This window comes from Tachysurus vachellii, chromosome 20 (genome assembly GCF_030014155.1).
Source record: "Tachysurus vachellii isolate PV-2020 chromosome 20, HZAU_Pvac_v1, whole genome shotgun sequence".
Classification (NCBI taxonomy): Eukaryota; Metazoa; Chordata; class Actinopteri; order Siluriformes; family Bagridae; genus Tachysurus; species Tachysurus vachellii.
In genome coordinates this window covers 10,174,503-10,246,591 of record NC_083479.1, presented here as the reverse complement: position 1 = coordinate 10,246,591, position 72,089 = coordinate 10,174,503, and positions in this window count along the sequence as shown.

Here is a 72,089-nt window from a genome sequence, read left to right as displayed (position 1 = left end):
GCAGTGGCCTGACCCCAACTCATCGAAAAGCAGCTAGAGCAGCACACACCCACGGTCAATGGTCAACTAGCTGAGAAAAATGTATTCTAACATTACATGAATATCCATGGTCTAATGCCTGAATTAATACTTACTTATTTAAATCTGAACTCATAATGAGTTATGAGTCATGATGAGCTCATACATGCATATTAGTTAATGTAAGTAGGAGAAAACTAAATCAATCATGCTCTATAAGAAAGAGTATGAATTAAATGTGCATAATTTAAAATGGTTTATATGATTTACAGTGAGGAAAATAAGTATTTGAACACCCTGCTATTTTGCAAGTTCTCCCACTTAGAAATCATGGAGGGGTCTGAAATTGTCATCGTAGGTGCATGTCCACTGTGAGAGACATAATCTAAAAAAAAAATCCAGAAATCACAATGTATGATTGTATGTATTTTTTTTAACTATTTATTTGTATGATACAGCTGCAAATAAGTATTTGAACACCTGAGAAAATCAATGTTAATATTTGGTACAGTAGCATTTGTTTGCAATTACAGAGGTCAAACGTTTCCTGTAGTTTTTCACCAGGTTTGCACACACTGCAGGAGGGATTTTGGCCCACTCCTCCACACAGATCTTCTCTAGATCAGTCAGATTTCTGGCCTGTCGCTGAGAAACACAGAGTTTGAGCTCCCTCCAAAGATTCTCTATTGTGTTTAGGTCTGGAGACTGGCTATGCCATGCCAGAACTTTTATATGCTTCTTACAGAGCCACTCCTTGGTTATCCTGGCTGTGTGCTTCGGGTCATTGTCATGTTGGAAGACCCAGCCTCGACCCATCTTCAATGCTCTAACTGAGGGAAGGAGGTTGTTCCCCAAAATCTCGCAATACATGGCCCCGGTCATCCTCTCCTTAATACAGTGCAGTCGCCCTGTCCCATGTGCAGAAAAACACCCTCAAAGCATGATGCTACCACCCCCATGCTTCACAGTAGGGATGGTGTTCTTGGGATGGTACTCATCATTCTTCTTCCTCCAAACACGTTTAGTGGAATTATGACCATTATGACCATGACTTTCTCCCATGACTCCTCTGGATCATCCAAATGGTCATTGGCAAACTTAAGACGGGCCTGGACATGTGCTGGTTTAAGCAGGGGAACCATCCATGCCATGCATGATTTCATGCATGACGTCTTAGTTTATTACCAACAGTAAACTTGGAAACGGTGGTCCCAGCTCTTTTCAGGTCATTGACCAGCTCCTCCCGTGTATTGTAGTTCTGGGCTGATTTCTCACCTTTCTTAGGATCATTGAGACCCCACGAGGTGAGATCTTGCATGGAGCCCCAGTCCGAGGAAGATTGACAGTCATGTTTAGCTTCTTCCATTTTCTAATGATTGCTCCAACAGTGGACCTTTTTTCACCAAGCTGCTTGGCAATTTCCCCGTAGCCCTTTCCAGCCTTGTGGAGGTGTACAATTTTGTCTCTAATGTCTTTGGACAGCTCTTTGGTCTTGGCCATGTTAGTAGTTGGATTCTTACTGATTGTATGGGGTGGACAGGTGTCTTTATGCAGCTAACGACCTCAAACAGGTGCATCTAATTTAGGATAATAAATGGAGTGGAGGTGGACATTTTAAAGGCAAACTAACAGGTCTTTGAGGGTCAGAATTCTAGCTGATAGACAGGTGTTCAAATACTTATTTGCAGCTGTATCATACAAATAAATAGTTAAAAAATCATATATTGTGATTTCTGTTTTTTTTTTTTAGATTATGTCTCTCACAATGGACATGCACCTACGATGACAATTTCAGACCCCTCCATGATTTCCAAGTGGGAGAACATGCAAAATAGCAGGGTGTTCAAATACTTATTTTCCTCACTGTATAATAACATCACTGGATGGCACTGGATCACTTTCAGAATTTATATTGACCCTCTTTATTCAATTGTAAAAAGTTGCACTAATATTAAACATTTTAAATATCTTATTTCAATAAAAGTGTACTGTACAGTCTTGTAGTCAAATTTGTTGTCTGTGGTTATATGTCTGTTCTTCTTACACCAATCAGGAGCAGCGCTCCTAATTTCGTTGTATGCAGGAAAATACAATGACAATAAAGGCATTATTCTTCTTCTTCTTCTTCTTCTTCTTCTTCTTCAATTCAATTCAGTTTTATTTGTGAATCGCTTGTAACAGTGGATATAGTCACAAAGCAGCTTTACAGAAAAAATTCCATGGATATAAAATCTAAATTTTAATTTATGCCTAATGTGCAATCCAGCAGCAGTGGCAACAAAAAACCTCCTAAAACGATATTAGGAAGAAACCTTTAAAGGAACCAGAGTCAAATGGAAACCTATCCTCATCTGAGTGACACTAGATAGTGAGATTTTAAAATAAATTATTTTCTATAATTGTTTACTATATGGGGGGCACGGTGGTTAGTGGTTAGCACGTTTGCCTCACACTTCCAGGGTCGGGGGTTCAATTCCCGCCTCCGCCATGTGTGTGTGGAGTTTGCATGTTTTCCCCGTGCCTCGGGGGTTTCCTCCAGGTACTCTGGTTTCCTCCCCCGGTCCAAAGACATGCAGAGTAGGTTGATTGGCATCTCTGGAAAATTGTCTGTAGTGTGTGATTGCGTGAGTGAATGAGAGTGTGTGTGTGTGTGCCCTGCGATGGGTTAGCACTACGTCCAGGGTGTTTCCTGCCTTGATGCCCGATGACGCCTGAGATAGGCACAGGCTCCCCGTGACCCGAGGTGGTTCGGATAAGCGGTATAAAATGAGTGAGAGTGAGTGAGATTGTTTACTATATTGTCAAACAGTTAAATTGCATAACAAGGGGCTTTACTGAAGTTAAAACATGAAGTCTATCTTGTGAGTACTAGTACATGCTCATTTGCCCAGAAGGTGTGAAATTATTACAGTAACATTTATTGCAATAACTTTTACTGAACTCTTCCTCCTGTTTTAGGCCACTGCCCTTTAAAATGTCTGTGCATGTTCACATTCTTTCTTATAGGGCAGGTTTAATTTAGTGTACCCCTGCGTGTTAATTAATATGTTAACTAACAAACATGAACTAACGTGCACTTAAGGCAGTCATTATTCATGCAAGAATTAATTGGAATGCCCTAATAGTCAAGCTTAACCCTTTATTAATTAGTCATTAGTACATGCCTTAACTCACCAAGAGTTCATATTTAAGCAAATATTACTTGAGGCATTAGTGCATGATTAGTCATGTACTGTTATTATAAAGTAGTTAGTTCAACTAACCATCACTTTTGCTCCACCAGAAATATACAATCTGTCTGCTCCTCCCCACATCGTTCACCCTGACAAGTATTCAGGTGATCTAGCCATTTCATGCTACAGTGTTCCTTGTATTTCTCAAACCAGGAAGGAATTGGCTCAAATTGCTCAATTCATTGACCTGCTGACTGACAAAGCACTAACCTTGGCTACAGCAGCTTGGGAGCTCAGAGAGGAGTGTACAACCTCCTATAGCACTTAAGTGAACTGTTTTAATTTATTTTCATTTACTCTCCAAAGGTCAAATAGCGTGGAGAGTGACTCCTGTACCTTCGACAAGAAAAGAGAAGTGCAGCTGAGTTTGTGCCTACCACTGGCAGTGGCTGGAACAAACTGGCCCTGAAGGCAGCTTATAGTTAGGGTTTAAACCAGGAACCATTTCCGGAGAGCAGCCATGTCATGATGACCATGTATCTCTAGATTTACTCATGAACTTGTGGAATTGCCTAGACCACCTGTAAAAGAACTGGGGGGGTAACGTAAACCTGAGATTAATACTCTTTTTGAACCCAAAGTTTTTAAGCTCATGCAACTCAGTCAAGTTGAAATACTGTAACATCTGTAAAACACCAAAGTCAGAAGGAGAGATTCTGGTGTTCTACTGTCCCAAGCATAAACTGGCACAGGGCTTCTCTGGACCACCAACCAAAGTTTCACACGGATGTGCATCCATGATGCACAGATTTTCAGCCTCACTCACTGTCTCCAAGCCCCTGCTCTCCTTGCAGTTAAAATCCCTGAAACCTACCAGGATTGTGTAGGTCTGTTATAAGGAAGTGTTCAGCAAGACAAAAACAAGTAACCCTCCCCACATTACTGTATCTCAATGTGTGCATCATAGATCTTGTAGCAGGTGCAATTTGTAAAAAGGGAATGAAGGAACATGTCTGTACCTGGTGGTCTATATAAAGGATATGATGCCTTTGTTCTGGATCCCTGGAACTCTAAAGAGAAATAACTCTGGAAACACAAAAACGTTCTGGTTACTGTACATTTTTTGTTTGTTCAAATTGTTAATTTAATGATCGTTTATTTATATGTGTGTTACATCTGTGTAATATCATTCACAATGTAATACTTTCTCATCATGCTTTCTCATCAACTTCTAGCCAGCTACAACCACATTTATTGCAATGTATTATAATGAATCTTAAATATACACTGCTTTTTGAACAACTTATACTCTATACTAACATTTATTTTGGGTTGAAGATCTATACTTGGGATGGATATTAGTGCATTGAGAAGAACAGTTAATTCTAGAAGTACAGTGAATTCTAGTTCCACCTACAAGACTTTTATCTATAGATGTAACAGGGTTCCTAATAATAAAGCACTCATTTACTGTCCAATTAGCATCTGAAAGTGAGCAGTTAATATGCGCTACAAAGACTTAGTTTCCTTATTTATGATTATGTGTCATTTTGTTTGCTTTGTGAAAATAGTGTGCATTCAATGTGTAGTGCACTCTGGATCTAAAAAAAAAAATTAGTTTAAAAATTGAGTTCTGAAGCGATAAAAATGGAGTCAGTGCTTCCAGTAAGTCTGAAGCATGAAGAACAAAATACATTAGAGAGTATGAGGGAAAGCCAGGTAAAAGAGAAATACAGAGCTCTGTAGCCATGCTAGCAGCTCACACCTCCACCTCCTCTGTTCTGTAAGTAATGTCAAAAAAAAATGCACACTAGTGATGTCATTCCCAAATGAATCATCTTTGAGCCAGCTCATTTAGATGAGCGCTGGGAGCTGACACGCATATCTAAAAAGCCATAATATATCCTTCTGTTGAAATTCCATCAGTATTCTGTATTCAGGTTTCTCTAATGCCTTTAATCGCATACATGCAACCATGACTGCAAAGCATCTTGTGAATCTTATCGGCACCTGAATTGTTTGGAGCAGCATACTGATTTAGTGGCAGCTCCAGTGAGAAAAGATAAGACGTGTGTTTGTATGTAACTGAAGTTACATAGGGTGAGATTGTGCCTTTGCTTGTTATAATGATGTGGTTTAGTGTATTTTTGGATGTGAATATCAGAATACAAAAACAACTAGAATCACTGAAATCTATCTTTAATGAAAGTTAATAATATATTTTATTTTGCATATATTTATACATTCAAGTGTTAACAAATAGAATGCAGTATATGATGCTATTTTATTATTTAGCCATTTTTTATTCAACAATGTAATTAAAATACATGTATAGACTGTGTATTAGTGGTGAAAGAAGGAAATGCTGCAGGTAGAGCTGATGCCTCACAACTACTGAACTGTCATAACTAGACAGCAGGTTCACATGTGTGTATTACAGATTATACATAATGTTCCTGTCTCATGTCCTGTGTTCCTGGAATATGCTGCAGATCCATTGCAACCGGAACCAGGATAATATGGTCACTGAAATTTAAAGTGGAAATCAGAATCAGCCACACCATTTAGATTCTACTATAAACACATATAAATCACATAATAATCTCCTTCTCAAGAGATGTGTTCTTAGCAATTCCCAGCACCCCTTATGATCACCAATTAGTAATCTCTACCTAGCTTCCTTTCTCACTTGAACTGAATTTAGCCTGTGATTAAAAGAGAGCAATTATATAGTCATCACAGACAGTCTGGGGTATTTCTAACAAATAGAATTTCCTTTCATCATCCTACCCTTAGACACACAAGAAGGGGGAGGGGGGTGTTAATAATAAAAAAGGTAGTATTTTTCTCCTAAACTGAATGATGGTACATTTTTCAAAGTCTGCATCCCTGAAGCTTCTTTGACTCTTCTCCTCTCTCTGACTGAGTGATGATGGAGGATTGCTCTGGGGATTGAGACTGTCACCGATGGCAGTTAAGCGGCTGTCTCATGCTTCTAAATAAGAAAACACAAGGGAGTTGCAGAAAATGAACACTGCCACCTGCATGCATGAATAAGACTTTTCCACCTGATCCTGACGGAGCACACAGCAATCCTGTCCAAAAAGTAAATATGTGTACACACACACACACACACACACACACACACACACACACTCACACACAGACAGACAAACACAAACACACACACACACACACAAACTAATCTTCTTAAACAAAACACCAGCCGAAACTGTCACTGTGCATGTTTGTCAGATGATCCACAAGGCGGTCCATAATGGCTGAGTTATCGAAGCAGAAATTCGAGGAGATCAACAGAGATCAAGTGAGGGATGTGCAATATGAGATAAGAAGACACCAGTAGCAGAAAGAGAGATAGAGAGAAGCATTAGATCATCCCACTGGGACATGGGAAGTGAAGAGCTCTTGAGTGCATGTAACTGATCAAACTCTCTGATTTCCACAGAACAGTTTATGGACCATTAGCAGGGTGAGCACTGCAGTATTGAACCCTGCACCCATACAAAGTGACCAGGCTGTCAGCATATTATATGACTGGTAAATGACACTTGCTGTTTTTTAAATTCTCTCCAGTGTGCGCTGAGTGTGTGGGCTCAAGAAAGACAGCAAAAAGTCTTGCTGGATGGATTTTCTGTTCCATCTTCTCTGTCTGGCTCGAGGGAGCATTATTGATTTTCCAAAGAAAGGGAACCCGCATTATGTTTGCTGTCATATCTTAAGCTGGCTCATTTGTAGCTGTCAATTATGTGTGCCCCATGGCTGTTACCTGAGGAGTGATGGGGACTACAGTAATAAGAGACAGAAAGACAGACTGATAGCAGTTCATCTTCCAAACACACAGAATGTTCAAATCCAGTTCGATCAATAACAATGAAATCGTAAAATAAAATAACAACGTATTGTATTCTACATCATCCAATCTGCAGGGAAGTCCAATTAAAGTGTCCAATGTAATAAAATTTATTCTATTCCCTGTCCGTTGTTGCTTCAGTGCGGCTGCACTCATTACAGCAGTGATTTAATTAACTGGCCAATTAATTGAGGAAAAATGGCACCATTCAGTGCAATCCCCTTGCTGTAAGTTAGCTGTGGACAGATGCGAGATTGCTCACAGGCAATATTCATTACTTCTGTGGGAAACAACATCAATAACCTTCTCCTGTACATCTGCTGCCTGAGATTTCCCAGCCTTGATAATGAGTTTGCTTGGCTTGATCACATATGCAGCTACTATATTAAGAAACCTCCAGCCAGTTCAGAAAAGTTTTCCACTTCATACAGCTGGCCAAAAAACTATGAGCAACATTTAGAGTGATAAATCTTTATGCGTTTACTATATTTCTAACAGAAGTCTTTATAAAGACACATGATAAAAAAAGACCATATTTCAAAGAGAATTATTAGAGCATAATTGTGCCCATTGCCTTTATATGGCTGCTGTCATATTTCAAAATCAAATTTCAAAAGATACTGTATAGGCCACACTGATAGATGACTGAAAGTGACACCGAACCATTTCATGGCTTAACTCTTAACCCTTAACATTTATAGAAATGAAAAACCATAAAATATGCACTTTTTAAACATTTTTTTTTAATTTCAATAATATCCTAAAAATATTACTCAAAGCTTGCATGCTTAGTTTTGCCCTAGAGCAACTAGAGCAAGGAAAATGTTGCCTACAAGCAGCAGGGGTTTATAGACTCCAGTTTATGTTCAAATAACTAGAAGTGCATCAAAGCATTTGTCTTAAATTTCCTCATACAAGTATATTTTCATCTCTCCATCTAGGGCTGGACAAATCATTGATTCAATAGCTATATATTAGAAGTGAATGCCCATGGTGCTTGCACAGCGCCACATAATCCCTGGCCAATTACTGTAACTAACGTGAAAAACAAGCTAATCATATGAATTAATAGAGACTATGGACAATAAGCAAGTACTTAAGTCTCTGTGAGGAAAGACTTTACAAAGCCAATAGTTTTATGCTACAATATCAAACCACTTTGCCTCAGTGAGAAATATAAGAACTGACTGGAGCATGTTGAGTTTCTTCTTCTATACAGCATGAATTGTACATGAACTATATATATGTACTACAACTATATATATATATATATATATATATATATATATATATATATATATATATATATATATATATATATATATACAGCCTATTGAAACTATTATTCCACCAGACAACAGTGGCTGAAAAACTAATGGCACTGATATTTAATCTTTCTCCTTGGCTAGCAATTTGTCCACCCCAGCCTACCACTTATAATGTATAATTACCTCTACAAACTTTAGAAATATAAAAGCCACATATCCTAACAGAGACTAGAGTGACATAAGCTTCCTGCTCAGAAGGCAGAGCTGTTTCTCTGCATCACATTATGCACTATATACAATATTTAATATGCTATGTACTTGAGTGTATAGCACATCTGTAAGCTTGTAACGCCTCAAATATACACTATTGCTAATTTCTGTATGAAGTCACTGAAGCACAACACATCCATCAGGAACATCAAAAAAAAACATTTTAAATACAAAACTTCAGATTTAAATATTTTGCATGGCCTTGCAATGAAATATAACCCACAGTGCCCTCTGTTGGCTCCTCTTTTTTCACTCTGTAGAACAGTCACTTAATGCAAAAAGTGTCCAACATGTTATTTATTGATTTTTTTGCTTTCAGTACACCACCTGAGAATCAATATTGCACAGTAATTCACAAACGTGAACACATTACCCACACTGAAAGTATAAAGTCTGCAATGTGATAAACATGTACAAAGTTATCAGACTCAAGGAGGTAGCTAGTACTCTTTTATCTACTGTATGCAACATGCAATTCTCTTCCTTTTTACCCCATAGTTCTGGTGCAAAACTGAACTAAAGCACATTTCAGACAGAAAATCGATCTAACGCAATACCCACAATTAGAACATGAGTTCATTTCACTCAAAAACTCAAAATTAACCGCCTTCAAAAGTGAACGGAAGTATTTTGTTCTCATAAATTGAACTGAGATTAAAATGCAACAACAGACATAGCTTATCAACTATACCTGATTAGCCACCGGCCACTGACTAATGAGGCAAACGCGCAAAATATACAAACTGGCTAATTATCTATAATTCACTCGCTTTCCACTAAATTGCAGAACAACACACATGCAATCACACGCACAAAACTCTCTCAACCCTGAATGAATTTTGTAGTAGTCTCTTTACAATCTCACATGCTGTCTCTTTTCATTGGCTGTGACTGTAGTTGGACTTCTTTCAGCTGGGGCATGATGGTGTCTGATGTATCTGATCTGATGTATGACATTGCATCCAGATTTCCCTCCAATTCTGACTGACATCACTGACACAGCTCTGAGTGCGATTTACTTTCACAGGATTACAATGGAGAGTTACAATAGTTTAGGGACATGCAGTATTATAGAGGTTTTTTCTTCCTTGATTCAGTCATCATGAATTTTTTTTTTGTTCAGTTTTTCACTCTAGCATTACAAGTCCATCAGCAAGCCTTTCTCAGAACACTAAGGACACTCTAACCACGAATTCATTATATACTGCTGCTTAGTGTCACCTAGCCAGACAGCTCTAGTCCTGTTTTTGTCCTCTGTTAGTCACCGCTATCAGCAACACTCAGGAACTGGCAGTGTATAATGAGAAATGTAAAGTGAAGAACCTGTCACTGTAGCTGCAGGCTGTGTGAATAGCATTTACACATTATGGGAGTTTTCCATTAGGTGCACTCTACATAAGCAGATATGTTGAAAATACCAGGAGAGTAATCACAGGCCAACAATCCATTATTGTAAACACAAGAATAGGCTGGCAAGGTCAATATACACAAATAGCTCTGCTCAAACGAACAATACATACTATAGATTGAGAACAAAAACAAACTCAGGACTATTCGAATTCTGGCCAAGAGCATATGTCATTTTCCCATCACATAAATCTGTTAAGGTAGGTGGAGCTTTTCTGTAGATTATTAAGTGATTACTTGATATGCATGAGTAGTAAAATAGCACTCAAAATTCAAATGAACAATCTTAAAATGAAACTGTATTACAGACGTGCTGGTGCTCTCCTAGAGAGAAACTAAACACAGAGAGTTTGTTTTAATGCCAACTTGCAAATTAAAGAATATAAAAGAAAAGAGGAGAACAAAATAAGCAACCACTTAATGACTGCCCACACTCCTAAAAACAGCACACAAACACAAACACAAATCTCAAATGTCTTTCTACAATATTCATGAGGACACTATGTAGGGCGTTTAATTTCATTGTATCATATCCTACAGTATGTAGGGCGCAAACAAACTAATTAGGAAGTCATTGTGTTACAAGGCAATAAAAAGATTTTACTCCATTTACTCTCAGTTAAAATAAATAAAAACGCATCAGAATGTATTCAGTTGCTGGTCTCCAGATAAATAGTAAATAGTGCAAAGATACTTTAGCAAAAAATACACTTTTGTGTCTGTAGAAATGCAGTTCTGCATGAGAGGTTATTCAGCAGGATTGCGAGACTGCACTGATGGTCTGTGCTATTTTTGTCTCCAAGTGTCTGTCCTGGATCTGCTTGTGTAGTACCTTGTAGTAACCAAATTGAGCATGGGTATTTAAATTTAGCACTGTTTGTTGGCAGTGGAAATAAGACGAGGATTATGAGTAATTTGCCGAGCTGGACCATGGCATTTGGTGGCTTAAATCATTGTAACTAGTACTTGAAATAAATTCTGTTTATGACTCTCAATAATTTAACTGAAGCTCCCTTAGCTTCTGGATCTTAGCCAGTGTCCTGAAAATTTATTCAAGACAGCCATCATTAAAGATCTATCCATTATTTAAAATGTATTCCAAAGAAAATGAAGCAAAAAAAGAAGAGACAAGTGCTTTCTGAGGAAAGCTTCCTGTGAGCAATTCTTTTTTTTTCATTGTAGTGCCACAAACAAATGAATGAAACTGTATCACATATTACATTAAATATATGTTCTATATGGAGAAGAGTGGGTTTCAAGTAGAATCCTTTTAGGAAGCTAAGAACCCTTAATTATCCAAAGAATGCATGAAGAACTCTATTTCTAAAAGCCGTGCAAGTTTTACTGCTAAAATTTTGCACTTTATAAAATGGCACATGCAGCTGTGTTTGTTGCCGTCCTTGTATCATTTAGTTACATCCTTCGCTCAAGCCATCGGTGTTTGAAATAAAATGAAACAACAAAGTGCTTTATAAAAGCCAGAGAGAAATATAATGTATACAGATGTATCCCAAATGTTATATTTTTACCATGAGTAATGTGTTCATAGTGAAAATGTTCTATTGACACAATGTAGTAAAACTGTTGAAAATGATGTGAAGCCTATTAAATATTAAGCAAATTAGCAGCAAATGGTTTAAATGTGAGATGCTGCATGTTAATGTGCCCTTTCTATTCAGTGAAAAAATGTTTTAATTGTAATTTGAGATGTTACTACCCTAAAAAAATATAGGCATTGCATACACATGTGCTGTACATAGCGTATGATTATGACACTTAAACAATGATTTCAAACAATGAAACAATGAACAATGTTTATGGCACTAAAACAATGTTTGAGGTGCAGGTTGTGATCCATATGTAAGTTCCTATTAGGTTTGAACCTGGAACTGTGTAGCTTTTAATAAGCAGTGAGAGCTCAGAGAGAAGTCGAGCCAATGTTAGCCAATCAGGACTAATTCAGGTATAAAGTATAACTGACAGACATCACATAATTGCCTGTATTACTGTACATGTATTGCACATCATTTACCTGTATTCTCAGAAAACGAGCTTCTATCAAATAGTAGAAAAGTGAGTGACACAGTGAGAACAAGATCCTTTTCCATTTCTGTGCTTTTATTCTGTGCACACTATAGAGTGTGTAAGTGAATAAAGCAGTGTATCATTAGTGAGCTCTGGAGCCTTTATACTGTATACAGCCTTCTTGTATCAATGAGCATAATTACTACCTTTTTAAATGACAGATTACTTCCCAAGCTTCAATGTATCTTGAAGTATTCTCTGTACATATAGTATATGTACAGGATGTTGGTATATACAAGTTGATTTTTTTAATATAATTATATAATTAGTATGCATTATTACCTCTCAGACTTCACTGACAGTTATACTGTATAACAGGCAGATTCGCAGCGTAAGCTTTTAACATGCTGTTTGAGAACGATTTTTCTTACTGACAGAATAGAATTCTGATGAGTCACCTGGCTTGGCACTTGTGACTGCAATGTTTTCCTCTTGTTAAATGGAGACTAGAGCATTAACATCACCTCTGTGTCACCTACACCTTATAGCACCATGTCTGGCTGCTTCAGAATTTAGTCACTCTTCCTCTGTCTTTGTTGATGTTCCTGAACCTGATGAATGTTTGTTAGGTTTTGGTAAGCAAGTTGTTTTTTGGATTTCAACCCTATCTAAGAGGAATCTCTCTCTCTCTCTCTCTCTCTCTCTCTCTCTCTCTCTCTCTCTCTCTCTCTCTCTCTCTCTCTCTATACATCACACACACATTCAACAGGTGTTGGAATCTCATTAATATTGAGCTGCTTGGACAGATTCACAAATGCCAGAACAAGGCAGAGAGGAGGAGGAAGTGTTGACAATTTGTCACTGGTAAAATTCACACCTCTGTCTCCCCTTAGGTCGCACACTACAATCTGCCAATGTTTACTCTATATATGGAAACAGTGACTCTAATGACAGAACTCAGGGCAGGCTGCCAACAGGAGATGAGCATATATGTGATGTGTCCACACTACAGTTCATGTGATACCTACTTATGAAGCTGGCTGTCTCTTCACTGCTCTACTTACTAGCTGCTGTTTTGTCATAACTGTCTGTTGGATTGCTATTACAGCTGGTGCAACATTGGCATTGCCTTCTTCCTTTCATTTATTTTGAATGTGAAAATATCCAAGATTGGCTTCAGTCAGACAGGAGCTTGGGACTAATGTGTGAAATTTGGATTGGGAGGCAAAATGTGTCAAAAATGTGTCAAAATCTGCCAGACAATCTGCATCTTTGATGTTGTACTGTAAATTAAATAGAGAAAATACATGATGAACATGTTTGCCACCTCATCCAAAACAGCAGACAGAATGGCAACACCTGCAAGAATAACTTGTTCCTGTTGGACCTGTGATCTGCTGATAGACTAACACACTAGGCTGTTCCTGGAATATAAGCAAATCAGCTGACCCAAAATAACAGGGACTCTCTGCTGGACAGTGTGTATGTGTGTGTGTGTGTGTGTGTGTGTGTGTGTGTGTGTGTGTTTGCGTGTTTTCTCTGAGTTTGCGTGTCTGTGTGTGTGTGTGTGTGTGTGTGTGTGTGTGTCTGATTTGTGCTTTAACAAGCATCACTGTCTGCAAGCCTCAGTGCATTGTGTCACTGTGTCTGCTCAACTACTGAAGGCACAATTCACAAGTGGATGCAACTACAAACAGCTAAGCATGCAGTGGAACTAGAAAAGCCCCAGCAGTGGGCTAAGTATTGATCTGAAGTCATCTATTTTATAAAGTAATGGGAGTTGAACTAGACTAAGGTATAGTGAAAGTCTGAGAAACAAGTGAATGTGCATTTTAATAAAAGTAAAAGTTTGGTCTTCAGTGTGTGTACCTGAGTGTCAAACTATGTTTCTGATCTTTTTTAGCACTTCTTTTGGAATTCTTGTTAATGGTGCTCTCTGGGAGATGCTCAAAATTTGAAATGATTTTATACTCAAACCCTGATTAATATTCTTTTCTTTTTACACATTATTATTATTAGAAATATAACTCTAACCATAAAAATTGAGTTTAAATCTAATGCCACTCCTTTTGGTTAGTGTACATGCTTTTTTATTAACATAAAACACTGGTGTTTTAAAAACCTTATCTTGTGTAGCCATTTTTGTGTAGCCAGCGTTATGCCCTATTCTCTAGATTTTCTAGGTTAGTAAATACTTTTGAACGTAAGGGCTGTGAAATGCATGCTCATTGTTCCCTCTAGATTTTTAGTCACTTATATTATGTATATATATTATGTATGATTTAAAATTGAAGGTTGGTCAAGGTCTTGGTTTTGTTGAAATTTCATAATGACCGTTTAAGGTAGTGTGCCAATAAAAGTTTGGAAACTGATGCTTTAATTGCACTTTATTGCACAAAAAGTTGACTCTATTCAGATAATGACTTCTGTAATTTCACAGGAACCGCAGGTAAATACTTATGAAATCACATTCGATTAAAAATTTCTATTTGCAAATAATTTCGCAAGCAATTTGGATCACTTCCAAACCAACACCCTATCCCCAAGGCTATCTCTTGTAGGATATTATCTATTTTGTCTACTACAAAATTAAATTGATTTCAGTTACATGTTCTAACACTACATAATGTGAAAAATGAAAAAATACTTATGATACACTTGTGTAACTTTCTTCAGTTTATGGCTTTTGTTTATTCATCTGTGCGCTATTATACAGTCTATTCTACATTCATAACAAATCTGCTAACACTGTACATTTAACACTGTGAAATACACAAGACAATAAACTTTAACACATTTAGAAAGTGACAGTACTGAAGAGAAACTTTCTTTTAAAGCACTAACAGTTTTCTGACATGCTGGTTTCATAAACTCCTTTTCACGAATACTGCAGATCTCGTGCTCGTGAGTGAAAAGAGAGCATGCCAGAAAGAGAAATCAACCCTGAGTATCATTATCATAAATTTACAAGCATGAAAGTGCAAGGCTTAAGTACAATAACAACTTTTGTCTTATCATGCAAGAAGCAAATTACAGAAGCAGAGAACACATTAAGTCACTAATGCAGTAAACAAAGAAAAAGGTATTAACCCGAGGCCATTTCAACCTGCACCTTTATTTTATTTGTGCCTGTTAGCAAATATTTGAGAGATCAACTGATGTTTGTGATACATTAACTTATTTGTACACTAGGTGTGTGAGCTGTTTGCTATAATGTAAGCAGCGTAGGAGTTTGTTCCAGAGCCAAATGTGAGGGATCATTCCTGAGGAGCTTAGGCTGCTTTGTCAAAACAGGATTTTTGGTAATATGCAAAATCATTGAGGAAACCATCAGTTAATTGCTAGTTGAATCAGAATAAGCTTTGCTGATATGCTGTATTATATGTTAAGAGTCCCAAATCCTTAGGTCTTTGCATCATTTTGGTTATTTTAGAGTGTTGTGAGAATGGATAATAAAGGAATGTTTTTGTCATTTATGAACGAATTGGCTAAATAAATATGGCTTAATCCTAACGTCAATTTCCCAAAACTCCAGAGAATTTAGCAGAATATAGCCCCATTATGCAGAGAAAATTGTGAGTTTGGAACAAGACCAATGCATAAAGTTCATCTAATATGGTCAGCATGGTAGGTCTTGTTCAGATCACTTCACTTATCATGTTGCTAAGATACTGCAGCATGAAAGCAATATATTTGTGTGTTTGTATGTTCAGATAGTGAATGAAAGGCTTAGTAGGCTGCAGTGGTATAATGATTCAGAGCACATAAAATGCATTTCATACATTATTTTCTCTTGCATTCATTTATATTAATTCACATATAAGAATAATATATTAAGGTGTGTTGAGACAGTGGATTAAGAGCACATTCATTAACCAGCACATTTCCTGAAATAGTCATTATTAATGAGATAACACTTATATAAAGTTAAAGCAATAAAGTTTCCAAGATGTTGCCAGATAACGGTTCACTACATAATGCTCACTTATTACCTATATCTAATGTGTTACAACCTATTCTGAACTGTTACTTTAATTAGTCATGGTTATGGTCCAGCACTGTGGCCCAGGTTCAACACAGCCACTGAGGGATTAACTCTTCTTGCCGGACCCAAGCCTGGAGGGTAGTGTCTAGAAAGACATCCGGCTTAAAAAAACACAAAAAACTGTATGGCGAAATTGAACAGGGAGTAGATGTTTTTACCATCTCTTCTCATGATACCATTTTTTGGATCTGGCTCTAAATTTTAAATAAAAAATTTGTTCTGGCCTTGAACATCCATGCAGGTCTGCTGTTTATTTAAGGTTTTTAAGCCCTATTAGCCTGGTGGTGGCGCTATGGCACAGTCTTTTATGTTTTGGTTTATTTCATCAAAGAATCGACATTTTTTGTTCCCCTGGATTCTTGGGGAAGTACAAATCTGTAATTTGGACAATTTAGCTCTGGCTTGGGTTCATGAAACAGATGTAACGCATGATTTCTTTTACTGAATAATATAAAAGATTCTGGCATCTGGTCGCTATAACACTATAACTAACATTTTCACACAATAAGTGTTTTACAGGCACTCTCAGTCCCATGCTGCATCACTGCCATAATCTGTAACTACATTTCTACTGATCATTTGAGTCATTTGAAAATGTGACTGCTATCAACATTTTGCTAGGCCTAGCAATGAACTATTATCATAAAAATTGAATAGTACGTTCACCATCCACTATAATAGGAACACCTGTATCATGTGGCAGCAGCACAATGCATGAAATCATACAGAAACAAGAAAAGAGTTCCAATTAATGTTCATACAGTATAAAACATCAGAATGGGGAAAATAAAAGGTTTTGTGACTCTAAACATGGCATGTTTGTTGGTGCCTGAACGGGTGGTTTGAGTATTTCAGAAAGTGCTGATGATTTTAACACAAAGCAGTCTCTAAAGTTTTTCAGGTGTAAAACACAGGTCAGAAAAATTCTCCAGATAGTTTCAAGCTCCAAGAATGAGATTGAGAGTAGTTGAGAGTAACTCAACTAATCACACTTTAACATGGTGAGCACAAAAGAATTTAAACATGCATAAAACATTGAAGCATGAGGTGTAAGGGCTTCAAGACACCACATAATCCATGAATCTGAGAATATAAGGCTTTTTCCAGTCTTCAACAGTCTTAGTGAGACTGTGTCCATGATAGACTCAGATTCTTATTGTTGGCTGACAGGAGTGGATCCTGATGTGGTCTTCTGTTGTTGTTACCCATCCACCTCGTGGTGTCAGGAGAACGGTATCTTCACAGGGTGAAATCCAGACCCAAACACACAAAACGTAAACAGAAACACATGGCACAAGGCACAACTGCCGAAATGCCCCCAATGTTCCTACAGCAATTTGATATTCTATGTGTTCTGAGATGCTTTTCTGCTCACCACAGATGTACAGAATGATTTATTGTTGTGTGAGACATTAACTAAATCATCATAATACAAAAAGTATATAATAAATAATGTAATAATGCAAATACCTGGAAAATCTTTTTATTTCAAATTTTGAAATTATCATTATATATTTCTGGAATGACACATGAACGCAAACAAACGAATTAAAAGACTAAGTCAGATTTCTACAGCACTTTTCTAACAGTAAAAAGCCATGAGAGATTATTTCCTCTTGCAGATGTGGGCCCCCAGTAGTTCTGACATATAGCATGGAAATAACAGGCAGGGAAAGCAGGGAGTACTAGGATTACATTTGAGGAGATAAGATATAATGACTGGATGTGTCAGAGCACTCTGAGGAACCTGTGAACCCTCAAGAAACTTCCTCCAATGGCTTTATAATTGTACTCTAAATTAACAGGCAGCTAAGCCATATCATCGATCGGTAATCTAATGAAACAACATTATGACATGACATTCTTCTTATTCTTGTGTGCTAATTGCAACAGGTTTTATTTGTGTGGTGATTAAAAATTGTTTTGTTTTATATAGATACTCTATCTTGAATAAAGATTTAGTCACTAACGAACTTAGTGTATGTAATGGTACTAAGAGCATACTTTAATGCTCTCAAAAGTCTCAATAAAACACACATTTCAGCATAGTTCCAGCAACACAACATCACTAGACTCACATATTGCATCATCAAATAATCCATTAGACTAGGCAAGAGCTACAGTGCTTCTCTGCTGCCAGAAACGGTGGTTGATCAAGCAAAGCACTTCAAGAAGTTTGGCAGTGGCAGTGACAGCTTGGAGTTTCACTTGGGCAGACTGGACATCTGCTCTACGTTCCTGAGATGTCATTGTTGAATACACCAAATGAAGGAGTTCCATATATGACTACATGCACATAGACATGTCTGTTAAATTGAAACTGAGCCTGTCAATTTAATCTCAGCACTAAACTTCATTTTCAGCTGTGATGCACAATACTATTTCTATATTCTGATTATCACAGAAGAGGTTGAAGAACCCAAACGAGTGCCAGTACTGAAGCAGAAATGTCTAAATGACAGCAGTAAAAGAAAATGATTTGAACAAAAACAAACTCCTATTTCATGGTTGTATTAGTATATTGCTTGATGTCCCTCCTTCTCATCTGGCATTTGACTACTCTAGCAGTTCTAAATTCTCAGAATGTGCTGGTCATATTAAGAACAGTGAAGAGTAGACTTCAATTTGACATAATTTGTAATGTAGCGTTAAACGGTTTGCTAGTTTCAGAGTCTTGCCGATTGATAATATTAGACATGTTTTCCTTCTCAGTGCTCAGCACACAAAGTATATTAATTGAAACCCCTAAAGCCTAAATACAAATGGCCTCACAGATTCAAAAGAATAGATGTTGATGTCCACATGACAACAAAGAGACCCAAGATTCCTGATTGGAAGAATGTCAAACGAACACCTGCAAATGAAGTTTTTAATTTAATTCAGAAACAAAATCATGTCATCATTCGAACTATGATGCAATCTCAATTTCTCATTCCTCAGTAAGAAGTTTATTCTTTTTGATGTTGTGACTCAGGCTATTGTTTATCCATTTCAGATTCTTTTTGATTGGTTATGTCTCTGCTTCAATAGTAACTCGACAGAGAGCTTCCTGGTGTGAGAGTAATTGAATATGGAGGTGATAATGAATGATAAATATACTGCAGAACAAACTGAGAGAGCAAGGAAGAGAGAGAGAGCATCACACATGGCAAATTCTTAAAAGCACACACACAAACACACACAGACACACACACAGACACAAACACAGACACACACAGACACACGCAGAGAGTGGGAGAGAGATCCTCTGTCCAGCAGTTGACTCAGAGCCACATGTTTAACTGTCTTACAGAGGCAAGACAGATGGGATCTCTGTGCGCTGTCTTGCTTTAATGATGCGATATGCTCAACATCATGATGCAGCCTGTAGAGCTGGCACCACTTCTCGAGAGAATATAAACATACAGCTCTACACACACACACACACACACACACACACACACACGTGCACACACATACACACACACACACACACACACACACACACACACACATACTGTATATAGTTTAGTAAGCTTTCTTAAAGGCTAATGTGTTTTGTTGCCCTGCTCTCAATGAAAGCAGCTGTGTACTTGTTAGTGAAACCCCTAAAAATCTCTCTCTTCTCTCTCTCTCTCTCTCTCTCTCTCTCTGCCTCTCACACACACACAAACACACACACACACACGACTGGTCCAATCCCTAACTTCATCATCCTGCCACACTGCACTCTGTCAGTGATTAATGCATCTGCTCTAATATGATGGATTAATGCTTCATTGTGTGTATGTGTGTGTGTGTGTGTGTGGATGAAGGGATGGAGAAAGAGAGAGAGAGAGAGAGAGAGAGAGAGAGAGAGAAGGCGGAAGGTACTCCTTCAATTTGAATCTTATTAATAATGCATTGAGCTCTACTGTGGCCAATCCTGCCTTTGTCTATGTCCACAAAAGTGTGCAAACACACATGCACACACACACACAACAGTTTTGACCAAGCCACTTTGGCACTGCAATCTAACTCGTGTTGGGTCACATGACCAGTACAACCTGGTAATATTTGCAGACCTCTACGTTCTTCCCAGCTTCTGAGAAATAAGCCTCTAGCTGCACTAAATAAATATTCCGAGTCTAGGGATGATGCCCTGTCAGCACTAAAATTCACAGCTGCACACTTCCTGTTTCAGCATAGGACAGGCTTTCACTTCCTCAATTAACTTACTGATTCATTACTATGTAATAATTGATATAATTACTATGTAATCAGAGTAATGTTGATTACAGACTCTACCTGTAACCCATCTTTGTATAGTGTTTATTAAAGCTGTCTTTAACTCTGTAACCAGCACTTCAATAAATGTAATGCTATTAGACATGCCAATGAATATTAATCAGCCTGTACTTAATTGTGTTCATCGCCCATCATGAGCTGACTGGACCAACTTTTATGTTTATTGTGAGAACTTGAGTTGAAGAGAGGTTAATGAAGTAGCATACGCTTATTGAGAAAGTGCAAGGGAGGTTGCACAAATGTAATTTCCCAAGACTATGTTTCTCACTTGGGTTGTTTGAAAAGAAAAATAAAGGAATGTCTCTTTTTTTATTAACCATGCAAATATATATTGCCATGCACTGTGTGTAAAAGCTATGGTAATATATTCAATAAGGGCTGTGTGTGTACTGGGGGGTGTGCACTGGGTCACGAGGCTGTTGGAAGTGTAGCCTACTGGGACTTAGAGCATCCTTCTCTCCAATCCTTGCTTTTTAATTGTAATGCTAATACAGACTTTATAACTCTTATTTTCTAACTCCATCCACTCTCCTCCCCCACCTTGTTTTGTCTCACCCTTTCCCGTTTTTACAAAACCTCCTCTGAGGATAAGATGGATCACTTTCCATATCATTATTCCTCATCGTAACTTTCAAAATGTCAAATGGAAGTCTATAAAGTGTAGACTGTGTTCAGAAATCAGATGTGTTTACAGTATGGGGCACTAATGAGGCTGCTAGTTCGCACACATTGTGGCTAGTCTCATTAGTAAAGAAGTCACAGCATATAAACACAGAATAATTAGAAAATGAGCTTTTGCTTCTGTCACAGCAAACGAAAAACATTTTTGCAAGTACTGCAATGATTTTCTAGTTTTATATAATCACAAGATTAAACTCTTTCTAACAATTACCCAATCAAGTCACTGAGTAGCAGTTGTAAGCCTTGGCTTGTGCTTTTAAGAACAAGCTTATACTTGTCATAATTTTTTTCTCAAGAAACTCAGTTATCTATTTCTGTATTAGAATAGAGTGGATGGAATGCAGTCGTTTCTACAGTGTAAGTGCTGTGTGGGTCTTTGACAGACACAAACCATTAGCATTATACTCTGAACATGCTGACGCTGCATGAGTGCTAACTTGAAATGTTGGGCTGGAAGGCAGGCCTCTTGTGAAGTATAAGTGTTCATTTTCCATAATGGTGATTCTTGGTTGTGTGACTTACATAGATGGGCTATGGTTCACAGACCAAATAGTGCTTAAATGTCTCAGAAACTTTGCCATGTGAACATCTCTGAAGCTTGACCATATCAGGAGAGTAAAAATAGATGACATCAAGAATGTAACTCGGTAGGCTGGCATTTAAGTCATACAAATGATGAGAATGATGTTCAGCAAACAGCACAGGACTTTGACATAGATGGATAAAGAATTAAGTAGCAGAGACATCCTCAGAGAGGTTAATGGATAAAAAAGCTGGAGAAAGAAACTTAAACTACAGTCATTTCACATAAATATCCAAAAGGTATAAAACAAAATTTTTCTTTGGATTGGCAGCTGTGAAAGCTGAGATTGTTCATAGTGTATGAATGGTTGTGTCAGTATGAGTGCAGCTGCAGCCTGCAATGGGTTGACACCCCATGTATCCTGACACTCCAGGATCTCCACAGCCTTGTGTAGGATAAGCGATACAGAAAACAGATAGATGGACTTGATCTCAGTAACTTAAGCATGCCAAGATTGTTGGTGCAGAAAGGGTTTGGTTTAAGCATTTCAGAAACCAACACCTGGGATTTTCAGAATGGTGCAAAACAAAAAAATACCCAATAACTGACAATTCTGCAGACAAAAATGCCTGACAGAAAGTTAAATAACAGCTCCTTCAACCGTCCATTTTTAAGTAAAACATTTTAATCACTTCAGTTTGCATGTTGCTGAGATACTATGTGAAGCAGAAGGTGAATCTAAAATTTAATAAGCTACCCTAGTGTAATGCTCCAGGGCAAATACCTTTTCATGCGATTGAACCATTACTCCTTTAGGCACACATGTCAAAATAATATGCTTTGTTTAAAAGTTGTTTTATTATTATTATTATTATTATTATTTTAACCTTTAAGCACATTCTTTAAATATCTTATTCTCCCTCATGCTTATACTAACTGATTTGTTTAATCATTTTTTTATTAACCAAGTTTGAACCATTCATTCATCTTTTACCGCTTATCCGAACTACCTCCGGTCACGGGGAGCCTGTGCCTCAGGCGTCATCGGGCATCAAGGCAGGATACACCCTGGACGGTGTGTCAACCCATCGCAGGGCACACACACACACTCATTCACTCACGCAATCACACACTAGGGACAATTTTCCAGAGATGCCAATCAACCTACCATGCGTGTCTTTGGACCGGGGGAGGAAACCGGAGTACCCGGAGGAAACCCCCGAGGCACGGGGAGAACATGCAAACTCCACACACACAAGGTGGAGGCGGGAATCGAACCCCGACCCTGGAGGTGTGAGGCGAACGTGCTAACCACCGTGCCCCCAAGTTTGAACCAAATTAAATTTAATTTCCCCAAAGTCTGTTGACTAAATAACAGAATTATATTGCTTCAGGTCCGGTCTTTTATTTTTATAGCTATACAGTTGGTAATGCATATTGTCATATGTAATTTATTGCAAATAATTTTGGACTGGCTCTGTAACAGAAGTGCCCCCTCTCACAAATGCTGTCTCTTCCAGTCTCTTTTTTTACCAGGCCATTTAACTGCTTGTTTGAACCTCCGATCAGGACACATTAAGTCTTCTCAACATTGCCACTCAACCTCAGCCTTCCCTTGTCCAGGCCATTAACAGGGACCCACTGGGACCTTCACCCACTGCAAGCAGCCTCTCTCTCTTAAGGTTGCAGTGATCCTATGCTTCCTATGGATGAAGCTTCAAAACCCCCAAATCTCCTGCTTAGAGAAGCAACTCACCTACTTAACCCCATAGTGTTTTAACAATAATCAATGCACTGGCGATTATCATTACCATCTGCCCCTTATCCCTGGAACAGTTCTGTGCTACCCGGGTCTTCACAAAGCTAGAACCCTCACAGTGTTTAAAAACTAGTGTGCATTTGAGAGGGGGATCAGATCCTCTAGCTTGACTATTCTCAGGGTACAAGGTAGATATGCACCAAGACTCTTCTCTCTTCTGGCACCCAGATGGTGGAAATGAACTTTCCCTAAATGTCAGAACAGCCAAGTCACTCGCTGCCTTCAAACAATGGGTGAAGATAGACCTCTTCCTGAAATATTTAAACTAACACTTTTAGCACTTTTTTTTTAAATGATATGGTATGGAATATTGTATCCTTAGACTATGACCTAGCAAACCAGTATCAATGTATTCATTGAAAGAGACATCAAAAAACTGTTGTACATTCTGGATATGGGTGTCTGCAAAATGCAGTCATTTTTTGGACTGTCCATGACCTAATGAACCAGTATCAGGGTGTATTCACTGATAGAGGACTTCTGGGGACACTGATAGAGGACTTCTGACTTCTTCAAAGGACTGCTGTAAGTCACTCTGGATAAGGTACTCTGCCAAATTAAATAAATATGATAGTAAGACATATGAATGTAATATGAATTATGAATGTAAGACCGAAGTACATGCTCAGCTTACCTGTGTTTCTGTCATTATCAAGCCTGTTTCTTTCCACCACAAACATCTTGGCTTGTCCTTGAAATTATTCCCTGATTCTTGTAATTTTTCTTGCCTTTTATATCCTTTTTTATAAATTTTTTTACTTTGAATTTGTCTAGTGTTTTAGATTTTTTTGCTCTGATCATCATTAAAGTAGTGTCTCCTGTAATTTAGTCTCTCCCAGCCTCCATTACATGACAATTTAATGAGCAGTCACATTTTAACATTTATCTTCAGGTTAAAATGAAATAAACGTATATATAAAAATTAAAAGATAGATAGATAGATAGATAGATTATTTATTTAAGATAAATATTGAAGGGACAATATGTGCACTGCAAATACCAGCAACCCATTATGTGTTTTGTATTTTTTCGTTTATAAACTCAAATGCAAATTTCTTTTCATGCGTTAAACACACATTCATACACAGTAAGACATGTAGTGAAGTATAAAAAAAAAGATCAAATAAAATTAGAATAAGGAAGTTCCTTTGTTTCAGTTCCCATGTAAATATCATTGCTAAGATGTATTTTCTGCAAAGTTTTTCCTGTTATTGAACCTATGAACCTTGAATTTTGCTATTTTGCCACCATTGATTTGTTTTGACCTGTGTTTTGGATGCCGATTTGGATTTGCATATTCCAATATTTTTGGCTGTTCCTAGTTTTGTGACTGTGTGTTATTTTTACATTCCCTGTTTTTAATGTATGTTCCTGCCTTTTTTCCCATGTCCACCTTTTGTGACTGTTTAGTTTTTTCTTTAGTCTTCGCTCCAACTATGTTTGATAATTAATACATTTCGATATTAATAAAATCACACCCTGTATGTATTGCATCCAACCTCTGCGAGATCTGTGATACCCAGATTTAATTAGTTAATTAACACCAAGCATACAAATAACATGCTATATGCTGTTTGTCCTCTGGAGGGTAAAATATTTTATATTAATGGTACAATTGATCTAATCCATTTTCTCACACTATTACTGGCTTGGTTTCCTTGTTCATACAATCTGCTCCATGTACACATTAGATGTAATGTTTTGACACAAATTTGACACAGTTGCATTTCATATTGGAGTAACACAAACCTAATGATATGGATACATCTGCAAAAGTACAACAATCAACCTAATTAAAAATGCCAGTCACTACAAATTAACACTGCATGTTAAAAATTTACATTAATGGCACTTATCCAGACGAGTCTCTATAAATACCTATCAATAAATACATCCTCCTACTAGTTCACTAGCACAGGGAAGAACTTTCAGTCTAAAAATCCCACTGGGAAGTTAGCATGGCATAAAAAACATGTTTTGTATTTTTTAATTAAGAAAGTGTTACTTTAAGGGGTAGGTCCTGACCTCATGGGGTTAATTCAAAGTTATTGAGTATGGAGAAAAACTAGAGAAAAATATACTAACTCAATTAGATGTAAATTGCACATGTAACTTTAACCTGCGCTATAATCATCGTTCTGTCACAGCTGACCAGTGTAAAAAGCTTCTCATGGGATAGCATTTAAAAATGTTTCAGAACAGTAGTTACATTTTCAGGCCATGGATACATTAGAAACCTGAAATGATGTTAACAGAGAAAGAGTGTGCACCCAAGCGTAAGAGAGTCAAATACCCACACAGGGTGAAGGAGATAGAAAATGAAGCAGCTCACACCTTTTATTTTGTTTATTTGAATTACCTAACAGAGCTGTAAATTTGTGGATCATCAAAATGAGAACACTAAAAGCAAACCTTGATTGTTTTCAATATGCTATAAAAAGCAATGTTTTTGTGCCTTATTGCTCAAACACAACTCATCTGGTGTCTCTGGATCACCCCAAAGCTTTTGTATCTGTGTGCACGGAAATTTAATACTTTAATTTTTCACTCATTTTCATGTTATTGTTTTGTATTAAATTTACCATGATGAACCTAACTTAGATTCCTAGTCAAAATAACTCATTAAATAAGGTTGGTTAATTATCTTGCTTAGATCTACAGTGCAGTTGAATTCTTGAATCAGAATGTCTGGAATAATATCTATAACAGCTCAGAATGTAGTTCTAGCTTAAACATACATTTTTATCAGCGCTGGTTCTATTACTTCATTGCAATTTGACTTCAGATACAGTGAAAAAGCCAAAGAGGACAATAAGTTGATATATATTGCCACCTTTAAAGTAGCAAGAAATGAGCATGCTTGATGGAGTGAATGCTTAATTAGCCCATGAGTGTCTCTAACACCCACAATTGTCATGTCACAAAGAGGTTCATTATTTACTACATGAATGGTCTAAAAAGGAATAAATAAAAATAACACTAGATTATATCTGGGAAGTGTAATATAATAGTTTAAAGGCGATGTGTACTATAATGCAACCTTGAAAAGAATAGTTTTACATAGAAAACATGATTAGATATATTACAGTAAAATATTTAAATGTAATTTCATTCAATGTTCCACCAGTTGTGCAAATACACACACTTTATTGAATACTTCATTGCCCCAAGCATGTGTTTGGAATGCTGAGTACACACACTGTTGAGACAGGGAACCTGTTTCATTTTCTTTGAAACTACTCATCATTGCCTACTGTATATTAAATATTTCTCAAATATCACTGAACAAAGGTTCAAGTGGCATTTGGTGCAAGGAGGTACTTTCAAAGTGATAGGGAATAAGGTTGCAGTTTTAGTTAAGTTTCATGCCACATACAGAAGAAAAGATTGTTAAAATGAAAAATGTCATTGAAGCTCATACCTGCTATCTCCCTGCCTTATTTTTTGTCTTATTTTGAGCTGTTCAATAAAAACAGTAAATACAACATTTTATTTGTGCAGAAGCACACTGTATATTTCATCTCTCTCTAACACAAATGAATTAGTGCTTTAGAAATGTTAAATTTAACATATATCCTTGAAAATGAAACAAAGCAAGACAGAGCAAGATGAAAGATCAGAGAAATGACCTGCAATAATATTAACCTAAAGTCAACCGATGTAGGTTATCTTATGGTTCTCCACACATAAGCTAACCATAAGCAAATCAACTGGGACATAATGAACGGGATAACATGGAATGTAAATTAACAATACAATACTATCTATGTTTTTGGCAGATTTCGTTTTTAATAGTGTTTTGTCATGAATCATTTATTTCAGCACTTATTAGTGCATAATCTTTTAAGTTTGATAAGTAAAGGAAAGATTATTACAAATACTTTAGGTAACAAGGTAAAACACTTTAGGATAATTAACGTTTGGTTATTTTTAGGGGTGTTTTTAAAGAAGATGTAGCTAGCACAGCTTGTCAGTTGGTATGGCAGATTCTGGATATATATCTTGCTTTCTTTGATAATTCATTGAAGCACTGTTAAGGTACATGTGTGTCAGCTATTAAATGGTAAAATGGACAATGTGCTTAACACAAACAAAAAAAAACAAAAAAACAAAGAAATTACTCCCTACACATGGAAATTTATGATGGTCTTCTCAACCATCAACTTTCCAAGTTCATCAGAAGTTCAGCGAAATGAAGCCACATCAACATGATTGAGCACAGTATCAGCAGTAAACAAAGTAGCACTTTACTGTATATTAAAGTGCTACTGAGCAGTGCTGTATATCCAAGTATTTGGTTTAGATCAATTAACATGCTCATTAGATCTATAACGTTGACTATACAGTTCACTGTTTAGAAGAAAAAATAAGCATCACTTTTCACAGTTAAATGACTAGTCATTTGCTAACAGCCCCCCACCTTGTAGCTCAATTGTATGGATGTTAAAATTAACGTAATTCTCTTCTTTGACTTCCCACATCCAAGGTAATTTGAATGCAGCATAATATTCCAATCAGCATGCTTGATTAACATGCCTGTCCAAGACTCCCAGTTGAACAACTCATCAGGAGACTGCATGATCAAATCTCTAGCAGTCTCTGGCAAAGAATTCACAAGAACATAATTGCCCTTGTTTTGCTCTCTGGGACAGAAGGATGGCAGAGGGTTTTTGACCATGTTATGGCCAAACCTTGTATATTGAAGGCATTAAAAATACTGGTGAAGCACATCCATAAAGTCAACATAATTCAAATCAAAGATTTCTTCTTTGAGACATCAACTTTAATTTAGTTATTAATATGCAAATTATTCATCTTAGGCAACAAGGTGTCTAATGTTATTTTCAGTGTTGACTTGGTAGTTTCTAACTGTTGCAACCTTACAAGATAACAAGATAGTCCCTTGTGATTCTTCATTTAAATTTGGCAGAGACTTATAATTGAGCTGAGCACATGAGAGTTAATGGCCAACAGTGATAGCCTCGGCAAGAGTCAAGTAGCTTTTATTGTCATTTCAGTCATGTGTAGCTACGTAAAATGAAACAGTGTCCCTATAGGAATACAGTGATACAAAAAAACGCAGCTTATCAGTAACAGGGTATAAACACTGAGCCAGCCTTTCCCACAGTAAACCCTCTGTCCCTGTCAGTAAACCCTCTGACTTCTCAGGAACATGTGACATGCCTAGGTTTAAGGTTTGAGCTCCTTGATCCTCAGTTGATGGATTGTCTTTCGTGTTTTAGGTGTATGCCACCAGCTACTGTGCTTATAGTTTCTGACTGTCTCAACAATATGGTGCCATTCGGTCAAAAATACCAGCTATTGCATATAGGACTAAGCGGAGTTGCACTTAAACTCCAACTAATGGGTGAAAGAAGTCTCTCTGTTGGCAGCATTCTGTTATTCTTAGGGCTTTGAATGGCCATTATCTCTGTACCAGGCTGAGGCATTTTGCTGATGAGCATAGAGGGACTCAGTACTGCCAAGAAATAATCAACATTGCCATTAGTCTCACAGTCATATAGATACAATTGCTTGCTAAAGCACACACACACATTCTTCAAGTCTTCAAACTCCCAAGCTAGCTGTAAGAGATGTATAGGAAATATGGAGAAGCTTACATTTGTTTTATGTCTGAATGATCAAATTATTAGGAGTTAATGCGATTAACTTTTGCAAGCAATTAAAAATATGCGTCAATCATTAAGCTCAGTACAATGCAATAGCTTTGTACTGCCCTACACATTAAAAAATCTGTTCCATTTCTGCAGCTGATTAAATGTTAAATTACATGCAGCGCTCATCCAATCCTCTCTCTCTTGTCAAACTATTATTGTCCTGACCGTATGTTCTACAATATCTCCAAAGCATTGAAAATGCATCTCAAAAACTTGAACATTCTGTATATAATATTGACTACTATAATAACTATAATAATAACAGGAAAGGATAATAACAACAGCAACAAAGATAGAGTTAATTGTGATAAAGGATAACAGTAAGAGGTGTCATGAGGAGGTAGGAATGGAAAGACTGGCCATCAATTCCTCAGATGTGTGTGGAAGTGTTTGTGAAGTGTGCAGGTGTTATAGGTGTGACTTTCATTTGCCAGCTGTCAATAAGTGACAGATGCAAATGAATCCATGTTACACACCCTGAAGTAAGAACACATATTTTTTCCACTATTGGCCACAAGGTGTTTTCCTGTCTGTAATTTCTGTTCAATTTCTGTACCAAGCCTAAAGTTAGGCTTGGCCTATCTCTATAACATCACAAGAATGCAGATAAATATTTTCCAAGTTTTTTGATTGTTTTCATCCGTTCTTCATTACTTAGAGATATGATGACAATATGGCTTGAGTGTTTTGTAAGAGGGAGAGAGAGAGAGAGAGAGAGAGAGAGAGAGAGAGAGGATATGCCTTGTGAAATGAGGTGAGTTTTGGTTAATTAAGACAATGCATGACAAGCCTGCCACTGTCTGTTGAAAATGTGTTCACAATTACACCAGCTGACCTACCAGCTGCACAGAGGCTTCATTTAATAGACCTAACACACACACACACACACACACACACACATACCTACTCCCAGTTGTGTCCGGTCTTGAAATTGGTCATTCATAAAAACATGAGTTAGTATACTCACTTGCAGAATAGTTGGACATCTGGGCCTCTTTTTCTCTTCCACCTCTGTTACCCCTGTTATTTTAGTTCTCTCTGTCTCTGAATTATATGCCTCTATCTGACAGTTTTCTGATTTTAAAGTATTCATTCATTCATTCATCTTCTACCGCTTATCCGAACTACCTCGGGTCACGGGGAGCCTGTGCCTATCTCAGGCGTCATCGGGCATCAAGGCAGGATACACCCTGGACGGAGTGCCAACCCATCGCAGGGCACACACACACACACTCATTCACTCACACACTATGGACAATTTTCCAGAGATGCCAATCAACCTACCATGCATGTCTTTGGACCGGGGGAGGAAACCGGAGTACCCGGAGGAAACCCCCGAGGCACGGGGAGAACATGCAAACTCCACACACACAAGGTGGAGGCGGGAATCGAACCCCCGACCCTGGAGGTGTGAGGCGAACGTGCTAACCACTAAGCCACCGTGCCCCCCTTAAAGTATTGAGCCATTTAATATTTCATTTCAATAAGGTTGACACAGGTCGAGCTTTTCAACTTCTTCTCATCTTCCTTAGTCCTTTAAGCAAGATTTTGGTGTAAATTTATAAACACATTTATTTTATAACATACTACAACTACTGCTAACACTAATATATACAGTCTGTATTAAAAATAATACAGTCTGTCCCAAAAAGATCAGAGAACATTAAAGTTATAAGTTAATTCATTTCATCATTAACCCAAAGCCTATGTTCTCTTTCCACTGATTAACTGCCGACTTTGAGCAACCTGCCTCCTTTAACTACAGAAAAATGATTAAATTCACTAGTGGTTTCTGCCCCTAGCAACATAAGCAATTACTCAGCATGGCAATATGACAGGAGAGGCACTGTTCTGTACAGATGCTCAGTAAATATTTTCCATGGGAGCAAAACTATAGTCACTGCCATAGTGTATGTTCTGTCAATACACAGTCAAAGTCAAACCACCAAACCAACCAAATAGGAAGAACTATTTTAGCAATATTCAAAGCATTATTTTGTAGGTTTGTTACAGCTATAAACACTGTGTATTTTCTTTCTTTTGCTAACATTCTTTAATTTTCTTACATTTTCATGTATGTGGTTCATTCTTATTATTGTGTACTAATAGCTTAATATTTCCAATGCACACACAGTACATCAAAATGAATATGAAACTATATAATCTACAGCACACAGTACATGAGGTTTTGGATTTAATTAAAATAGAGAACATCACAGACTGTCAGATTCCCAAATGAACTGTCAGATTCCCAAATGAAGAAAGAACTGCTAGAAGAGAAGAAATTTTTGTATCATTATTTTTTTATTTTCATTTGTCAATCATACTGATTATACTGTATACCAAAAAATACAATGATGAATACAATAATAAGAAGTGTTACATACAGCTGGTGAGCCTCTTCTTAATACTATTAACTCCTCGCTTTCTTTACTTACCTAAATCTAGGATTACGTCCCTAAATCTTTCAAGTTGGCAGTTATTAGGCCACTCATTAAGACCTGAATTTAGATCCTAATGAACTATCTAATAACTAGGAGTTCGGTGAGGCCATGGAAAAGGACTATCGGTTGGCCTCAAAGAAATTCTGGCAAACCGTCCGGCACCTCAGGAGGGGGAAGCAGTGCCCTGCTCACACTGTTTATAGTGGGAGTGGGAATCTGCTGACTTCGACTGGGGACATTCTCGGACGGTGGAAGGAGTACTTCGAGGATCTCCTCAACCCCACCGACATGTCTTCCACTGAGGAAGCAGAGGCAGAGGGCTCAGTTGAGGACTCGTTGATCCCCCAAGCTGAGGTCACTGAGGTGGTTGAGAAGCTCCTCAGTGGCAAGGCGCCGGGGGTGGATGAGATCCGCCCTGAGTACCTCAAGTCTCTGGATGTTGTGGGGCTGTCTTGGTTGACATGCCTCTGCAACATCGCGTGGTGGCTGGGGACAGTGCCTCTGGACTGGCAGACTGGGGTGGTGGTCCCTCTGTTTAAGAAGGGGGACCGGAGGGTGTGTTCCAACTACAGGGGGATCACACTCCTCAGCCTCCCCGGAAAAGTCTATGCCAGGGTACTGGAGAGGAGAATCCAGCCGATCGGCGAACCTTGGATTCAGGAGGAACAATGCGGGTTTCGTCCCGGTCGTGGAACACTGAACCATCTCTATACCCTCACCAGGTTGCTGGAGGGTTCATGGGAGTTTGCCCAACCAGTCCACATGTGCTTTGTGGATCTGGAGAAGGCATTCGACTGTGTCCCTCGTGGTGATCTGTGGGGGGTGCTCTGGGAGTATCGGGTCCGGGTCCCGCTGCTAAGGGCTGTTCGGTCCCTATATGACCGGAGCAAGAGTTTGGTTCGCATTGCCGGCAGTAAGTCAGACTTGTTCCCAGTGCATGTTGGACTCCGGCAGGGCTGCCCTTTGTCACCGGTCCTGTTCGTTATTTATATGGACAGGATTTCTAGGCGCAGTCGGGGGCCGGAAGGAGTCCGGTTTGGGGACCACGGGATTTCGTCTCTGCTTTTTACAGATGATGTTGTCCTGTTGGCTTCTTCAAATCAGGACCTTCAGAGTGCACTGGGACGGTTTGCAGCCGAGTGTGAAGCGGCGGGGATGAGAGTCAGCACCTCCAAGTCCGAGGCCATGGTTTTCAGCCAGAAAAGGGTGGCTTGCCCCCTTCAGGTTGGTGGAAAGCCCCTGCCTCAAGTGGAGGAGTTTAAGTATCTTGGGGTCTTGCTCACGAGTGAGGGAAGGATGACGCGGGAGATCGACAGGCGGATTGGTGTATCTTCTGCAGTGATGCGGTCGATATACCGGTCTGTTGTGGTGAAGAAAGAGCTGAGCCGCAAGGCGAAGCTCTCTATTTACCAGTCGATCTACGTTCCTACCCTTACCTATGGTCATGAGCTTTGGGTCATGACCGAAAGGACAAGATCCCGGATACAGGCGGCCGAAATGAGTTTCCTCCGCAGGGTAGCTGGGCGCTCCCTTAGAGATAGGGTGAGGAGCTCGGTCACTCGGGAGGAGCTCAGAATAAAGCCGCTGCTCCTCCACATCGAGAGGAGTCAGTTGAGGTGGCTCGGGCATCTGTTCCGGATACCTCCTGGACGCCTCCCTGGGGAGGTGTTCCGGGCATGTCCAACTGGGAGGAGGCCCCGGGGAAGACCTAGGACACGCTGGAGGGACTATGTCTTTCGGCTGGCCTGGGAACGCCTCAGTATTCCCCCGGAGGAGCTGGAGGAAGTGTCTGAGGAGAGGGAAGTCTGGGTGTCCCTGCTCAGACTGCTGCCCCCGCGACCCGGCCCCAGATAAGCGGTAGAAGATGGACGGATGGATGAACTATCAAATTACAGACCTATTTCACATCTTCCATTTATGTCTAAAATACTAGAAAATGTTGTGTCTGTTCAAGTGAGCTCCTTCTTACAGGAGAACAATATCTTTGAAGAGTTTCAGTCAGGTTTTAGGCCCCATCATAGCACAGAAACTGTACTTGTGAAAGTTACAAATGACTTCTTAGCTTCTTAGCTTCGCACCAAGACTGTGGTCACTATTAGTTCTACTTGACCTTAGTGCTGCATTTGAAGCTATATATCACAACATTCTCCTAGATCACTTACAAAATTACAAAGGTATTCATGACAGGCTTTAAGTTGGTTTAGCTCCTACCTGTCTGATCGATACCATTTTGTAGAATTAAATGGTGAATCCTCCAGTTTATTGCCAGTTAATTATGGGGTCCCTCAAGGATCAGTCCTAGGACCTCTGCTTTTCTCGATATACATGCTTCCATTAGGGAACATCATTAGAAGATATGGGATTAGTTTCCAGTGTTATGCTGATGACACACAGTTATATATCTCATCAAAACCAGATGAAATAGTTAAATTGTCCAAATTAACTCAGTGCGTTAGAGAGATAAAAGATTGGACGAGCTGTAATTTTCTGTTGTTAAACTTCGAAAAGACAGAAATACTACTTATTGGTCCAAAAACCAGTACACAGAAACTCTCACAATTCAGCTTCCATTTAGAGGAATGTACTGTTACTAGTAGCTCGACAGTGAAAGACCTGGGTGTTATATTAGACAGCAACTTGTCTTTTGAAAATCACATCGCCCATACTACAAAAACAGCCTTCTTCCACCTTAGAAATATTGCCAAGCTGAGAAACATCCTATCTGTATCTGATGCTGAGAAGCTAGTTCATGCATTCATGACCTCTAGACTGGACTATTGTAATGCTTTACTAGGTGGTTGTCCTGCATCTTTAATAAATAGGCTACAGTTAGTACAAAATGCAGCTGCCAGAGTTCTCACTAGGACAAGAAAGTATGATCATATAACCCCAATTTTATCATCTCTACACTGGCTACCTGTTAAGTTTAGAATTGATTACAAACTGCTGCTACTTACGTGCAAGGCTCTAAATGTTTTAGCTCCCATTTATCTAACTAGTCTTCTAACATGTTACAGTCCTTCATGCTCTCTGAGATCACAAAAGTCAGGACTTCTGGTAGTTCCCAGAATAGCTAAGTATACTAAAGGTGGTAGAGTGTTTTCTTATTTAGCTCCCAAACTTTGGAATAGTTTTGGGGCTCAGACACACTTTCCCAGTTTAAATGTAGATTAAAAACTCATCTATTTAGTCAGGCGTACACATAATACATCCCATAATATTGTGTGCTATTACATCAGACTTGCAAATATCATGAACAGCAGCTATGTTAATCCCTCTCCACTGCTTCTCTCTTTCTACCCATCCAGAGGCATCCAGAAATTGTACCATCTTCCATGCAATGAAGATTTTGGACCTCTACTGAGATGAGGCCGACTCTGAGAATCCTGAAGCATCTAGAGATCTACCAGCTCCAGTTGTACTCTGTGATACTATAGAGGAGATGTGAACTCCATGTGAACTTTTGCATCAACACAACATTTGTCAGACTGTATATTTATAATCACACCCACCAGTGTCACCCATATGAGGATGAGGTTCCTCATTGAGTCTGGTTCCTCTCAAGGTTTCTTCCTTTACCATCTAAGGGAGTTTTTCCTTGCCACTGCTGCCTGAGTCACCTCAGACTTGCTCATTGGGATAAATACATACACAATGTGAACTAAATATATCTAATATTAATAGTGAATTTTGTATTCTGTTAATCTTTATATTATTCTTTATAATAACCTTTTGTTCTATGTTTATGTTCTGTAAAGCTGCTTTGAGACAATGTCAATTGTAAAAAGCACTATACAAATAAACTTGAATTGAATTGAATTAATAATACAAATGTAAAGATACATGGTGAGTTTATAGTATTACTTCAAGTACAAAAGAAATGACCAGTTGTACTTGGTCATAAAAGCTCTTTCTAAATGTTCTTATTGTTTTCCTTATTGTTTGACATATAACTCTCAAATCCATGTTCCAGGCTATGTGCACCTATTTATTAGGTCTATCTTTTTTCATTTCAAAAACTATTTACCATACAGACTTATATGACTACACTGCCCATCAAAGAATTATTCACTGTGCGTAATGTGATAAGAAGAAAAAACTTGAGAGCAGTAGACCTAAACTGATGGGTCCAGACCAATCATGTGGTAGCTGCATAATGGATAAAATTCTGCAGATATGAGTAAAGAACGAAATTTCAAGTCAAATATCGGAATGAGAAAAAGTTTGATAACAGTGACTGTTTTGTTGGTGCCAAGTGGGCTGATCAAAGTATTTCAGAATCTGCTGATCTCCTGGGATTTTAATTTAGTGCACTTCTTCAGGTTGATCTTCTAGCTGATGAGAGAGGTCAGAGGAGAATGGCCAGACTAATTTGAGTTGACAGGAAGACTATAGTCACTCAAATAACCACTCTGTGGTGATCAGATAAGCATCTCAGAGCACATAACACATCAAACCTTGAGTTGGTTGGACTATAACAGTAGAAGGCCACACTGAGATTTCAGGCTAGAACAGGAATCTGAGAATACATAGGCTCATAATAGTTGAAAATGTAAAAAACCTTACCTGGACTGTTTCCATTGTCTTAAACTGTGCGGTTTTGTTGTTTCAAAAAGCACATTTTAACATATTGTCTATCTGCATTATTGTATGCATTGTTCCAAGACCCTCTGCTGCAACACCATGCGACACCAAATAAAATACCATATGCCTTCATCAGTGGATGTTCATGGAAGCCCACTTCGCTGCTGCATGGCAGCACTTCCAGTTTTTTTGGAATTTGTTAATATGCTTGGAAACAGTTTTATGTGTCATTCAATTGCCATTTCCACACGTCCCAGTTTAAAAACTTCCCAGTTTAACAACAGCTTCCTGTGCAGTCATAAAAAGGATTTCAGAGTTTGTCAAAGCCACTGTTTAAAAAACTGTATAAAAATATAAACTACATATGAAGATATTTTGTTAAACAAACGTTTTTTTTTTTATGTATAGAGACTTTCAGGTTACCCTGTAGACATCAAGAATAGCTAAATAAACAAGCTGTTCTTCCCAGGGTTCCTCCTCATCTTGAGGGAGTTGTTACTGCCACCGTTTAGCATAGCACTCACAATATACAATAAGCTTACCAAATAAAAAACAGATTTACTGTATCTGACTGATATTCCATCAATTGGGAGCACTTAACTGTACTGTAACAATCCTAAATGTTGTTGTCATGTTGAGGCAATGGAGTGTTGCAATGGATGCAAATGCAGATAAAGCATTTATTACAGAAAGGCAAGCAAGCAAATCCAAAACAAGAATAAAAATTGTAAATGGAAACAGGCACAGGTCAAGCAATCAGCAAACAACAATAACTAGGTGATTCAAGAACATGAATCATGAAACAAAACAACATCAAGGATCAGAAAATTGGCCCTCAGAACAAAGGCTCGGTAGTGACAAACTGACAACAGGTGTGAGCAATCGGGACACATGAGGAAGACAACCATGGGTGGAGACAAGACATGCATAATGTGATAATGTAAACAAGCACATAATTACTGAAGTGTGCACTGTAGTGCTGTGTGCTGCTAGGTGCCATGAGCCACCCTCGCTCTGCGCAAGGGGGAGGGATCTTGACAGTTGTTCCCACATGATAATGATTTTGTGAGAGCAAATCAATTAACACTAAATAATTGTGTAATATATAGAGAGAGATATATAGATGTTCACACACACAAACATACAGAGAGAGAGAGAGAGAGAGAGAGAGAGAGATTGATTTCCACTAAAAACTCCATAGTTCAGAGTGACAAAAGAAACATAAGAAACAAGGAACAAGGAAACGAGCACAAAAAATACAGCTACTGTAGGATTCAAAGTGAAATATGCAAAACTCCACAAAAAAGGCACAACAAGCAAATGAATATATCAACAGAGACTAACAAGGAATAAGGAACGTGGTGTTTATGACTTTCACAGCGTTCTTTTCATTTAAATGCATACTTGGTCATGGTTCTTGGTCATGGAGGCAGTCTGCTGGACTATACAGGATGGTAATGATAAAAATAATGCCCAATTCAGGGCAGATGCACCATATGCTGCAGTCTAGGTCCTTGCTAGCAGTATGCACAGACATATGGCCAACTAAAGCCACATGGTCTTAACCAGATATGCTCATCAATATTCTAACATGAATACTTTATACTCCACAGCCAACTCCTGATGTCTGCAAAGAAGCAGTGTGCGCCTTCTCAATCTGGCAAAGAGGCATCTATAAACACCACACAGTACACAAAGTTTATTGCATACTTAATACTTTATAGTTGGAGATGGAATAAAAGACAGGAAAAATACTGAGTGAGAGAGATGTACAGACAAAGGGTGTTGGGGCAGAGATTTACAAATGAGACAAAAAGAGGAAAAAAAATCTAACACAACTTATATACAGGTTGCTGACATTTAAAGCATGGCTCTAATGAGAGCTCTGTATTCATGTCAGACAGTCTGTGTTTTTTCCAAATCGTTACAAGTCACAGAGCTACTTTCCATTAATCATCTATTTAGTAAAAAAATCAGACCCCTGCATTTTATTCTGTTTGTGGGTAATTTGGTTAGAAAGTATATCTCATTTTTAGCACCTCTCATACTAATGGAGTAATTGTCTGGGTTATTCAGTAAGCAGCTTTTGTTGTAAAAGTAATGCCTTGCCTTGCCACAACAATATTATTCCAAAGAACTAGTGAATATTTATATTCCAAATCAGGTTGCTCTTGGTATCTGATCCTTTATATATTTTTTTCAGTCTGATGCTGATGTTCCTATTTTTTTTAGGTACTGATTTCTATCAGTACATCCAACCAAACTGTATATAATTTAGGGATTAATCTGTTCCCATTCTCTCAGAAGCAGTGTGCTGGTTCGAGACTTTGTCTTATCAACCTTGGTCACATCTCCATTGATGAGAGCTGACCATACTTAGGCCACACCAGGATCCTCTTGTTGAGCATTGGACAGCCCTAAAGAACTCGGGACATGCATCTCCTTGGTGCACAAAGTAGATAGATTACAGTAAGCTTGTGGGATTGTGTACAGAAAAGCATAAGTGATCAATTTCTTAGCATTCAGTTTTCACTGGTCTGTCACCATAGATATAGGGCTTTCACATCAGCTGCAGTTATGTCCTCAAACTGTTGAAAAGAGCATCTGCAGTTTTCTGAAACCCTGATCTGTATTTGAGGGTGAAATCATAACTGAACAAAGCAGCGTACCAGCAGGGACATGTTGCATCCCATTTGGCAGATGTGAGCACATTAGTTGTTACTGTTTGCACTCTGTGCTTACTTCAAACTTTGCTCTGCACAGGTAGTCATGCAGTTTGTCCACTACTGCCCACTTCAATTTCAAGAACTCTAGTTTACCTACCGGATAATCTCACTCTGAGGAAGTAAGGCTGCAAATAATGAAAGCAACTGGCCTCAAACCTTTACCTTGGTCTTGGTATTGCACACCACCTAGACCAACTTAACTTCTCAACAAGCATCTACATGCAGTACATAAGGCACTCTGGGTTTACAAAAAATAACACAGGGGCTTATTTGAGCATTTGCTTTAACTTCTCAAAAACTGCCTTGCAACTGCCATTGCATCTACTACCAAAATGCTCTGACAAACTTGGTAAGTTTTGTCATGTTTTGCTTAGGATTTCTTACCAGTTGGAGGTAACCTGCCAGCTGTTGGTTCAATGGGTATGGCACTTTGGCATAATCCCTCACAAAACTTATGCAATATTCACAGAATCCATTTACTTATCGCAGTGCAGACACATCGTTTGGTCTGGGCCATGAAGTCACACCCATCCTGAGACATGTACGTTAAGTCACATTAAGTAATGACACATTAAGTCAATGGTGGATGACAAAACAGGCATGTATCCAATGACACAATTAATAGGCTTGCTTTATGCTCTTCAAGTGCTGCTCAAAACACAATAATATCATCAATATAGACTAAGACATCCAGCAAATTCATATCCCTAACAGTTTGTTCCATAAGGTTTTGAAAGGTAGCCGGCACTCCTGACACCCCTTGTGGCATCCTGTTAAACTGACAGAAACCCACTGACCAAATTAAAGCTGTTTTCTCCTTACCAAACTAACTCATGGGGACTTGAAAATATTCACATCTGAGTTCCAGAACACTAAACAATTTGCTGCCATTGAGACAAGTCAGTGCTTCCTCATTTCTTGGTATTGTGTACTGATCCAGTCTAGTGCATTTGTTTAACATAACAAAGTCTACACACATCTTCCTTTCCATCTTTCCATTCTTTTTTCTCACCACAAAAATAGGTGAGGCATAAAGACTTCTTGACCCAGTAATAATGCCTGTAAATCTGCAGGTGCTGGTCAATGAAACCTCTCTTGAAAAAGCTTGTCTTAAGTAGATTTAATGGCGTGGCATTCATTTCTACAGCAGCCAACATCAAACCCATGATCAGAGAAAACATGACTGTGTTCGGTAATTTTTTTTCTAATCTTTCCTTCCATTCCTTGAAAACTTGAAAAAGTTTCCAAAGTTAAAAGAAAAATGGGTCAGTGTCCCAACTGATTTAATGTTAGACTGTTCACAAGAGAAAAAACACCACCTCAACTGGGAAGAGGTGAGCAATCAGCGTCACTTTGGTCAGAGTGAGCAAGTTCCCTTACATTCCACTGCGATTTTCCTAGACTTCATAACGGTGGCTGCCTGCAACTCTGGCCTCACCAAGATCTTTACAATTCTTTAACAGTCGCCTCACAATTGGTGTGTACCAATGAGTATGGATATGACCCCTATTAGATTACAAGAACTCCATCTTAAGTGACAAATAGCCATCATAAGAGTAGCCATCAGAGCTGAGATCCCACATCTGTAAATCAATGATGGGTGCCATTGGCAGGTGTGTCAAGTATCTGTCATAGAAGGATCTGTACAGCAAGATCACTTGAGAACTTGTATCAAGAAAGGCTTTAATATAAATGCCTTCAATCTGCACTGTTAAAGTAGAGCTTCCTAACCTCTGAGCAACTCAGTGAATGTGGGAGGGTCTCAGATTGTGAATCATACAAATGCTCAGGACAGTCGTATTGTGTGGCAAAGCATCTCTTACAGTCTGCACAATGCATACTCGCTTTATGTCTGACAACTCCACACCTCCCTTCTGAGCACACAGTGTAACAGTTTTTCTAACCTAAGCAAATAGGTGGGTAGTTTTTTGCCTATACATTGAAATGTATAGACAAAATTTATCAAGGTCAGATGGAATTTCAGTTGTTCCAAAAGGTATTTCCAGACCTTGCATATAGTCACAAGATGTAGCAGCAGCATTCTGTGTCCTTAAAGACCTTACTGTGTCAGCAGTTGGGTATCAGCGGATTTCTAAATTTACATTTCTGGGATTTAACCTATGTAACTGAGCAATTGAGGGTTAAGGGCCTTGCTCAGGGGCCCAGCAGTGGCAGCTTGGTGGACCTGGGTTTTGAGGTCTTGACCTTCCAATCAATAGAACACCTTAACCACTGATCAACCACATCCCTCATGCATACTGAAGCAGAGGTTCTGTGTGAAATCATGCTAATCTACTGGCTACGGCGGTCATGTGACAAAGCCGAGCGTGCCAGCAAGACCAAAGAAATGGCATCTATGTCACATTACTCCAGCTTCTATTTGTCTGAAGGAAGCACAAATGGATGCCACGATTGTGGCCAGTGACACAGCATCTCATCAACTCCGGAACTCAACCAGAAACTCCTCCAAGTCTGACTCCATTGGCTCAAAGGGGACTTAGCAGCCCCTCCAGTACTACTGAGAGGTCCTAGGATAAGAGATGCGGTCTACAGGAAAGACCGCTGTAGAAAGAATAGGATTTAAAAAATTCCTTTGTGTGTTGGGCATAAAATCTTATAACCAGAACTCGGTACAGCAGGTTCAAACTCTCCTATGGGAGTGCAGACTTTCTCCATGCAGCCGATGAAGGGAAGAGGTGGAATGTGGAATCATTCCACAGCCTCAACACCTCCGCGTGGAAGTCTGCAAAAAATGGGAGGTACCTATTGTCAAGCTCAGAGCGGACAATGCTAGCCTTTCATAAGGCCAGTCTAAGTTAAACTTAGTAATGAATATGGAATATGGTGGCAATTCGACTGCTGCTTGCACCTCATTGCCCACACCGAGCTCCACAGAGAGTGATGGAGAAAACAATAATTGCATATTCAATTTAGTACAAATCGCATAGAGGTCCTCTCTGGAATAGAGCCAGACAAGCGTGGATTAAGCTTAGCGACAAATACAAAATAATTGTATTGTTTTCAAGTTAGGAAATATGCAAAAAATTTACTTATTGTAGGAAAAAAAGAATCCCAGAGAAGCCTCCTTTAATGTATCCCTTTTTGCTGGGTGCGTGCTTATGTGGATGTTGTAGGTTGCATCTAAGACAACTTAAACCCTACCTTTTGAACACTGACTTACTGTTCTAACCCCTTAGCCTGAATATGGATCAAGAGGTAAAAAAGCACATCCCACTAACAAAAGAAATCTGTCTAGGGTAAATTATGATTCTCACTCTAACCCATTAGCATTTGAGAGGCTCAGAGCATAACACTACTTCAATTAATTAAAATAATTGGTGGTACATCCATGTGTTAATTTGGAACAGCTCTTATTGAGTCAGTGGAAACCAGTATTGTGAAAGTAAACAAACCCCATGAAGGTGAAACAGCACTGAAAGGGAAAGGAAAAAGTAAGTTAAACCCTCAGACCGTGTTCGTCAGCCAGGTTTATGTTTACAAAACTCATGTGTTGAAACTCAGTCTGAGTGAAGCATTGTGACTCTCCAAACTCAAATACAGTGAAGCATATTAGTCCGGAAACACCTCACAGCCTGGAGAAAGACGTTTTTTCTGAGCACACTTAATATTGATTGTAACAAACCACAGATGTCTGGGAAACTCTTGTGAAACTAAGTCCCGGCACAACACGACTGCTTTTTCTGCACGCCATTTTTTCTTTCCCTCCTCTTCCGACTTCATGTTCTTTCTTTGCTCCGACCCCTAGCTTCTAACTATTTTCCTCTGCCCCTTAACCTCTCTTTGGAAAGAAAAAACCCTATGCAGTAAAGAGCATGTACACAAACATATTGAACTTATGAAAAAGGGCATTTGAGAATATGTAATACATAAGCTTGTCAGCACACATGAACATCAGATGAATAAAGCACACGTCTTCAATAGCCCTAGCAACCAAACGTAGAAAAAGATAATCTCTGATATAAATCAGGTTGTTACATACAGAACTGTCACTCACTCAGTGTTTTTTCTGCACCAATCTGTGTAAAATCTGGGGACTATTGTGTGTGAAAGTCTCAGGAGATCATCAGTTTCTGAAATACTTAAAGAAGCACATCTCACACCAACAAACATGAAAGTGTTAAAGATCTTTTTTTTCCATTTTAATGTTTGAACATTAACTGGAGCTTGTGGCATGTATTTATGTATATTTTTTGCTACTGCCGTATGCTAATTAGGTAACTGCAAGGCAACGATTTTAAAGGCACAGCAACAATTTTCTGTTATTTTTATGCTGTTATGGAATTTCTCCCCAGAACCACCAAGGTCCCAGGTCCTCTTTTGTTACAGGCCGAAAGTAGACCATGATCTTGAGAAATCAAATTGAATACTTACATCTATACTAGTACATGACATTAAGTTCCTTGAAGTCTGTAAGCACTTGAAATGTGTGTAACATTGCCCTCACAACATCTCACAAGCTTTGATAACTGATCTGTCTGACATTTACAATAGTAATTTTGACTTCCTTTCTATATTCTGGCTTTTGCAATTGATTTTCAGCTCAGTTGGATTCAGCTCAATCGATTTGGCCGGTCAAATACTGTCATTGTAGCCCTGAATAACTGCATTGTTGCTCTATACAAGTAATTATGATGCTTTTGCATGATTCACTTCCTCCAAGATCAGTCACAACATCAATAGAGAAAGTGAGCCTAACCTACACAGAGCCCTACTTAAACAAAACACCATCTTGTTTTAAGCAAATCATGGAGTCTGATTTGTAGTGTACTACATTTTCAGACAGGTTAATTCATCATCTGATTAAATCATCTTCTCTTGTCAGAGATTTTTTTCCAGGGCATGGGGTGTGTTAGTGTATATAAAAATGCATACAGTACATACATACATAATGTCAAAGTGGCTATAGACAAGTATGTTTCATTTGAAATGCATATAGTGATTTTAGTATATATACATAAAACATTTCTACCATATACAGTAGTGGTGCTAAATTAAGTGTTTCTTCCTAATGGCCTGTGAGTAACTATAAGCTAGCTTCAGATCACTGAGGTTCAGAACAATCGCATAAAATTTCAGATTATCATTCACTTATCACTTATTCACATTTAACTGCATTATTTAGTAACCGCTATGAGATATTTAGTAAGTACTAATAAACTAAAAAGAAAGTTATGTAGTTATTAACCCAGAGTGCTGAACATGAGTAATGACTGCAAGGCAAACATGCCTTACAAAATCCTTACTATTGCACTTGTGATTTTTTTTCTTTAATTATTGCATTATCTCAAATAAATAAATAATGAGATGCAAGTCTTTCAATAATTTGTTGAGAATTAACGAGCAGAACAAATACCAATACATTCGATTTCATCATTGTTTCTGAACAAAGAACAAAGAAACAATATTTACAACTGGCCCTATTCTTTTTAGTCTATGAGTCTATGTCTTTAAGTTAGCTCGGAATCTTCAATAACTATAATAAATAAAACATTAAGACCTCAAACTCAAACAAGAGTTAAGTTCTTCTGCTTGCTAGGTAAAATGAATAAAACACTATGGTGTTAGACTGTTCTTTGAAGCTAATAAGCAAAAATTAATAAATAAAAATGCAGTATATAACAGAGAATAGGAACGTCCTCCTGAAAATGTACAGTCGTATGCAAAAGTTTAGGAACCCTCGGACAATTTCCATGATTTTCATTTATAAATATTTGGTTGTTTGGATCAGCAATTTCATTTTGATCTATCAAATAACTGAAGGACACAGTAATATTTCAGTGGTGAAATTAGGTTTATTAGATTAACAGAAAACACGCAATATGCATCAAAATGAAATTAGACAGGTGTGACGGGATGCTCTATCCATATATGTTAAAGTTACATCATCCAGAACATTTCACCATACATATCTTTTAAAAATAAGTTTATTATTAGGCTTAGGATATGTGGAAAATCCACTCTTTACTATGCCCATCTGAAGCTGTGTGAATGATCTGTTTCAATAGAAATGATATCAAGAATAACCATAACCTGTCATTTGAATTACAGCCAGCACTGTTGTCAGAGCTGCTGTTTTAGAAACGTAATGTTTTCTGACCAATCAGAACTTAAGGTAATGTTATTCACCGTACATTATTTAACACTTTATGTATTTTACTTAATATATACGTACATACAGCATATTCATAAATATTCATATATAAGGTTCTAATCATGAATATCTGAATATCTAGGTTGCATATCTACATGACTCTTGTATTTAGTATCATCTATAAGTCAAGTTTATAACTACAGTAAGTCACTCTTACTTCTACTAGATCATATCTTGTGGCTGTTTCTTTCCCTATAATTTATTTATATTTATATCCTCTAGAACGCTCATTTTAAAAATACTAAAATCCAAATAATGCCTTAGTTCAAACATAATCCACCAACTAAGCTAGCTGGATAACCTTTAATATCACTAACAAAGCTGTTCAGACTTATTCAAAATGATTTGTAAAATAACTCGCTTCACAGGTGTGTGCTTGTCAATAATGGCTGATATGGTACAATCCAGACGTTAGCGCAGCATGCCAGTACTTTATTTATGAGCCAGGAGAAGCAGACATACAGACCTGTCCTCCCAGATTCAAGCCCCTACTGAGACACTGAAATGATAAAGTGCTTTCTTATTTCTGGATCTGCCAGGTACTGCAGGGACCCAGGGGGGTGAACGCTTACTCTCGGCACACTGTAATTTTTTTGTCCTACCTGATTAATGAACTGATAAATATTTAAGCACATCTGTCAAGCGCCTTGAGGGGTGCTTCAATTAGGGCCAAAAAGAGAAGCGGAAAATTTATGTCAGAATTAATCAATCACTGCTTTTATAGGTTACACCAATTGGTGTCTTTTACAGAGCACCAAGAGAAATAATGAAAAATTTTGTCTAAAAACATACACATGTACACATCGTGTTTCACTCTGTCTATTTTTTCTCATACACATCAGTTTTAGCAGGACATGGGCAAAAATAACAAAACTGAGATTGCGTTGTTAGGGTATACAGATGTGGATGTGTGTAAGAAATAGGTTAGTGGAGTTTTTCCTGTCTGGCATAATCAGCCTATGATTGGAAAGATTATGCTGATATCCCTGGCCACTGCGGGTTTGGCTACTTGTGGAGGAGCTTGGCACTGAAAGCACAGAGTTTGACATAATGGAAAGACCACAGCAATGCCCACAGCTGGCATAGGAAATCGCCTCGGAAGTAAAAAGACAGATAAAGCAAATGAGACGAACAGCGTATGGAATGATTTAGGGCTGTTTTTCTCCCTGAAAATCTAGAATTGCTCAAACACTTGTTCGCAAAAGCAGGAATGAAGATGGAAGAGTGAGGGAAGATTGCAGTACGGTGCTGTGTTTCGGAAATATATTAGATTCTTTTTGTTGTGCAGCCTATTTTTGTCTAACATTTTTATAATACATTGTTCCACAGTACCTTTGAATTCTGGTTGGTTAGAAATGGTTGATTAATTTCCTCTTACAGCACAACTCTGACAGTTGTGCCAGCTGTAATTCATCACAGATTTAAAGTAATTCTATTCCTTTACCCAGTACTGTATAAGAATGGAAGATATTGTACTTGTTTCTAGGTAACACTCTTCATTTCTTCTTATTTTATTAACTGCAAGAGTGTAAAGTGAGGGAACAACTGTTTATAGCAGCTACACTGGAATTGATAACAGAAACATTTTTTTTCACAGGTCTTTCACAGCATTGAATGTAACTATAAACTGCTAAAATGTATTATACTGTTATTAATAAATAAATTATTGTTGAATGTTATTATTATTTTACTAGAACAAATGTTTTGTCTTGCTTTACACCATTGGAAATAACCATGTTTTAATTAGAAATTTTATACGGTTCATTAGTTTGTATGTATAATGGAACCCCATTCTGAAAAGTCTAAACACATTTAAAATTTAGAAACAGCAAACACTCAAAGCTGTAAGAGAAACCTAGTTTCCCGAGAGCACCCACTTTTTCAAGTTGCAAATGCAGGCTATTTATGGGTAACTGAAAAACGAATTCAAACCATGGTTCACAAAACAAACTTGGAATCTGCAACATGAAACACAACAGAGATTCAGTAACTAGGCAAAGGAATAATAGGACTTTAATAGTGACACTAATCAAGGGGGAAACAACAGGATAGCATATGACAGAATGATGTGATCTGGCTATAGTCCAAGACAGCCATATTGAGAGGTTTTGAAAAACTCCCATGTATTGGGGTTCACGGACAAAAGTAGTGATGATGTGACCCACTTTGAGAAAATAATGTAACTGTTGAAACCAAATAGACTATTCACACAGTGTTGTTCATTCTAAACCCAGAACATTTGTCCACCTACATATTTTTTCTGCTAACGTTCAGACTTTGTGTCATTCAGATGTATAGTCTTCAAGATATATTTTTGTACCAGGATGCATATATTCACATTTGACATGTCTAATTACACAGGATGTGATAAAGTTTGTTGTTGATTCATTCATAAATTGCAGAGTCCCGTGCTGTGCCATGCATCGGAAAGAATGTGTACGAATTGACATGAACTTCAATTTAGAACTGCCTCGATTTCAACACATTTTTGTGTTTTTCATCTTCCTCCTGATGTTTCTCCAGAAGTCACCCTAAGTGTTTAGTAAAGTATTTTATCTTTTGAGATCTATAAAATGATAGTGAATTGTACCACCACAGTCCTTTGCTTTATCTATCTGTCTGGAATTAGAATCTGAATTCATTGCTTTGATGATTTGGTAACTCATTGGTTAAGGCTCTGGGGTAATGGTCAGAAGCTTGTAAGTTCAAATTCCAAGACCACCAAGCTGCAACTGTTGGGCTTCTAGAACAAACCTGCTCTACTGTATCATTTCTAACACTACACACTGAACCCAAATTCTAAACATTTTAGGATATGTAAAAAAAAATAATTCTGTATTTCTTTAACTGCCATTCGTTTAGTGCATTCAGTGTAAAAACTTAAAAACAAATAGTAAAAATGGATCTAGTGTGATAGCTTGCAGTCATCATCTACTGTTAGAATCAATTTCAAAGGATTACATTAAAATTTGTGTAATACACCAATATGAGTAGGGAGCCTGAAGCCACTCTACAGCAGAGCACAGAAAGAACTTCAACCTACCACACACATACACACACACACACACACCTCACACACACAACTCTAACATCAGCCTAGAGGGAGATTTAGAGAAAGACAGAGTCATACTAATTAGTTATAATGAAGGTTTTGGCTTCATATCAAAGACAGTTATGTTATCGTTCTTGTGTTTTGTGGGGGCCTATCTTTTCTGTATTTTATGCCATTTGAAGGGTGACATGAGGATTTAAGGCATATATACTTCCATAAACAAAATGAACAACTAGCTTGTTCTGCATTCTGATGATACTGTAGCAGATTTGTGTGGTGATAAGATCATTGATTGGTTTTGCTGCCAGATTCATACAAGCCAAAAATCGCTTCACTGATATCCCCATCGAATTCACAGGCGTAACAGCGTAGTTGATCATAATAAAGCATGAACCTTTCCTTCTTTCTGTGTCTCAATCTCTCGTTCTGTTTCAGAGCTACTTTATTGGCATTAATAACTTTATTAAGTGCAAGTATCACTTAATTATCACTTCAGTTACAAACATCTCTTTATTTTACACTGCCTAAAATACTGTAAATTGTGGCATAATCAAAATAAACACCTGCTGAGATTACATTTTTTGTAGGAAATGGCAAAAAAGGTGTGTTTTCATTAGATGAATAAATTTTGAATCTCATCAAAATGAAGAATTTAGAAATAAAGTTTCTGCGCTTTTTAATTGGGTCGTAGATCATAAATAATCGGCAAATAATGGTAATTGGTACGAATGTGAATCTATTTATACATGCAACCCATTTCAAAATATATTAAATAAGCATGTAACTGAAGAAGTGTGTATAATGAAGATTAATGAGTTGAAGTTGAAGGTATGGAAGAAGATGAAAGGATTGTATTGAATCAAGTGAATTTCTACATAACTGAGCAAAACGTGGTTGGTAAAAATGAATGCTTGCATATTTGGAGCAAGCACTTTTACTCTTCCAGCTTTGAAGGTAATGCATATTTTAAGCAAGTCAAAAATCAGTGAATAGTTTCTATTTCACTCACTCACTCACTCTCTCACTCATTTTCTACCGCTTATCCGAACTACCTCGGGTCACGGGGAGCCTGTGCCTATCTCAGGTGTCATCGGGCATGAAGGCAGGATACACCCTGGACGGAGTGCCAACCCATCGACGGGGCACACACACACACACTCTCATTCACTCACGCAATCACACAATACGGACAATTTTTCCAGAGATGCCAATCAACCTACCATGCATGTCTTTGGACCAGGGGAGGAAACCGGAGTACCCGGAGGAAACCCCGGGGAGAACATGCAAACGCCACACACAAGGCGAAGGCGGGAATCGAACCCCCAACCCTTGAGGTGTGAGGCGAACGTGCTAACCACTAAGCCACCTTGCCCCCTTTTCTATTTCAGTATTGTAAAAAAAAAAAAGTTCACAGATGCTGTAATGCATATAAATTTGGGACCTGTGGCCTTAATGCACTAAACAAAATGTGACTTGAAATTGCAGAGAAAAATAAAATCAATACAAGTAAACAAATAGGCAAACAATAACGCTTATACTGTATACAATATAAAAGCGTCCTAGACCTCCAAATATTAAAGCATGGTCTAGATTTTTAGAGAAACCTCTTAAGCACACACTACAGAAGCATACTGTTAGAATCCTGAAGATTTTTAAAAAGAATGCAAACTATACTAGATGTAAATTATACATGGTTTTGAAATATTCTTTTTATACTGTTCAAGAAGTATGTTTAAAGGCTGAGTTAACTGTCCAGATGCAAATTTGTGGAAATCTCCTCAGGTAATGAGAAAATGTTCTGGATCTGAACTTCTTATATACCCTTTCCTTTCATCTTTACTCCTTTTAAACATGTATATAATGGTGTGCTGATTGCTGAAAGAACAATTGGTAATTTTTTCATTTCGAACTGTTTACCATACCAACATCTTAATGATGGAAATTCAGTCTCATGTCGTGACCATGTCACATGCTGGGAAGCAGATGCATATTTTGAAATAAGCAGACATATCGATGGTGGTGCATGGCTAAAATAGGTCAAAATCACAAACAAAAACTGAACCTTGTTTGAAAAATGTAGAAAAACTTTCAGTTATTTTGTATTCATTTATATGCTTTATACCAGCTCCTCAAGTCCTGGAGCCTAGTTTTATTTGGCCTGTGTGAACTTAAAAAACTGAAATGACCCATAACTTCTACTACTCTACATTTTAATACTACACCAGTAATATGTAGAATTCAAACCAGACCTGTGAAGCCAGTGCCCTTATTCTGCATGCAGCACTGTAAAGCGTGTGTGGGCTTGTATTTCAGAGAGCCAAAATGACGCTTGAGTGGGGCACGTTGGGTGTTGGATTTTAGTGTGAATCAGCGATTGGTTCCAAATCCCAAAATGTCTCACCCAGTGTAAAGACCTAACAAATATGCTGAAAGAAGAAATTACATTGCATCATGAAGACCAGAGAGATGGGGGGAAAAAATATGTACTAGCACAGAGATACAGTTCTTATTGAAGGAGAACAAACTACAAATTCATTACTGTACATTACCAGGGGGTTATTAACATTTCACAGAGTCAGCAAGGTATATGTAAATTCATGACCTCAGCTGTAAGTGCTTTGCTTTTTACAACTGTCTGTACTTAATTGGCTATGAATTCTGGCCATTCCACACAGGCAGACCTTCAAAAAGGGCTAGCGTAGTGCAACACCCTTGGCCCTATGTAAAACATAGTGACATAAATGTCTATACATTGCTATTAAATTTGCAGACTTTTGTGATGCAAAAAAAATAAAACATTATATCACATTATCTTTTCCGACATTAATGTGTTTATAATAACTATGAGAAAAACAAATAGTAACCTTTCAGAAACATTCCTTATTAAAAGCATCTTTTCATTGAAATGTAGCACCCATACAGTGCTGTACATCTGGTGGTCAGTGCAGGCTTTTTGGATAAGACTGAATAAGTTCGACTCATGCAAAACTGTTCCAGATCAATCAAGTAAGAGGATCTCCTGTATGCAGCCCACTTCAAATTATTCTCTAACCCTAACCCTAAGTTTCACAGGGATCTAGATCTGGCTTCTGGCTGGGCTATTCCAATTGTTTGTGACTGTGATTAGTTAACATTCTGGCAGGTAAAATTTTTTCTATATCTTTTTCTGTCTAACAGAGACCTGAAGGGTTTGTGCCCAAATAGGTGTTTTTTTTTTTGTTTTTTTTTTGTTACTATCCATGAGACAAGCTATCTTGAAAAGAGCCCAAATCACAACTGAAGCGAAGCAGCCGTTTAGCATGAAGAAATACCTGTTCATGTATGCAGTCTTCCAATCAGCCAATCATGTGACACCAGTATGTGACATACAGGTCAGGAGCTTTACTTAAGTTCACATCAAACATCAGAATTGGTGAAAAATTGTGATCTCTGTGACTTTAACTGTGGCTTGATTGTTGCTGCAAGATGGGCAGGCCTGAGCATTGCAGAAAATATCCTGGGATTTCCACACAGAGCCATCTCTAGAGAATAAACCGGTACAAAACCAAAAAAAAAAACAACTAAAAAAAAAAAAAAAAAAAAAAACAATGAATGAGTGATATTTCAATGGGTGGAAATACCTTTATTCATAAGAGTGTTGAACAGATTTGTTCAAGCTGCTATTCCAGTATACTAATTCTTTATCCCTGAGTCTTAAACACTATGCAGATTGTGTGACTGTAGAATTTGTTTAATCTAATCTAAAATATTATATCTTCTGCCTGCATCACTTTACCAACTGTCTTGTTTTTATCCATTACCTGACTAGTCATCCCCACAGCATTGATCAGTGAATGCATAAGAGTTCAACAAGTCTAAATATGAATAATAAGTATAATAAATGTTACAAATAGTTGTATGGTTTATGAGTCCTTCTCTTTCTTAGAACTGTTGTATTCTACATTCAGAGTCTAGGTTATTGTTCTTAATCCCGAAAGTTGAATAAGACATGCTATATTGTAATCTTAGATTTTGGCCATCCAGAGTCTAACATAAATGTTGCTGTGGTCTTGGAAGATGTATAGCTCCAATCCACATCTATGTTTTTATGGATTTTTCTATACCAATGATTAGCTCATCACATATGCCACAATATGGAGCAGATAAAGAGTGATGCTGTAAAAACTGGGCAAACCCAAACAAATAGATTTTTTTCTGAAATGACAGTGTCTAAACAGTCATTACTGCAATGTCTTTGTCTGGAATGAAATGGCACCTTGTCTGTCTCCTGAGATGCAGTCGCAATTATGGAGTAAGGAAATGAATGTATTACAATAAAGTGCTGTGTGCATGCATGTGAGATGATGGTAATTATGATTACTGCTCTATCTAGCACTTCCACACTTCTGTGTGTATGGAACCATAATAAAGAGCTGAGTTTGAGGTAAAGGTGTATGTGTGTATGAGCAAGTGTGTGAGTGTGGCACCTGTCCTCCAGAGATGGTGAGTGCAGATGTTAAAATGTTGTCAGTAATGAATATGTCACTAGTATCCACGGCTTTGCCTGGACAGTTTGGAGATCAGAGACAGACAACTCATTCCCTCAACATATGAAAATGACATCTCTCTCTCTCTCTCTCTCTCTCTCTCTCTCTCTCTCTCTCTCTCTCTCTCTCTCTCTCTCGCTCTTTCTCTCAGCCATTAGAAGTCAGTCATTTAGTCACATTATTAATACACTCTAAGCTGTGTGTGTGTGTGTGTGTGTGTGTGTGTAGATATATATGTAGACAAAATGATAATTTTGTAACATTCCTCTATATGAAAGTTTTAGTCAAAATGACAAAATAGGGAAAAATACTTTTTCAATGAATGTGCTTGGCTCAATTTCTCCTGTCTGCAAGAAACAATCAATTCATTCCATATCATCCAGACGTAATTTATATTCTAAATTTTTATTGCACTGAATGCAATTTCATAAATAGGTATTATTGTTTATTTATTTCTATTTATTTTTACATTTTTTACTGCTTAGAAAGACACTAAAATATAAGCTAAAATAAAAAAAATACAAGCATAAACAGAAATTGTAAGGGAAAATGACATTTTCTGTGAAAGAGGTTAGAAGAAATGAATATACAGTATGTGTAATATTTTCTAAATTGTCTTGTCATTCCTCAAAATAAGTGTCTTAAAAAAATGTCAGAACTTTTTTAGCTTGTCAAATAAGACTTGCAAGGGAGAAACCATAGGCCAAAGAAAAGTAAAGTACTCAGCCTCTTACTTCAAAAAAGAGACAGTACTGTCAATATTGGGTCTGACAGTATTTCCTAGGATAAGAGGGGTATTGATGTCTGTGAAGGAAAGTTCCCAACTATACTGTATCTGCTTAGACTCTTTCTTGACTATCTTTCAGTTCTAGTTGATTCTCAGCTTGACTCGGATAGAACCCAGGCAAAGGGATCCATCTCAGGCTGCAACATCATGAAGGGAAAGTTGTTCTTTCTGTGGTTTCACACCTAGTTTGGAACATTTTAAATTTTTTTGTTTTTTTGGTTTCACACAGCAACAATATTAAAGTAAAAAAAAAAATATTTTTATGTATGGTTGTTTCTTGAAATGCAGGTTGTGCTTAGATTAACCTTTTTTGGTTATCATAAAAGTTGTTTGAGCTCCGTGGGTCATGAAGTGCTTTTAATTGGATATAAAATAGAAAGTTATAGTTACTTAACCAGTTATATTGTGCCAAAATTAACAATGATTTAAGGCCGATACAACAATTTCTGTTTCTAACTGTCTATATGGAGCTGTTTCAGATCTGTTTGTCCTAATTCTATGCTTGGATGGAATGATTGTTTTTCATTTAATGGAACATAAACATGTCAGGTTTTTTTCTTTGTTTTCCCTAGAAATAAAATGCATTGCTTTCTTTGAGGGAACTTTAGCCATTAATTTATGAATAATAAAAAAAATATGCCGAGACTGAACAAATAGCGAGGATCATTCTGTCATATTGTTCAGAATCTGTAAGCCTGTACTGGATACCACAGACTGTTCAAATGCCATTAGAGCTGATAAACAAATATTGAAAATGAAACTATTCCATGGCAAAATGTCATGGACGAGAAACAAAATTCTAATGTCAAAATGAACGGAATTATAGTTTGCACAAAAGAAACAAAAACAAGAATATTGGTTGTGTATATTACACAGTAATTAATAAACTGTAGCTTCTTTACTTTTTTTTACGTGTGTGTGTGTGTGTGTGTGTGTGTGTGCGTGTGCGTGTGCGTGTGTCTGTCTGCACACAAGATTCAACCAAATAAGCTTTGCTATGTTTATTTTAGTTGTTTCAGGAAACATTCCTGAACTTAATCAACTACTTTTGTACTTAATCCTTTATGGAACGTACCTCAAGACATTATTCTTGAAGGTAACAAAAGTGGAGATGAAGAAAAGATTTTAAAGTGGAAACAATTTGGAGGAGACGCGTGTGTTTTTTTTATTTTCATAAAGTGGAAGTCAATCAATATATTGAGTTAGTAAAAGAAAGGTTTACTGGGTTGTATAGAGCTGTATATTACTATTGCATTGTATACCATATTGACTGAATACAAATCCTCTTATATGGCACACAAAACTTTGGAGTAACTTCAGTTTGTTCCAGTTGTTATACTTAGTTATTTGTTCACGCAGCTGATAGATTTGTGGAGTACAGAGAGGACATCAATCCTTCTGTCATGCATCACATCTGCTCAACACACCTGTTTTCACTTTTTATTTTAGTGCTTTAATTGCTGTTGGTTGCAAAATTTTTGTTAAATCCTTTTTTTAACTACAGTTTATTCTAGACGCTCTGGAATACATGCTGTAAAATTATAAAAATTAAATTTGAAACTCTGTTACTATTTGTAAGACTAATAGCCAAAGTGAAATTAAAGAACACTGATTATAAAATTCGGATAAGCGGTAGAAAATGAGAGATGAGCGAGAGAGTGATTATAAAATAAAATCAACAACAGAGATAACTTGGGGTTAATAGTACATAAATTTGTGAATTGAATATATAAGAAATGACAGAGAAATTAATTTATTCTGTAAAGGTGTAGCTGTGGAAAAGTGTATCTTGCTTAGTGAAGCGCTAAAGAACACATCTGTGTTTAGGTGAACGCAGAGCCTGGTACCCTCCCTTTCTCTGAGACAGGTAGAGACAGACACCTCCTTAGCACCTTCTACTTAACAAAAGCTTTCCAAAACACAGCACCACTCTACATAGTGAGCTGTGAACTCTCTTAAGATCAATACACTTAAGCAGCTAACAGATGAATCACTGCCAGTCCAAGACAGCTTGGTGCACTTTGGCTCCTCTAGACGAACGGAAGCAGCCTCCTCAACTCCCCTTAGGCCTTCATTAAAGATGGATGAAGTTCTTCTGTCAAAATGAGCATAACACTCAGAGGTTTCTGTAAACAATACACCTGCTACGCAATGGCACAAAGTGAATCAGTGTTTGCAGTCTGCATAGTTAAAATATGTATCATATAAAAACATCAAAAATCTTGCTTGTGCTAAGGGATCATGAGGAAGAACATAGCTATGCTGAAAAGTCATCGTTAGCACAGTTTCGGCTTGGCTAGAACATACTAGAATACATACAAACAGTGGATACATAAAATTGCTCATTAAAATGACAAAATACCAAGATGAAGAACTAAGATATTAACCTGAATCTGAGCTTTTGTAGTTTATACATGAGTTCTGTGCTATAACATAGATTCATGTTTCCACCATTTCTTTTTAAATCTCATAAAATATCATGGAAGATAAAGAAGCCTTTATTTGTGACTTATGCAATATAGTACAGTAAGATTCTTTTGCAGCATATCATGGCTTGTTAGGAAGGGGTCAGGTTGAAGGGTCAACCATGAGCATCGCCCCTGGAGCAGAGAAGGTTAAGGGCCTTGCTAAAGGGCCCAACAGTGGTTTCATTTTGATGCTGAGGCTTGAATCTTTGACCTTCTTTTCATTAACCAGGCACCTATAACACCTACTGAGACAACGACTACATTTTCCTGGCAAATGTTTAAAACTGAATACCTGTGATTCTATAAAACAGTGAATGAGCTACTTTAAGAGCTACAGTAGGTGTTATATAAATTTTAAAAAAGCACTATCGGGTTAGTTTAGTCTTGTTCATACAGAAAACCACATTTACTAATGAACAGGTCATAAGTGCATGGAGTAATAATTGGCAACCTCAAGAACATGAGCACAATATGGCTTCTTTTTGTTGGCATTACCAAAATGTCTACTAAAAAATATAAAATTCTGTGTTTGCAAGGCTAACAATGGATCATTTCTTGCTGAACTTATTGGACCATGTAATGTAGGTCATTTTAATGAAATCATTAAAGTAATAGTTCTGGTAATAAGGAGAATTAGATTGCAACATTTAATTCAAGCACAAATAATTTCATTTGAAGCATTTAAAGTATGAATTTGTTTGTATTTGAATTACCAGAACAGTCTTACTGTAACATATTCCAATAAAAATAATCTAGTTTTTAATATTTTGGTGTAAAATCATGACATAATTATGGGCTGGGTTTGATGGTATGAGATATTAAACTCTGTCCATATCCCAGTGTTTTGTCACTTATCCAACTTTTACTAATGATCACTAATTTTAATTGCGGTGTTGAAAATAATTATATGACACGAAGTCAAAAACAATGTTAATCAAGTGAATTTTATTATTCTTTCCCCACATAATCATTTATGTTCCTATTGCTCCACATTATGGGAATACCATAGCTAAAAATAAATACAACGTTCCCTTTGAATATAAAGGCCCTGTTTCACTTACCAATCAGTCCATATCTTTTGTCCAAAAAAAGCAGCAAAGCCATTTACTTTACATTTCTATACTGTATATAGCATTTGTAAGATTCCCTTATCCAGAGAGGCTTACAGTCTTTAAAAAGTCTTACATTATTTTATTCTGCATCGAACAAAGTCTTTACTTATTACAAATAGACCCGATTGATGTCTACCATTAAGATAAAATGATGTTAAAGAGCAGGGTTTTTCACCAGGATAGGTTTAGTGCTTAGTGAAGAGGTAAGACTTTGAAGAAAGACAGTGACTCAGGTTTTGGGACAACCAGGAGTCAATCAATTCACTACCTAAATTCCTCAAGGGATAGCAGCTCATCATCTTCAATGAAACACACAGGAAAATGGCTGCCTATTTTAAATATACACCATTAGGCAGACAATGGCATTAATTCCAGGGTGTTCAACAAAACAAGAAATCAACATACACTCTTTAATACACTCATGGCATAGTATATTTGATGTACCTGCATTTTAATTCTGTAAAACAGCCACAAATGGGGTAAATAAATAATAAAGAATACTTTTAATTATTTTTAACTATGCCTTGGCTTTTCCCTGCAATGATTAAATCAGGTAACAAGGCAGCTTAATAAACACAACATTATATATAGGCTGCTTAAAGATAGGTGTGATTTTCTCACGTTTTTGGACAGTCATATTCAATAGCAAAATGGAACCAAGACAAATTTTGTGATGAAGTCCTAGCTGTCAAAAAGTCCGTAATGCTACTGTGTCATCACATCATCATCACAAGAGAAGATAAAGTTTAAAAAACTAATAAAAGACAATACTAAGCAATTTTGTCAACAGAACAAAACGGAGTAAATTAATCAGCAACGATTTCCTGACCGATATAGGCACAAACAATGATCAGTCAAGTAAAGAGCCGATGACGAGGCATGTGTTTAAATGCTACGTGCGACTTTTACCTTTGGGGATGAGACAGAGATCAATGTCTCTGCTGGTAATTAAAGCAATAATACATTTCTGAGTGCAAACTTCTAATTCTTTAAAATTTCACCTAAAAAGAATGAGATACTAAAACCACTGAATAAACATACGGTTCCAGTCCATATGCAGATGGTAGATGGAATCTTAATTGTTTTCCTGATTGACATAATATTCACAGATTTAAGACCCTTATTATGCTGCATATCAAACCGCCAAGTCATCAGGGGTTTAGCCACAGACTCCTGTGGCAAGACAGGTTAAGTGCTCTGATTAGACAATATGTACAGTGATAAATGGTGAAATAAATTCCATAACAGATGACGCATGACCTTCATATATCTCTGTCTCCATAGCTAAAAGGTCTACTGTGTCATATTGTTATCAGGAAAATTAATCCAGCTAATTACTAATCAAATTATTCTCTCTCTCTTTCTCTCTCTCTCTCTCTCTCTCTCTCTCTCTCTCTCTCTTTCTCTCTCTATCTATCTATCTCTGTCCCTCTCTCCCTCTCGCTCTCCTTTCCAGCAACTGGACATTTCAGCACTGATCAGCTCAAAATTGCTTGCTTAAGCTCCCACCAAATGCCTCACACCTGATGATTTGAAGTAAATATTTTTCATCATTCATTCAACATATCAGGATTCCAACAGAAAAAAAAGAAAAAACATTGTTACCTTATTTCCCTACAGAAAAACAAGCGCAGAAACATAGAGGAGTCTAAACTCTATTTATATGTAGATGCCGTTCGTTGCATTCTCAGGCAGCGTTTGAGCGTGTGTATAGTAATGTGTTTATCAAGCTCCTAAGATAGAAATTTTGTGTAAATCATCTAGATGGCCAGGTGCACATGAGTGTGAGCTGTGCGTGTATGTGTGTTAAGTGGAGAAAAAGAATCCACGGTTATTATGATCATTACTGTGTCTGTCATTGCTACAATTTAGTTTCCACAGAACAGTGCTGAAAATAATCACTTAAGAGAAGAAGTGTAAGCATAAATGTGTGTAGGTAAGTACTGGTACGCATGCCATTACTCGATATGAATGTGTGGGCCTCACAGACATCTGAAGAATCAGGACAAAAAGCATCCTTTTCTGTGATCAGGTTTAAAATGAACTGCCTGATTTCTGCGACTCATCTCTCTCTTAATTCAGAGAGGAAAAACTGCTGTTATCCATCTGTGTGTGTGTGTGTGTGTGTGTGTGTGTGTGTTCATGTGTGTGTGGATGATTGTGAGTCATATCAAGAATACTATGTTCAAAATCACTGTTTACAAAATTATTAGAAAGCAGCCATATGTGCATTTGTGAGGAAGTAAGCAGCAGAACTGATCATTTAACTTGGACAGAGGACAAAGTCCTAGCATAGAGTAAAAAAAAAAAGAAGGAATAAACACAGATGCAGACAAAAAAGAATTAAATCACTAAACGTTTTTGGCATGCTAAAAATTCCAACAACTTGGTAGTATTAGAAAATAGTCTTCATTGCTGATAAATGACTGTAATTATCTGGCACTGAAAATGGTCCTAGTAAGAGAAAATCATCCCCTCGCTTTGTCTCTATCTACTCTCTGTCCTTGCTAAAGTGAAATTTGAGAGCTCTCTGAACGCAAAGTGCTGCTGTTTCACCATCATCTAACTTCAATTTGGTCATAATGGTCCTGCCGATTTATTACACATGGATATGTGTGTGTGCGTTACTGCAGAATTGAGCACATAAGGAGAAACAGAGAATTGACTAAATGTGATTTCACAAGAAATATTTTGCTGCAATTCTTCTTATCAGGGTAATGATGAAATGTGTAAGAGCTGGGCTCATTCCCTTTGTTGACATGACAAAACTGTCTTTCTGTTTTTATTACAAAGTGATTGAAATTATACATCCACTGAATATCATTTACCACGATGCGGAGACAACAGCACGGTTCACAACTAATGATATGTCACAAATATATCTATAATCCTTTTTTCCTCTTTTTCTCCTCTCTGTATTTAAACCCATATCTTCTTAATGCTATTATTAATCCACACCTCATGCCAAAATAGCATATTTTTGTACAAAAGGTCACTCCACTTTATAAACTTCAAGAGCGCAACAGCACATGTATAACAATCATTCTAGGTATGCTTCCCTTAATGGAAATATTTTGCAAACCCATTTTACAATGCACATATTGGCCATATAAAACTATAAAAGACTTTCAAAGACTTGTTCTTGTTCCTGAAACCACCATAATTCCAGTGAAGCCCTTGTCCTCTCCCCCCATCCTCCTTCACTGGCAATCAGCAGCAGGCTCCTGAGTGGACACGGGAGGATAAACACAATCTTGGCAGCTCAGCTCTCATGGTTACTTCTCTCCATTAAAATTTCACTCCGAGATGCATTCTGCCTGACAAGTGCCCTCCAGGTACCTCGCAGGCCACCAGAGGTGATGCATTTATCTACTGTATCTTAATCATTTACAAGGTGAAGAAACTAGCTTAATTGGAGAAAGAGTCTAAAGGAGTTTCAGTAAAGATGTAGAAAACTCAGTAATGAATGCTATACATATACAGTATATATAATCAGTGGTGGTAAGAGTACTGAAAATTTGTAAGAACAAGTACTGTTACATTGCTGAAATGATACTTAATTACAAGTAAAAGTGCTGGTGGTTACAAGTAAAAGTACTTAAGTATAAGTACAAATTTACTCATCATCAAAACCACTCAGAGTACTAGTTACTTTTTAGTTGGTGATATTTATTGAATTATCAGTAACTGCTGAATCAGACGAGATCCAGACAACAAAACACATTTTACAAAAGTAAACAGTATTAACTTGCTATTAATCTAGTCGCGAACCAAACTGTTGAGTGTGGTTTATACTGTATAAGAATCGCAGAACGACACCCCTAAACATTTTAATAAATGAATAAAACATCACACAAATCGAGTTGTTAGTCATCTTACATAATGTGTTTCTTTAGATTAGAGGCCGAAGTCTTGTAAGTCGAAATCCCAGCAGATGGCAGACAGTGTTTACACTGCATCAACACGCTGTCACCTTTCCTCCCCCTAACGTGAGTAGTTACCTCCACCACGGTATATAATGTATGCTGTATGCGCCATGTGAACAAGAGCAAGTATAACTATAAATGTCTAGAAATCTATATACAAATGGACCAACTTTTTTTATAATATGATTCGTATTAATATAAATAAACAACTTCTATATAATATACTATACCCGATGCTGTACAGTAATTATTATATTTTGATCGATAGAAAAATATATAATATATTTCATGCACTACAGACTCTAGAGTTTACTCGGTATATTGCAATATAGAAAAACATCCAGTGAGCTGCAGTTCAGCAGATGGAAATGCCTTGCTGTTAAGAGAGGTCAACTGAGAATGGCCAGACTGCTTTACAGATACAGTAACTCAGATAACTACTTGGTAAAATGACCGGCAAGCAGATAAGCATCTCAGAACACATAACAAAACAACCCTGAGGCAGATGGGTAACAACAGCAGAAGAACATGTCAGGTTCCAGTTGTGTCAGCCAAGAACAAAAATCTAAGTCTGCAGTGGGCACAGGCTCAAAAATGGACAGTTAGAGACTGAGAAACTGTAGCCTGGTCTGATAAATCTCAGTTTCTTCTGAGGCACACAGATGGTAGAATTTGGTACCAACAGTATGAATCCATGGATTCACCATTCAAGCTTCCATGCTGGTGGAGGTGGTGTAATGGTGTGGGGAATGTTTTCTTGGCACACTGTGGGCCTGGTTATACCAATTAATTATCACTTCAATGCCACAGACTATTTGCGTATTGTTGCTGACCAGGTTTATCTATTTGTGACCACAATGTTCTAATAGTTATTTCCAGCATGATAACACACCATGTCACAATGACACAAGTCATCTCAGACTGGTTTCATGAACATGACACTGAGTTCACAGATCATTTTTTAGGATGTGGTAGAATAAGATATTCATAGCATGAAAGTGCACTTAAAATTGACTAGGAACACTCATGTTTTAACCTGGATACAAAAATTAACAATGAAAATTAACGGCTTAATGAATACACATTGAATAGAGCATGTAGGTTATATTCCACACAAGGATATAATTACTTATACTGTTTAGATTAACTCACTCTCTCTCACTCTCACTCATTTTCTACCTCGGGTCACGGGGAGCCTGTGCCTATCTCAGGCGTCATCGGGCATCAAGGCAGGATACACCCTGGACGGAGTGCCAACCCATTGCAGGGCACACACACACTCTCATTCACTCACGCACTCACACACTACAGACATGCCAATCAACCAGAAATGCCAATCAACCTACCGTGCATGTCTTTGGACTGGGGGAGGAAACCGGAGTACCCGGAGGAAACCCCCGAGGCACGGGGAGAACATGCAAACTCCACACGCACAAGGCGGAGGTGGGAATCGAACCCCCAAGCCTGGAGGTGTGAGGCGAACGTGCTAACCACTAAGCCACCGTGCCCCCGTTTAGATTAAATTTAACATTATTTTTAATACTGTAAAATATTAACAGCATAAGTCTATTGGATGCGGACTTTGACTTGCAGACTTTCACTTTTAATCGCACTTTAATTCATATTTGCCAGAGGGCTCAGAGAATGATTTTGGGACAGTGTTGGTTCAGTGGTTAAGACTTTGGAATACTTATTAAAAGTTAAAACCCTAGTGCCACCAAGCTTATTGCTCATGGTTGTGTCCTTGAGCAAGACCCTTAGCAATCTACTGCTCAGTCATATCCTGTCTCATTCTGCATTTCTTTGGATTAAAGCGTGAGCTAAATATGTACAGTAAATCTATGTTGAGGTCTCTTTTTTTTTAAAGAAAACTTACTTCATCTTTTGAATTTTTACCATAACAATACTGAACACGCTAAAATGTTCACGATACTTTCCATCTAAGAGCATTTAATATATGATATAATTTCATAAAACTGTGAAAGAAACACAATTTAAAAGGTGAGAGATGGATTCAACAAAGTGATCCTTACATTTAAATCTGTATATAGAGTTAAACTGATCCCTGGTGATCCAGCAACCCTTTTGGGTTTGATTCCCAGGCAAGGTAACAACCCAGACACTAATGGGATAACTGTCAGTCTCAAGTCCCAAGCAAAGATTAAAAAAAACAAAACCAATCATTTAGAGGGTTTCAGTAGGAAGGTCATCCAGTGTAAAACCTGTGCCAAAACCTATGCCCATGGGAAGTGATAGTTTATTGTTTAATATTTTGGACTACGGGGGCACGATGGCTTAGTGGTTAGCACGTTCGCCTCACACCTCCAGGGTTGGGTTCGATTCCCGTCTCCGCCTTGTGCGTGTGGAGTTTGCATGTTCTCCCCGTGCCCCGGGGGTTTCCTCCGGGTACTCCGGTTTCCTCCCCCAGTCCAAAGACATACATGGTAGGTTGATTGGCATCTCTGGAAAATTGTCCCTAGTGTGTGATTGCGTGAGTGAATGAGAGAGTGTGTGCCCTGCGATGGGTTGGCGCTCCGTACAGGGTGTATCCTGCCTTGATGCCCGATGACGCCTGAGATAGGCACAGGCTCCCCCTGAGCAAGTCCCTTAACCTGAAACTGCTCAGACTGTATACTGTAAATGTAAGTCCTTCTGGAAAAGGGTGTCTGACAAATGCAGTAAATGTAAATATTAAAATCATATACTGTATGCAGATTGGATAATCTGCTGTGGTGAAGGACAACAACATACAGACTTAAACCAGAAGTGGGTCTGATCTAGACTAGAAGGTATTGTGTATGTATGACCTGTACCACTAGAATTTTCACTACTGTACCACTGATTTTTTTCATTCACAAATTAAAACAAAACAAATAAATAGGAACTTCCATTGTTCCTTAACCTCAGCTACGTCACTCAAGTTCGTAATTTATCTCTAGCCCCGTAGACCCGTCTGTAGAGTTTTCTTTCTAATATAACTAAGTAAGAGTGAAAACTCCAGTAAGGTCTAAAAGTCTGAAAGGAAATATTTTGAATTATTCAAAACAAAGGAAGTATTGTGGATTGTTGAGAAGGTGGATGCAGGTGCAGATAATTATTAAGTAAAGTATTATTAAGTAAAGTGCAGACATGCATCTATAAAATGTGAAAACAAGAACGGAAACTTGAATAGGAAATGAGAAATGTGACATGATCGTGTGAAGTGTTGGGGCTGATGGACAATGTACTGTAGATCAGTACTGATAATCATGACAGAAAGTACATGTTCAACATCTTGAACTGAGCTCCCAATTAACATTTAAGCAAATTTGTTAATTTGACCATGTTAAATGCTTCATACAAAAGACCAGATGTTCCTCATGCTTAATCTCTTCTGCTCCTACATGTGTTCAGATGACGCTCTGATGGATTTGATGTAAAATGGATCTTCATTATTTGCACAAATCTGTGTACAGTAGTTCATGCCAGTTTGAGTGCACAGTGACTGTCATTAAAGCAAAAAAGGGATGAACCAATACTAACAAAGTTGGAAATTCATGTAGACAGTTCTACTAAGGTTTTCACGTCGGTGTCAATAATATAATATGTAATAGAATTCTTTTTTTTTTTTTTATTAAATGAAAACAGCATTAAGTATTTTCACAAAATAGTGAAAGTATTTTTTTAGTGGTGTCAGATTTTTGGACCCCACTGTATGTTTCAAAACAACACTGTCAAAGATCTGAAACTTTTGTTGGATGCCCTGTCAGTATCTACTACAAAGCTACACTCTTTGATTTAAAGTCAAACCCCCTGCTCACTTTATGGTTGCTTCCTGCAGGATAAGTCCTGATGGGATTTAGCTTGACATTTCTTGCAAGAAAAAATAAGAACTCCTGTTCATATCCAGATGTCTATACAAGTAGATTGCATATGTTTAATTCACATAAAATATTTTAATTGATTTATGTCCCTATTAATATATGTATAAAGTAAATGAATTGAATTCTAAAATATCAGATATCAGATAAGCAATATTGAGACCTCACCTCCACCGAGAGGAGGCCGACTCTGTGAGAATCCTGAGGCATCTAGAGATCTACCAGCTCCAGTTAGACTTAAATGCCAACTGCATGTGGTCTTTTGCATCATTAGCGTATATTTATAATCACACCCCCCAGTGTCACCCATATGAGGATGAGGTTCCCCTTTGAGTCTGGTTCCTCTCAAGGTTTCTTCCTTTACCATTCAAGGGAGTTTTTCCTTTCCACTGCTACCTGAGTCACCTCAGACTTGCTCATTGGAGATAAATACAAACACTTTTAAATAGATCTAATATTAATCTTGAATTTTGTATTCTATTATATTATTTTTTATAAATATTTATATATTATATAATTTTTTATTTTTTATTATAACCCTTTGTTCTATGTTTATGTTCTGTAAAGCTACAAATAAACTTGAATTGAAAAAACTTGAATTGATATTGTCTCAAAAATTTCGTCTACACTTGAAAAACGGGATTATTGTGAGATCCACAATTAAATTTGTCATTAAAATCTTAAATATATCGTGCAGTGCATGTTCTACTGAAGAAATGATATTTTGATTTTTAAAACAAAACTGATGATGAACTAAACATATTGACAAGTCATAGTCACAATGGATGTAGAAACAAAGTGTATGAGGTGTGAATGCACGCAAAATGCGACAACTATCCATAGCAGAGCACTATGCACACACGTTAACACACTCATTTACACCTACAGGCACTTTAGCATAGATCAGTCCATCTACGTGCTTTGTTATTTTAAGGTGAGAGGAAACTGGCAAACCTTTAGAAACACACAAGGATATACATTTTTTACTACACTTAACTAACACCCGCTATAATTTGAATTACCATAATTTGCCTCTTTCCATTATAAATACTATACAATTTTATCGTATATATGGTAGCATATACCTACTCTTTCAGCTGTATCTATGTTATATACCTACTGTTTCTTACTGATTTCAGGAAGCTGTTAGCCAACACCCTGTATTCAGATCAGCAGCAGCAGACTGAAGTTACAGTCTCTTCTCTCAGTTTGCAGTAGAGATGGTAAGATCAATACTGTGTATCGATACCTTTGATCCTGACATTTTCATTGTAAAGGTCTTTTTAAAATGTGTTTGGAGTCATTTAACACCCACAAATAATAATAAATGAGCAAGTGTCAGATTTCTGTGTCCTCTTCTGTATTTTCTTCTCAACTTATCAAAGTTTATTAGATAATGCAATGGCAATACTACAAACATGATTAATTGTATGTATGGAAAGAAAGATTACCTCTGCTGTACTTAGCTGCATCATCCTTTAGGCTATTCAAAAAAAGAAAATCCCAATGCTTTTGAACAATGTTTTAAATATGGATTTTACTTTCGTGGCTGTTTTCTCTAACATCATGAAATTATTACTTTATTGTCATCATTATAGGAAAATAATGACAAACTACTTTACAGAAATAATACATTCTTGGACTAAATGACATCAGCTCACTGTAATTTCACTGGGAGTTTGACCCTGCTTGAATTGCATCCTTCTTATTTGAGAGCAGAGTCGATCAAAAGAAAAAAAAATGAGTGTATCAGATCAGATGTTCTGTTCTTAAATGAAACTATCACGTAAAGTGGATATGGCCAGAGAAAGCTGCTCGGTATCATTTCATCTTCTCCATTCTATCATGGCTGAAAGGGAAATTGAATTGGCATTGGACAAATGTGGATGGGCCTGTGAACATGAGTATTGTTGAGATCATGACCCCTGTGTGGAATGTGTCCTGGACTGTCAAGGTTAACCCCTGCTTTGTTTGAGACGGTCCCAGATGCTTTTTCAGAACTATTATTCCTTCTATGCTGTGTTTAAATCACCTCTCGTTGAATATAATTTGTGCTGAGTACAACAGCTATCCCTGACAGCTAAGAACCACAAAGGATCTTCGGGTCAATTTCTATTAGATCAGAGAAAAGGCACAAACACAGTATTGTGCATGTATTCTTCTACACTAGAAATAATACAGACCTAAAACTTTCTTTTTCATAGTTTTCTTGTAATATTTGTGAAATGTGTTGTGATTCTGGAACTAATATATTGCTTGGTGATGTATTTTCATGATTCTTGTGAGAGGTTAGTGTTTATCTGCAACTCTGACATAACAAGGAATGATTACTAGTGTAGTTACAAACGCAGGAGAAAAAATATTCAGCAATATAACATAGGGAACAGTCAGGTTTGGTATTAGCTCATAAAAAACAAAAGAACAAGAGCTTCTTTTCTCACTCGCCATTTTTCAACTACTGTACATTTAACGTCATTTTAATGAGAAAGCAAATAAGAAATTAGTAGAGACAGACAGGAAAACAGCCTTAAAGTCACAATGCAGCTACAGAAAACTGGTTGGACGGAATTACAGAAGAGTCTCAGCTCAGTTACTTAGCAATCAAAAAGACGACAAGCACAATGGCATTTAAAACAGTAGTGGCATGAAAGATAAAGTTGTTTTGAAGATGAGCTGTTTGAACCGATTGTACTGATGTGGTGAGAGAGATGAACAAACCAAAGGATTAAAGCCCTGCTGCATCACTGTCTCTAGGTAGAGATGAAGAAAGGATTAAATCCCACAGGCACCAATGTCAGTGGGGAGTCAAATGATATTGAGTGTAATGTACGAAACTGTTCGCCAAAGACAATATAAAGAAAGATTGAACGCAAAAACGAGTGAAATCAATTTAAATGTTCTAAAATAATACAAGAACAAATAAAGAAACAAATAAAACAAAGAACCACTCATAAGAAGGTGATAACTTATATCTCATTCATTTTAGTTGTTATTTAACTGCTTAATTGCTTCATTTTCTTCTGATAGAAATAAGCAGAATAGATTTTTTACCCCCAATTGAAGGTAATTAAGTTCCTTAATTAGACTTCACAAAATAAGAAACTGGTTGCAGACCTTTTCACACTTTTCGTGCAGTGTGAAACATTACAGTGTTAGTTTTTAATTCATTAACACTGATCAATGTACCTCTTTTAAAGGAAACAGCACTGACACGGTAATATACATTTTATTTCTGTTAATATGAAAAACAAAAAGAATTAGATAGTCCTCGCCATAATACCAGATATGCTTTAGCTATAACATCTAAAGCAAATTGCTGTAAGGACAGTGATAAGGGCCAGAAGCAATATGAAAATAGTTATTGACTTTTGTCTGAACAAATATTTAACCCAAAGCTTATTTACTCTGTTATTACCAGCTGTGTTTAAAGTTGATATAAGAAAAGGTCATTGATTTCTGTGATTAATTATACCTGCATGGCTGTATTTGTATGAAAAATAACAAGTGTACAAAACAAAAAATGCTAGATGTTGCATATCTGATTAGCAATACATTCTCGAAATGATCTTCTTTGGAAAAACAATGCACTGAAAAATGTACACTTGAAGAGTGATCATTATAGCGAGATCCAACATTAAAGTGAAATGTGATAACAAAAATCGGAATATCTGGTTCTTCTGAATAACTCGTGTTTTTGTAGGCTTTAATCAATCTTTCTTGGCATGTGGAAAAGTCTATTATACGCTGACTGATATTTTTTTTTGCTATTGATCTAACCAAAGCCTCTTAGACTAGAAGTCAATGATAAACAGAAAAGATTTTTTTCCTTTCCCTTTACTGACATGAATTTCCATGCATGCATCCTGCATAATAATAAAACCTGGAATCTATATGATGCTAAAAAAAAATTCTGAAGCACTTGGACAGGATATGGCCTGGAGCAAAGAGTGTATGAGTCATGACGCTCTGTGGTCTGAGGAAAAAGCTTGCATTGTGCTGCCCTTTCACAGAGCACTGGCTCCCAATCAAATACGACCTTTCTGTCTCTCTCACCACTGCACAGCAGAATACATCAGAACATAGCAGACATTAGCACACTGGACACCGAAAGAGAAAATAGGTATTAGTGTTAAATCAGGTTGGCCTAAAAAATCAAGGCACTAGACATTTACACTTGATACACATGGAAAAATTTTGAATCAACCTTACCAGCAGATTTTATACCAACATTTTCATGCTAACAGTTGATTCTTAAATTCAGGTTTAATCACCTCTGCCAAGCAAAGTGGATATCTAATTTCTGTAGGTCATATCATTTTTATCTCAATGCAGTTTTCTCTGTGAGCCAATTAGATGGAAAAGAAGATTAAGTCAATAAAAAGAATTTAATAAATTGGACTTTTACAATGGCAGCTGTAGGTATAAAGATTCACCTTTCCTATATGTCAGAACACAATTATTTCTGTGTTCTCTAAATAAAGCCAAGATCCAACAATCTCCCTGAGTGATGCAATCACCCTGCTATTAATCTGCTGGATCCTTACTCAGTAATTTATAGTTTACAGGTTAAAAGAGTATCATCATTGGGGGAGATAGAGCTAGGAACCTCAGCCATTAGATCATTTTCACTTTTTAACAGTTCAGTAGTCACCTTAATGTGATAATCCTAATCGTACATTTCTCACGTATATGATCAGATCCAAACAGATAAAGCTGTCAGTGTAGCTTTTACTGCTTTCTTTCTTGGCAAATAATGGTTTGCTCAAACGTGATCTCTGGTCCTGGAGTGGACTTAGCACTGGTGATAGTCAGGCAACTACCATGGACCCCTCGAGATGACACAGGGCTTGTTGAAAAATGCAAATTAAATATATTTTTAATAATCAAGGCTAAGTAATGTATGCTGAAAATTTACATATCGACATGAAAACAGTGGAATGATTCATATCACTGTTATTTCAGCAGCCTGAATGCATGCCCCATCACCCAACCCAGCATCGTGCCATACAGCCAGGAATATTCCACTACAAGTGCAAGCAGCATGAAGCTGAACACAGTATACTGTCATACTGTTTCAGCTTGAATTTTCAGAGAGAAAAAATTTAATATGATTAACCTAGTAGGGCAGAGAAAAGGAGAAAAGGGCTGGAATCTAAAAAGTTTATCCCCTGAAAGTACACTCCTGAAGGTAACCTCATATTTCTGAACAGATCAGATTGCAGCACAGCCTGCATCCCAGCCCACCGCTGCTTCCACAAGCAGAGCAGAAATTAATGTGAGTACTCACAGTTCACCAATGCACAACATCCTTGGTTTAATTCAATTTTATTTATATAGTGTTTTTAAGAATGTACTATTAATTGTACCAAAGCAGCTTTACAGAAATATAAAAATTTTTGTATATTTTCTGTATATAAAAATACAGAAATGGGTAAAAATCTTTACCCATCCTCACCTGGGTGACACCAAAGAGTGTAATTATAAATAACGTCAAGTGAAATTATGCGACCAAGAGCTCCGGAGTAATTGATAGGTCTTATTTAGACTCCTCCAAACAGTTGCTGTGACAGTGGCATTAAGTGAGAGTTTTTCCATCTCAAACATATGAAAACAAAGAGGTCAACAACATCACAATACAGGATGTCTACCCTAGCAGTTCTTTTCATTGAGTGTGAAATTAGAAAAACAAAGGACATGGAGCTTTGGATAACACGATTTGCTAAAACTATGCTAAGAAATGCTTGCTAAGGATTGTCAGGTTTAATAGTGTCATGATTTTGTAGAGGTTTTTAAAGTTTTTTATTTTTAAAAGGTAAAAAAATAAAATCAACCAAAACTGATCCATAAACCATGGATACAAGGCAAAAAAAAAAAGATTATGAGATGGGTGAGCTGGGCTGTGACAAAAACAGCAACAACAACAACAAAAGACAAAGAATCACACAGAAACTTTTCCTCTCATGTTGCTAATGTGACTCGCTCATGTCGGTTTCTTCTCTACAACATTAGAAGGATTCGGCCATTTCTGTCCACACAGGCTGCTCAGGTACTTGTTCAGTCTCTTGTCATTTCTAGACTGGATTACTGCAATGCACTGCTGGCAGGTCTACCTATGAACGCAATCCGTCCTCTGCAAATGATCCAAAATGCAGCTGCCCGGCTTGTTTTCAACCTGCCAAAGTTCTCGCATACCACCCCGCTGCTGCGATCCCTCCACTGGCTTCCGGTAGCTGCACACATCAGATTTAAAACACTGATGCTGGCCTACAAAGCCAAAAATGGACCAGCTCCCTCTTACCTCAAAGCCCTCATCACTCCTCGCACTGCACCCCGCACCCTCCGATCTACCAGCACTGCTCGACTGGTTCCACCATCTCTCAGGGTAAGAGGCAAGTATACTACAAGACTCTTCTCTGTACTGGCACCAAGGTGGTGGAACGAACTTCCCCTAGAGGTCTGGACAGCTGAGTCACTGGATATTTTCAAGCGGCGGTTGAAGACCTACTTATTCAGGAAACACTTCAACTAGCACTTCTTTCCTTATCTTTCGCATTTAAAAAAAAAAACAAAAACAAAAAAAACACACACCTTTGACACTTTTTCATTGTAACTTTGAACAAATGTTTTAAACTCATGGTATCTTAAGTATGTAACTTAGTGAGCCAGCATTAATGTATCCAATGTTAGAGATTTAAGCACTTATGTACGTCGCTCTGGATAAGGGCGTCTGCCAAATGCTGTAAATGTAAATGTAAATGTAAACTAGAACTTAAAAAGTAGTACTAATGGGCAGTAACCTGAAACAGGTATAATTTATTACAACATGTGACATGCAGGCAGATGGGAAATTTAGTTCAGTACCATTTGAAGGAAAACACCTTTATTTTGACACATATACATTAGAGCACAGTGAAATACTTTCTCTGCATATGCCAACTTTGGAGTTTGGGGTCAGCCATGATACAGCACTCCTGGAGCAGAGAGGGTTAAGGGCTCAACAGTGGCAGCTTGGTAGTGCTAAAGCTTGAACCCCAGCCCTACAAGCAACAACCCAGACCCTTAACCGCATGATGCCATGCTTCCATGACAGTAGGTTAAAGTTCCAAGGGTCCATTAAAGATAACACAGGCAAAAATGGTATTGAAATTGTATGTATTGTAATTTACAGTATATATTTCTTAATGTAAAATGTTGACATTCACTATTTTTTTTACAGTGTCTACTCTCTTTACTCAAAAATCACCCAGAGGGTGAGTTAGTGTGTGTGTGTGTGTGTGTGTGTGTGTATGTGTGTGTGTGAGAGAGAGAGAGACTAATATGAAAACAGCATTTTCCCTCCACCTGAAACACTGCTATCAGTGCTATCAGTGTGTATTGCTCAGTATGCA